We start from the raw sequence: 53,985 nt of genomic DNA, 5'->3' as shown, positions 1-53,985 counted from the left end.
CGATCTGCGCTGGAAGTAGGTACTTCAAGTGCTAACCATGAACAGTATATTTTAACGTCCTTCCTTGTTATAGGTATGTATAGTGTCTTTTGCGAAACATGACAGGTAATTTTAAGGGACGCAAGTTGATTCAACACGCATCATTAAGACTCTAGGTAGGTAACTATCAATTTCTACTTAGCTTTGTTTTTCTTATCCCTTATACGCTTCTTCATGGAAGAAATGCATTTCCTGAAAGTTTTTGCGAACTCCAATGGATTGTTTTATCATAATGTAATAGGTAACCTAGTTATGCTTAGGTTAATGCGTATGCATAAATGAAGATTGAGTACATCTTTTATCATCATCATCATCAATAGCCACTGCTGGACTATATGGCCCTTCACTGCCTCTTTTAGACGGATTGGAGATCGCAGTTTAAAAGATTAATGTTTATCAGAGATCGCTGCTGCCCGTTCTCTGTTTAATGTGTAGTTCTTAGGTCGCATCTTACGACACCCGCGTGTGGTGACGGCTGAGTAGAATACATTTGTCATCAACCCCTATCTTCCCATCTTTTATGGTTATACAATAAACCATTGAGTATAATAAAACCACATTTATTCCATCGTCAATATTTTATATTTCAACTCATCAATTGCACTATTTAATATCTATACAAAATTAAACATAGTTCACTACACTTAATGTATAATATAATTACGCCATGATTTACATTGAATTAAGTACAACATTTAAATACTGTTGCAGTAACTTAGTAGTAAGTAGAAAGTTAATTACGAAGCGAAGTAGTTTTACATTTGCCCAGCTCTAAAAATGTATAACTCTTCGCTGAGGTCCTACAACAATAAAAATACAGAGATTGAAGAACATAACAGACAGTCTTAATCATAATATTGACTAGAATATCATCTGTAAGTATCTATAAAATATGAAATTTGAGTATTCGAGTGAAAAGTTACAGTATCGAGATAATCACAGTTCATTAAATACGAAAAGGGATAGGCTTAGAGAGCGGGTGTCAACAACATTTATAACGACTGATTATGTACATATAACTTACGAGTACGGAATAACATTTAATTTAAATTTGATATTTATTCTGATAAGTAAGTGGTTGGCCTTAGAGTATTGAGTGTGTTGTACGGAGTGGATATGACTATGCGAGCGGCGAGTTCGGAGGCTTAATCTTGTCTGTCGTCTTCAATGGAGCTGCTGGCTTTCACTTCCTTGGGCAGGGAGGGCTGGAACAAAACAATTTAGTCAATACGCCTCCTGCGAGAAAGAATTTTATCCGAATCTACGTCAGAAAAATATTGGAAATAAGGCTGTGATAAATAATATGTAGCACTGCGTAGGTTGGCAATTCGGAAAACATTTAGGTTTACTAAAGAAAGAGATTATCCCCAAATGGAAAACATCCAATATCCAATTGAATACTTGTAATAACGCATAACAAAGCTTCAAGTGTAAATCTATAAGGCAATAGAATAATTGAATTGAGAACCAGAAGGCTGCCCTTATCTGTGTTGGCGTTTTTCTACGGCGAGATTACGTAAAAAGCACCTGTCATCGCCAAACCTTTTGTGCGATTTATTTTTTGTTGAGAGCCGTAGACGCTGCTTCAGTTTTATCATATAAAGGCAAAGACCAAGAGCAATAGAATATTTTTAGATAGGGGAGTGAGTGTGTTGCCTAAGTAAATTCCATGAAATAGGTGCCCTCCTTTATTTGCTTGTGCCTATTGCCAACTTCAGTATTTATTTCATAGTGTTTGTAAAGATTCATTATTATGTCCGAGAATTTTTGCGTGAAGAAGTAGGTAACTATCTCACCAAAATTTCTTATTTCTTATTTACAATATGTATTTTGTCAAACAACATTATTAACTCGTATGTGTCAAAATGAGATGAAACTTACTTCGAAAGGCATGAGGAACATGTTGTTGTCTGACCGACGGCCGAATCGCAGACGCATCGAGGGAGCACGCACAGCACGGTCTTGTTCCTGAAACAATATTCCTTCAGTAAATATACCAAGAAAATTAATGAACAAGACTAGGCAAATACAAGAAATAACTTAGAATAGATGACAGATTTCATTGACTTTCAGGGACCGCATTAGATACGACAAGGGACACGTTTAGGTTGTTATGTAGGTTTTTTACGAAATGTAATAAACTGAAGATTTCTTGTTAATGGTTCTTGCCACGTACCTACAGTTTGTGGTAGTTTGCCGTGCAACGATTAAGGTCATATTAAAGTGGTACATGATGAGCCATCTTAGGATGCTGACAGCGAAATCATTCATTTTCGGACAGTCGAGTTGACTTATGTTTCAAAATGGGCACAACACTAGCTAGAGAATCAAATGGTCAAGAACAGCGAGAGAATCCAACGATGATTGCAACTAAGTAAACTTTACGCGATGAAGTATGGCACATGTGATGTTTTACAAAATGGTACCATTCGTCATAAACCGCGGCAATCGTCGTAAAAGGGAATAGTGGCTTGTTAGGGCGAATAACTTCATTACGGGTTTACACCGCATCAAGGATTTTACGACTGCGTCGGCCCGATTCCAAATGTCTTCTATTCTATTCTACAGGTATTGTAGGATTCTATTCGTACGATATACCTTGAAAATACTTTGAACCTTTTAATTTGATTAAGTCGTAAAAAACTCAGGGAAAGAAGTTCAAACAAACAAATACACAGGATGGATTTGGAGCTGTACAATATTGCATAAAAGAATTCACATTACACTTTTCCGTAACAAGCTTATATTGTAATGTAACATTAATAATTTCAAAAAGGAGCATATTATTTTTGTTATAACCTTATTTATTAGGTAGTACCTACGTTGTTGTATGTTTATTCATTTATTGAAAACACATTAAACCGAATGGCTTTTTACTGCCTCGTCACACTGTTTCTATGTAAAACAAAACTAAACTAAAATGTTTAACTTTCTATAAGTTGTTGGTACTTTATCAACCAAAGACAAAAAGACATATTATTATCCATTCTCCGAAAATAACTCCCGCATTAAAAACTCTTTGGAAAATCATACACCCACAGAAGCATCCCGTCGGGAATTGAAACCAATCTACTATTTTTATTCAGAAAAAGTTTCACCAATATTTATTGGAAACAGAGAGACATCTTTTCCCACCAGGATTTATGCAAAATGTTTTGAGGCAAGTATAAAAGCATTCATAACTTTCTTTACCGTTTTTCCATTATCTCAGATGGCCTTTACGAACTAGAAGCGAAATATTTTCAGAATCGACAAACTTTTCAACATACTCGGCGTCTTTTCTATAAAAATTACAGGCATGGCATGCATGATTAATACTCACTTTTTCAATTTAGTGGGTTCACTGCTCTTTTGGCTTCTAATTTAATATTTTTTCTTAATGATGAGAAGGTTTGGGTACCGGAATATAAGCGCAGTTGGGAAAAAAATTATGAGATGAGTCATGGACTGTTGACTGTTTATATTAATCTTGTTATCTTTTTAAGCATTATGAATCTAGAAATCATCGGGTTTAGCAGTGGCCGTCCTGTGACTGAAATGATGTTGATGATAATGATGCATATTGTTATACTGGCTCTGGTTTAGGTTGATTAAATAACCTACCTTAGAGTAGGCGCACACCGTTGGTTTTTAGTTGGCCGATAGTTGTGCCCGATTTTAATTTGTAAGAAGAATCGGCCAAGTCGAATCGGCGTAGTGTGCGCACTCCCATACATGCCCATACTGATCAACTACCCGACTAAACTATCGGCCGACGAAAAATCAACGGTGTGCGCCTACTCTTACCCTCTAACATCTCTGGTCTACCTACTAAAGCTAGTATCCGTGCATGTATTTCTATGTTTTAATTACTAAGTCTGTCTCTTACCTCCTGAGGGAAGATGTGAGGGACAGCATGCTCGTCGGAGCGGCGGCCGAAGCGCAGGCGCACGGGGGTGCGGACCTCGCGCAGGGACAGAAGTTCGTCCATCTCGTCAAGCTAAAACAAACATTTATGTTTTACTTTTGCTACAAATTCCAATTCTAATCTTAAAGTACTAAGGTTCAATCACTATTTTCTTCTCGTAATCTCAAAAACTAAACTATTTATAGACAATTGAGATTGAGAATAATAACCTCCTGAAGATGAAATAGTACTTCTGAACAATAACCAAACTTAATCTATACTCTGATCCTAAATCGATCTGAATCATCAGAAAAACCTCCTGAAGACTCTCTCGACAATAACTTCCACGAAACATAAATTCATAGTCCTTTGGTAAAAAGGGTTAACTTATTGTTCCAAGAAGGAAAACATATTTAGGTTTACCAAAACTAAAAATAAAATAACTTATAAAAAGAACTGCTCAGACAATTCTCCTAACCAATTATGAAAATGCTATGTCATAAACTAGAAAGTGGGAACGCGTCTTAGAATTGAAAAAGGGCTCTTCCGCGTAACAAGCAAGAATTTAGCACTACTTCAAACCAACAAAAGCTTGCTATGAAAATATTTCGCTAGAACCGAGCACTCCCAAAATATCGGTGTCTATCTGTCTACTGTGGTAAGACACATACTATTCGTGTCTGATTTCTTTAATTGTGATAATAATGGAATAAAAGTAAAGAAATTTCAAGAAAAGAATTCAAATTGCACCTAAAACTTCGTTGGTAACTACGTAGTAAGTGAAATCCAAGAAACACTAAACGTTTATTTCTTTCAAAATTGAACTTTCTGAGAAGATACTTATCTGGGTAACTAACGACCTATTTTGTACAAAGAAACTCGGGTTGCTGTGTTTAGTACAATATTATCGGACTAATGGAGATTATTTTATAGTAATTAAGGAACATCCCAAAAGCCTATTGCAGCTAACAAACTGGAAATATTTCCCAGCTCCATGGATTCTGTAGTCCGGAAACATTTTACTCCAAGATCCTAAATAAGATCGACCTTTAAGACAAAGGAAAGCAAAAACCGTCTTATTATGTATAGTAGGTACATAAATAAAATTCGGATCGGCATCTGTTGATAAAGCTATCATATCCAGCCTATAAATCAATACAGTTTATCATTTTAATGTTAGACCATTTTCAGTCACAATTTGAGTGGTTATAAAACTACATAATCGTAGTATAGTTTTTGACTAGAACTTTAATTACTGCCTTTACTTAAAAGACATAATATTGTAACATACAAGTTTTCAAGGAAATATGGTCAGGTTCAATATCCCAAGTTTAACAAGACCGAATTTTATTAAATAGGATGAAAGGGTGTTTGTTGCTTTCGAAACTTTACAAAATTCACTTATGCTGTCCCCATGCGGAGTTTTGATGCAAACTGACTCAGTTTGCTCAAAGGTTGGATAGGTATGTCTTATAAAAGGAAATGTCCCGGATTTCTCTTGAATCAAATTCTATTTTTAAAGTACTCGTAACTAAACTGGTCTTAGGTACCTAAAGTTTCTTGTAAAATATAATTTTGAGGAGATACGAGTATTAAAAGACATTGGTTTGTGGAATGAAGACGATAAGCGGTTGGTAGTTATTACCAGTTTAACAAAACATTAGTCTTGTTAAACACGGTCAATAGACCAGGAGCAAAATCAAAAATCAGCGTCTTAGTCCATGGTATAATAAATGTTCAAGTCCCAAAGATCCCTAATAATTCCTTTTTAGAGCACCCTTGGGTCACTTAAGAGATGTTTTCAGGTTCTAAGTTATTGCACACTAATACCTGTTATAGGTAGCTTATATCTACTATATAAAAATAAGTCGGGTTTTCCTCCCTGACGCTATAACTCCAGAACGCACGAACCGATTTCCACGGTTTTGCATTCGTTGGAAAGGTCTCGGGCTCCGTGAGGTTTACTTATAGCAAAGAAAATTCGGGAAAAGGGGGTAAAACAGGATACACGCGTACGAAGTCGCGGGCGGCCGCTAGTTTCTAATAAAGAATAGAGAGATAAAATATCAAACAAACCCAGATTAAACAAGTCCTGATAAATCATTGTGACATGATCAGATATGGAACAATGAATGGCCATCGTAAATGGAATCATAGAGTTCAGTGGATTATGAAATTAAAACCGTATCACGGGGACACGAAATAAGGAATTAATAGAATCTCAAAGCACCAAAGAAAGGGTACCCCTTAAAGGTACCCGTACTTGTAGAGTAATGTAGTGGGACCTATTTAAATCTAAAGAATAAATATTTAAAAAATATTTATCTTCCTCTGAAGCTTACACCATGAAACCTGCTAATTAATTCTGGTAAGTTTTCATTTGTAATTTTATCTTTGTATTTTATTTAGTAGGTACTCGTACCTACCTACTTCCGTCAAATTTAGAGAGCACAATGTTCTTTGAGGAAGTGCTTCAAAGAAAAAGAATTCGTAACTCTAGAATAAAGTAAGTACCTACATGAATACAGTATGTGCTTTACTGTATTCTAAATGAATCCAGAAAAGATTTCATTTGTTTTGAGAACGATACGAGTAGTTATCACGGAGATGGAGCAAGTCCCGTTTACAACCGAATATGTAGGACAATAAAATTGCTTTTAGCAGATAGCGACCGAGTGATTACCCGCGAGTGATCATTATCATGCATTATATAGCCATCCAATGTGGAGTATTTAATGCGTTCTGCGGATAACGTTCCTTTCAGGACGGCCTCTGTCGTTTATTTCTTTGTTTTGAATAGTCCTTATGGTACAATACACGAGGAAGTGTTAGCTTGAAGCTTTCGAATCGGTAAATGAACTTTGACGGTTTTTCTGACGATTTGATTTTTACATTTTTAGACAAGTCATTTCGTTTAATTAAAGCAACCGAAACTCCTTTGGTGTTTAGAGAACAATAAAACTGGCATTATCTTTAGCAATTTCCAGGGCATCTGGAGTCATTTGCGACATAAATAATAGGCTGATTTTGGTAGCAAAATAACTGAACACTAGAAAATACTACTTTGGATATTTTTGTGAATTAAATTCGTCTAATACAGTTTAATTAAGATTCAAGTCTGAATCTTATTCGCTAAATTGTGAGAATTCGTACAGACCCTACAGATGACATCAAAAGAACATCTAAATTAAAGGGAGTAGGTAACCATGCGTAGTCAATGTGGAGCTTAGACGAGTAATTTTAGGTGTCGCTCTAACTGAACGTAATTCCTCCCCCGAACCTTGTCCGTTGACCGGGCTGATCATAATCGCTTTGATCCTGCGTTCCGGCGAGTGAACAAACTACTTGTCTGAGATTGACTCGAATTTTACACTCTCCGCGACTCGTGTGATGTCGAATGCTCCAGAAGATTTCGTATTACCTCCGACGTCTACGAAGTGAATTAGTTTTTGGAATCCTATTTGATTGTATTGAATTAGAGGAGGAGTGCAAAAAACTTAAAAGTATTTACTCATAAAACAATAATTTATTAGTCTTTAGTTTCAAGTAATTCTTTCATTCACAAAATATTCCAATATTACCGTACCGCATTTTATGAATAAACATTATTTTATTAATAACTCGTAAAACAAGATAGCTGTAGCTTGAATTATGATTATACTTGTAAAGTTTTAACCGCATTTCAGACTGTAGCCGTTCCATTAATATTCAACTGACTAGACTCGAATGAAGTTGGAACAATATCGTACAATTCGCATCTTATGGTAATGGCCAAACAATACGTCTATCATTACGTCATTTTCGTCACTGGCTGACGGAAACTGTTATCTGCTTATTGTTCCAGAAATCCATTGTAACTTACTCGCAAGTTTTAACTTAGATTGTAACTCTATCCTGGAATTACTCCAGTGACATATTCCGAACCAAAGTAAATTTCACAATAAGTTTGGTAACTAAGATTAATAACATTGTTAACAGCAAAAGTACATTTCAAGCTTACCATTTGAATAATATAAGTAGTTTCGGGAAGCAAATATTGGTCGGAATACTGCTGAAGTAAGTAAAGTTTTTCGATCAGTAGATTGAGGTTTAAGGGAGGTCATTTTTTACGAGCTTTATATGTACTAGCATTCTAAGAAAAAGGTTTTCAGTGCCGTACAAGCCTAGGGCAATGCACAGTTTTTAGGGGAAGGTAAATAAAAGTAAATTTGTAACCCACTCGAAAAGCGGTTGAGTAGACCACAATATTTGAAGATTAAACATTTTAGCACCCGTTTCAAAAATGTTAAAAGCTCTTATCCCTTTACGCCTATTCAATGCCGCACTTTTATAAATTGTTCCCATATTGTAAAAAATTAGCCACATTTTTTACGTTAGTATTGTTCTCATGAATACATTTTTCCTGGCCCTAGTCAACAGTGCACTGCGTGTGTGCATTCATTAAGTAGGTTGTTGTAATTTAAAATCAATGGTTAAAATTTATAAATTGAAAAATGCTCGTCACTAACAGCAAATGGTGTAAAAAACCTCTGCCTCTTGAACGCCCTACTAATAACGATCAAAATGCTTTTAAAATAATGTACCTGCTCAGAATTTTATGAGTGCTTCAGACTAATAATAAACCGATAAAACAACTCTCTAATAGAAAAAGTTTAGCGTTAAACCTTGGAGGTTTTAATTAGCGCAGCAACTCAGAAACCACCGTGGAAACATTCTAACCACGCTTTCAGCGGACGCGACAGAAATGTTCGCTCTTTTCATTTCAGAATGAATCTGTGGGTACCTACATAGAAGTGCTGTAATACCACATTGCTTGGGCAAAATCTGCCTTCATTGCAACCAGCGGTTAGAGAGTTGTATAATTATACTTGAACGGACTCTTAACTTGAACTCCAAAGATTGGAGAAAAGATTATTATTTACATAATATTTTATTAAACTTGTACGCCCCAGCCTACAAAAAATAATGAAAAGACGTCCATGAAATGGTTAAGAATTGACGACTGACATATTAAAATTCAAGTTTTCCACCTTGAAAGCTCTATGGATCATGCAATCTGAAAGCTATTTAGTTTTGGGACCTACGATCTTGTGATGGTCGCAGAATGCGCTTGGATACGGGAAGCGTACGACCGCTCGGTGTGAAATCCTTGGGAGAGGCGTTTGTCCAGCTGTGGACATCGTTTCTATGTACGAGTATCTACTCACCGGAGCCTGAGGCGGCATGTCGGGGTCGGAACGGCGGCCGAAGCGCAGGCGGCGCGACGGCGAGCGCACGGATTTGCGCGCGAGCGCGTGCCCGCCCAGCGCGTCGTGCTGGGCTAACAACGCGTAGAGGCCGCCCAGCGCGTCCCATGAGCTACGGCTGTCGGATGCTGATGCTGCAACAAACATGAGAATGTTAATAAGAGGCCAAGTTTATGAGGTTGTGAGAAGTGATCTCTGGAACAGCCGAAACAGTAAGTACTGGAGTTGCAATGGTTGGAAGTTCAACTTGGAACGAGAGGAGCGCTTACAAATGTCGTTTTATAAAATCTTGATTGGTTCAAGATGACTTTTCGCGCAAACGTCCATTCGCGCTAGTGTCTTTCGCCCAAGTTTCCCGATACGGTTTAACCGTTCCCAAAGAAGGTATCTAATGCCCGTGCTTTGGCGATTATTCTTTGTTGAAACAGTATTACAATATTAATTTGCTAAGTATTAACTCATTTTTATCTCAACCCTGAATATTATATTTGTAATCATACGTGGATTGTTAAATCTGACTTTAAACCAAACCAAACTTTTAAAGCTTTATGTCAGATAACCAATAAGTTAAAATAAATGAGAAAGTAATTTAAAACTTACAGTGATACCTACTTCATTTCATGAATCAAAAATAGATTGAGTTGGTAATGAATTCGTGATGAAATTGAATTTGTGATATCAATATCTCGAAGAAAATCGAGGGAATCATATTACATTATTAATCCGATAGATACCAAGTAATATAAAGTTGTATTGTAAGTTTTATTGAGACAAGGGCTTTGGGGAGCCAAAAGTTATCCGGCTTAACAGTACCTAACTATGAATTTTAGTTAATCATTATTTGCTTGTTACAACTTTATCGTTTAGATGGTTTATTAAGTAAGATTCGAAGTTTCGAAATTAGACAACTATTTCTCTTGACTGTTGTAATTACAATTAGGTGTTACTTTGTTAAAGAAAATTTTACAGGATTCCTAAAATGTAAGTTATTTTATCTGGATTCCTCCGAATTTATAAAAAAATGCTATTTGTACTTAAATATTAAGTCGAATATCTTCTGCTAAAAACCCTCTGTAAGTAAAGTGAAGTAATTCAAAGGAGAAAGCAGTCAGCACTCTCTTTTTTGGCTCTCGGTTTGCTTTTATAATAAAATGATCTGATATTTTTCATTTCTATATTTTTAGGGGATGCAATATAAGTAACCTTTGTTTATTCATCTGAAAAGTTAATTGCAGGTAGGTAGGTATCCTTTTTTAAAATTAATAGCAAGCTCTAAATACATGGATTACATGAGCATGGAAAATTACGAGAACTATCGGCTTATTCGCTCGCATATTTATTTCTTACTTCATATTTAACCAAACGAAATTATTGCCATTAATTTAGCAGGATAGGATACTATTATATGCTAAGTAGATAAGTATAATAGACTGTTTATGTCCTAATCAATTAGAATACATATATGAGTCCTATTTGAAAAGAAGAGTGATCAGTCTATGACTCTAGCTCACTACAGTAGCATTATGCTCTCTACTCTCTAGACATGTTGGGATAAACGCTGAGCCTAGTTCTTTTATCTCATAGATATCCATCTACATTGATCGGTGAGCTCGATTGAGTGCTGAATGAAAACGTCTCTCTACAAACGATACGAGAATTTCACAAGTCCGTGATGACAAGTCATACAAAGAAGAATGGATGATGGATGTGGATAATACGTGTATAATACACACTTCTAGTAAAGTCTTGTGATATCTCAACGTAATTATTTGTATGTAGGGCGCAAAATGGAACTTGGGAACAAATTACTTACATACATACCTAAATTAAATATTTCAATGCGCTACGTACCTACTAACCTAGTGAAAGGGTTGCACAAAATTTTTATGTTTACTACGTCACGATTACGGCTAAGTAGATACAAGCATGAGTTACGGTAGAATCTTAAAAAAGTGACAAAAGTCAGCTCAAAAAAAGTGACAAGTTATGATTTGTGTCCAAATTACGGAGGACTATTATGAACTATAATAAACGCAACTCGAATAACGAGTAATAAAAATCACTCTTTTTACCAAACCACAAGTAGTGTTTAGTGCCTATTGTATTTATCAGACCACTTTTCTTAAATCGTACCTAGGTACCTTAAATAAGTCTTACTTCAACAAAAGACGACTATTAACCCACGCAAGACATATTGGGTTAGTAGAAATGTCAACGGTCCTTCGCCAAACATTCTCAGTGGCTGAAACTTAATCGTTCCTAGTTAAGGAAGCTGGAAGAGCCCTCAGTATTGTTGTCGGAGGGCCAAGTGAAGCGACCCATTGACATGAATTAGGTATAGGTACCCCTGCCCGTCCATAACCTGAGAACCTGATCAATAAATTCTTTCACTTCTTTGGAGATAGTTTTGATTGAAAATCCTATTCTGGAATTAAATTGGGTTGGTATAGAAACCAATTTAAAATCACTAAGTTGAAAGTTGAAATGCGATATTTCTTTAAAGCTACGGTTATCTCTGTTACTGTAAATCGTATACGTATGATAAAACGTCAAGTCAAAGAACTAAGCATCTTATCTAGTTGTAATATAGTACGCTATTTGATAAAAAAATACATAGTAAATACATACATAGTTATGTGCTGTAGAGTCATTGAACAATGATGCTTATTAATCAAACAGTAGGTAATACTTTCCACCAAAGTTGGACACTATAAATCTATCGTGATAAATGAGACAGCTTAACTAATTTCAAAACTCCCACAAGTTTTAAACTTCAAAATGATTTACTTCGTTAAATCAGTAGCTAGTAAAAATGCACACTGGCAACACTCACAACTTATGTACCTACCTAAGTATCATGTGGAATGCTTCCTTGGGATGGAAACTTGGTGATGGTTTAAATTGGAGTAATTAGGAACGCGAGGATTCCTAGTTTTACTAACTATATTTTGACTAGTTCGGTATGTAACAATGTTATGGTAAGTTTGATATGCTAATCATGATTAATTTGATTGAATGCGGACTTTATTAAAGGATATAATGAAATGAGGTTGGGTAAAGTAGTCGGCACACCTACTCACTAATTTATGCTTAGATGTTAGGCAAGAAGACTTCATATAGTTCATACTGCGGTAACTACAATATCGCCGAATGGGTACTTTGCTGGTAGGTGTATGTTTATCCTGATTACTCAATTAAAGCGTCTACATCAATGAATTTTGTTCATTATAAAAAAAACATATATTTTAAAGCAAAGGGAGTTATCTAAGATTGGTCTCCTTAAAAGGTCAGTGCGAAGGCTGTCCCGTAGGAACAGCGTTCAGAGAAAATTTATTAACCACTGAGCAATGCATAATGAGGTCTAATGCGGCGGCAGCATGCTATTAAAACTATTTGTTTCTCACTAATACTTATCAGTCAAGTCGGTGAAAACAGTGCATAACTTACCTATGACTCTTTAAAAAACTATATTAAGTAGTTTTTAACACAAACTAATCAAAACTAAAAGACTATTGGTCTCTACTAGCTTCTAGTGTCTCTAGACTCCAGTATGAAATGTACCTAGATAGAGACTTAAACGGACATGGAATTGTCACAGAGTTGCATTTAAAATAACTATTTTATACTAACTAATGCATAGTGAAATGACTGACAGGTACGCACTTTTAAGTGAAAATAATTGTAACAATTACACACTTTTTAGTGAATTCATTAGCAAAGTGACAACAATACAATTACAAAGATGAGACCGCCGTCGCTCAGGTTTGTAATTGTCTTGTATTCACAATGGAATATGCAAATGAATTCATTAACTTGAGGCAGAACAGTTCTTTATTGAACTAAACACGATATTGGTAACTTAATTATGCATCCAAATTAGATTACAAAAGTAGGGAGTTTTCTGATGATGATTGACGATCACATCGATCATAAACAAGCATATTCGTAAGTAAAAGATATTCTTTCGTGTTCGACAATGTTTAAGCACTATAAAGATCTTTAGAAAACTACGAGTAAGTTACCATTAGTATTGTTTGATTTTTTATACGGGCTGCCTCAAACTTTGCTGTGGTAAGACCCGTATTTACCTGTCCTTTATTTTGTTTAGAATACTTATGGGACTTTGTTAGGCACAAGTTTTAGGCAATAAATAATTATCACTAGTTACAGTCCTCCCTGAAAAAAATCAGCTATGATAAATGACAAATTAACTCGCCCTACTTTAAACAGCTAGAAGGTGTCTTTCACCTGGGATTACTTATCACGTAAATAGCAACCAGTCTGTAAGGACACGTCACTCAAACAAAAATCATTTTTTGCTCTTTAACTAATTAATTAACTAACGAAATAATGTTATCGGAGATAAAACATTATAAAATACGTAAGCGGGTTTTGCTCAAAATATTTATTCAAACTCTTTTGATTTTTACAGTTTTCATACTAAAAAAAAATATTAACTCGTAAAAACGCGTTGTAACACTGGGACTGTAATAAAAGTAACTCCAGGTGTAACTATCAGCTAATACTAATAGGATTCGTGCCAACAGGGCGAGGCGCGGATTACCGTGTTTGTCCTGGCGATTACTGCCACACGTTATGTTCTTAGCGGAGACAGTGTTTGTTGTGTGGTCGCGCAGATTAACAGCGTCATGCTGTGATTGTGTGCACTGATAAGGCGAAAGTACACAGGCCCTGCGCCCTGACATGACGTGACGATTGTCTTTTGTTGATATGTTTTTGTTCATTTTGAGACGACTCTACATCGTCCCTTACATGACCAACTCTCTTTCTCAGTTTTGCCACTTTTTCAAAACCACGGGTTTTCAGTAGGTCATTTCAAATTTAGTTTCTGTTTATACTTTACGGGAGTAAAAGTAGGTACATGGTACGAGGTGAGTTAGAGAAAATCGTAGACAATGGAAGCAGGAAAAAATTTGTAGTCCGTTAGGACTTGAGTTATCAAATCGCCAAAAGACTGAGATAGGATAGTTAGTCATGCGAAGGACGACATGCTCGAGTGTTAATAGATTGAAAGCTCAAAAGCTCGGGTCTAATTTTTGAGTTATAATCAAGTTTTGAGTGTCGTTTCAGAAAATGAGTCGTTCTTCATTGCTTGTTATAAAACATACAATAACCTATGTACGACCGACTTTCATGGCAAATCAAAAAAAACTTACTTGGTTGTTTTTTACTCAGGTTTTTCTTCTTAATTTTTTTTTATGAATCCTTAAACATCGATAAATCTTAGAACCTACATGCATTTTAAAAACATACAACAACTAAACAGAACTGTCTGTAAGCATGCCCAAGATTTACATTTTAGACTCCTGTCTTTACAAGTAATAAATTCAGAGAGTCTAGGTATAAGTAATGAATTTCAAAGTCGGGAAAATTTATTGAAAATCCCAAGGAAAATGGGGTGTCTTATAAAATGTATAAACTTTCTTTGACAACCGTTCCTGGATAAGTTTAAAGCTGCATTAATAAACATTATTCTCTTTACTTGCGGGATCGATGTAAAATAATTAAAGCTGTGAGTAGGTACTAATTACGGTAAGAGTGTTGTTTTGGGAACATAAATATTTATAAAATAAGTAAACTGAAAGTTTCAGCAATCGATCCGATCCGAATCGATTTAAATATTTTTTCATCCAGTGACTGGGCCCACTTTAATATTCTAGAATAGATTTTTGTTGATTTGGTGTTATTTTAATTAATAAAAAATATTCAAGGTGGGCCCAGTTACTGGAAGAAAAAATATAAAAATAATCAATCCAGCGACTTGGCCCGTGGGCCTGGAAGACTCCATAGTTCGATAACATTCGAGTTGTTACAACCGTACCCAGTCTCCCCCTATCTAAACTACTATAGGAATAATAGGTTGTTGTTACTCACTATCGTATGCACTGAGGGCCTGTGCAGTGGAACCGGGCAGGGTGGTGACTGCTGCGAAACCGCACAGCGCCAGAACGATCGCACAACTCCTCGACATGACTGGAACAAAGGAAAAACAATATTAGCATTAAATCTTATGTAAAGCTGGTCAAAGATATTAATTATAATTTAATGTTCTAGTCACACAATAACATAATATTTAAAAAACATTTACATATTTACAAGTGTGATAGCTCGAAGGGCTTAAATCTTGTGTTACGTGCTTCGTGGTAGTCATGGATATATTAATTTACAGTAAGTATTGTCAAAATCGAGCCGTGGAAACGCATTCGTGAAAAGAGAGACGAGAGCGAGAAAAAAACAAAAGAATAGCGAAATTGGTCGTCAAGAAAAAGAACGCAGTTTTCTTGGTGGCCAGTATCGCGCAGCCAAAGAGGCGGCACTGTTACGTCTATGAAAAAAAAAACTACGAATTTTTCAGATGTCTGACCAAGAAGGCATGCATGTTTAAATACCACCACCAACCCAAATAAAAAAATAATTTCATACCATTTCTGTGTATGTTTGAACTTTGAAGCAAATACATTTCGCTATGATCTACACAATGTTGCGAGCTTTCATCACTCGACAGTTCTACATATGAGTAAGTACCTACCTACATATCACATTGTGTTGTCTACGCGCCTTCCGCAGCCGACTACATTATCCGGAATTCGATAACCCTCAATATCCGGTGAGGCATCGTAAACGTCAAATGAGGATCAAACGTTCGTTTTGGAAGTATTTTATTAGACGTGCGAAAGAACGGTCCTATGCAACCTCAAGAAACCGTAATTTCATTTCTCACAATAGATTTTCTCCAAATCCTTAAGTTAATTTTCCATCGACGGATATGATTTAAATTTGTTCCGAAATTATGTTATTATGAGTACTTATTCATTAAACCATAATGAGTCAGTCAATTTTACCCTAAATTACTTTAATATCAATAGGGAACTTTGTGAATAGGTACGTCTGAAGTTTATCAATTTAGAAAAGGCCAAATAGGAACGTAAGCGAACTGTTTAATTTAGAATAAATACTTCAACCGTCAATTTGTTTTGAAGCTCTAATATTATTTATGATATGAATGAAATCCCTAAGGAACAATTATTATTGTTACTTGAGAAATTAAATACAATATCATCATTTTGTTTAATATTTTAGTGAATTACTCTTCCTCTCTCTTAGGCTGTAAAATGTCCATCGATACTTTGTCATGAACTTAAACGGGACATTGTTATAAATATACCTAATTATTTATTAGATAGGTAGGAACTCTGAGCATTATCCCAAGATACGGGGAGACCCATGACATTTCTAAATGTAAAGCTGTTTCCAAGTGCTTATCCCACAGTATTAACATGCAAATTATTTAATAGAAACGCTGATTATCCAGTGTTAATAGTTGCAAAATCAACATTACGCGACCTGTCAATTTGGTTTGATGACAACACTCGAGTCAGCATTCTACCTACATTAAGCTGACGTGCCAGATCGCAGGGTTACCATCACCAAAAAAATGTTTAGACAAAAGGCATTGAAATCCGTGGGGGCTCTTTGTCCATCAACTAACGACTTTCAGTTGAAAGAAATGATGTAAGTAGGTAGCTTTATTCCAATTTTATTAGTCACATTATTGAATTCACCAAGGCTTGAAACAAGATTAAGAAAGCCTGTTTTGGTGGCCGTTCGGACACACAGGATAGGTATGTATACTTATTATGTTATAACTAGAACAGTACCCAATTGGTTTCAGTTCCCAATCCAGCATGAAAATTTAAATATACTTAACATATGAAAAATGCAACTGAAAGTTCAGCACAGATATTTTAATATCATTTGAATGCGTGTCAGAACCCTAACGCTACAAACGTGGACATTATGTCGTTTAATAAAAACATCGGGCGCTAACCGTCGTCAACGCTCAACAAGTAGGCTAATGTCGCGGGTGCGACTGTGACGTCATCAATCTTGCTTATCACGCGCGTGACACGCACGCTGCGTCACGCACCACGAGTACACTGCACGCCAATTGAATTGGGCATATCTGATTACCATTTAGTACGAATCTACTGAACTAGATATTGATCTGACACAAAGATCGCAATATTATCAGTTTGCAATCAACAATACCTGTATTTATAATCACTAGAGACACTGAAAAGCATTTTCAACGTTAGTCAACTTTATTTTGGTGGTCAAATACTATTTGCCCGGACTGTACCAGAGATCGGTAACTTCACATCTCGACATCGGTATTTAATAAAATGTTACCGATGGATCCCAGAGAGTTATTACCACGTATTTTGCGGGACCAAAAAAGGCTCTCGTTATTCATACGTGTTATTTTGTGCGTGTCATGTCTGACCTTCTTTATGGTTGCTTAGCAACATGCTATTTCATTGTTATGACACAGTCATGTAAATAAACATTCAATATTTTATCAAGTATATTATTTTATGTAATAAATTGGCGACAGGATGCCGATTTCAAATAAAAACTACACTAGAGTGCGAGCTGCACTACGAGGAACCCTTACACGAACAGAAAATTACCTAAACTTGCATGAAAACTTATGTAACGAAGAGATTGAATCACGACTACAGTCATTGGAAAATACATTACAAAAATTTCTAGAAACACAAGAAGAAATAGAATCTCAAGTGGACGAAGAATTGTTAGAACAGGAAATTCAAATAAGGTACGAAATAGAAGAATTATGCACTACTCTAAAAACGAAACTCTTGAAATTACGTACGAACAATAGATCCACCTATGAGGAATCACAAAATACAGCTCCGATTACAAACATTGCAACTGGACATCTACCGAAATTACAAAGCTGAAAGGTTCGTACAGACCATCAAGAGAGCACTGCGTGCAATGACGGGGGAGAGAGGCGACTTAATGGATAAACTCTTAGTGATTAAATACCGACTGAGGCGTACCCCTGGCGCTAGTGGACACTCAGCTTACGAGCTCATGTTTGGCCGAGAAGTAAGGACTAGACTTCATACTATGCTCAAAACCCCATCATCCTCTCCATCGAGAACTAATGACACATTGGCCTCACATACAAGACATTTTGTTTGTGGAGACAGAGTGCAGGCTAGACTTTACGGAAGCTCCGCTCAGAAGTGGACATTTGCCACAGTGGTACAGCGCCTGGGCAAGCTGCACTATGTCGTGCGTACGGACGGCGGTCTGACCTGGACACGCCATCTAGACCAGCTGCTGCCGGCGCCACTGGTGCCAGCAGTGCTGCAGCCAGGAATCGCGGCGGAGGCGTGTCATGTCTGACCTTCTTTATGGTTGCTTAGCAACATGCTATTTCATTGTTATGACACAGTCATGTAAATAAACATTCAATATTTTATCAAGTATATTATTTTATGTAATAGTGCGGATGATGGAAAAAGATAAATCAAGATTGTAACTCGATTCTCGATACTAGAAAACTTTTTCTTTATGAACAAATTCAAAGGCCTTCCTAAATTTTGCATGCACCGACTGTTTTACGTGGGTTTTCTTTGTCCCAAATTTGTACAAACGACGGCACATTACGACAACGACGGCAATTTTGCACGTAGTATTAAAACTACATTAGATTCCTACCATTTATTGTTTACCTTGATGTTCCATCATCCGTACTCAATATCAAGTGGCAAGATGGGTTTAACTGTCTACATAAATCAAACATAACATCACGCAGAAGTAAGTCTGGTTTATTAATACCTCTTTAGGGTTTCCACAATACACGTAACATGTGATTAATGCGTCCATTAATTCCGTGACGTCACGACCGTCCCGCCACACGCTTTTAATGCTTTACCTATAACCTGGCGAAAATTGAGAGTTCTTTGGTGAGTGGTTTTGATAACGAGTGCATGAGTGAATACACAATTTCTAGAGTTTTTTTGTTTGTTTTGGTACCAAATAAATGTTTTCTTCTTATAACGAAATTAGTACGTATCTTGTAGTAGGTATGGTACTAGACTGATTTATAAGAGAATTAGAAATTTTCAGAGCAACTTTTCGATCGCAAATTAGTTAACCAATTGAGATAACTTCTATTTTACTTACTCTACCTATTCCGCTAACGATTACGTCACTGTTCATTTCGATGAAATTTTCTAATCAATTCCGTTTCGTGTACGTTCATATTAATCAAAGGTCTAGTTTGAATACAAATAATATATCGCTCGATCACGTATTTGCCATTCGTGTTCGCGCTTGATTTATGCCATGTTAGCGCACTGAGTATTATACACACTGATCACATCCAACCGGAGTGTTTACTCATTAGGCCAATTTGCGTTTAACCAATTATCCTAATTAATACGCTGAATCGTTATTTGTTCTTAAACGTTCTCTAAGTCAATGAAACTTAGACAAAAGATAATGATAGAGATTCTGAGAGTTACCTCGAATTTTGCATATTTCACAAAAATCTTTCTCTCTTTGAACCACTAACGAACATTTCGCCGTGCATCCTGATTTAACCTTTGATTTTCACAAAGAATGAATTTTACATTTCAGTTCATCTTTGTCAGTATTAAAAATAACTGTGATCCTATTGAATTTTGATGACACTCTCAGCAAGCATGCATAAAACTGGTCTTAGAGAAACTAAAAATGGAACTCTGTACTGTTAATTTTCAATACTTCATTCGACAGCTCAGAATAAGTCAACTGCGCTGGAATAGAAATGGTGCGAGCTGATTCAGGATATAGCCAATTTTCCGCCATTAAAACTATCGTCCTACGATGCTCATTTCATCCAGGATATGATCTATCTGCTGATCGTTGGTGCGATTCACTCCATTTTTGAAAAGTCACTCGACGACGACGTTTTGAGTTATGAATAGATGCACAATGCACGTGTAAATAAACACAAATTAGTTTTTTTTTTCTAATTGAAAATGCTTCCTCAAAAAATAATTCCTACCAACACCCATTTTTTAAGTTCTAATATTTTTATAAACTTTGTACAGCATCTACTAGACATTTATAGACAACTCAGGTTGGTTTCAAGTATCTACTCTCGTGAGGACTCACGACAAGAAGCTTCATTCTCGATGCACATTTTAGAACTAGGAAAACTGGCCTTTCTTGTATGTTAATAGGATATGAGTTGTAGCTTTGGGGTTAGCTTGGGTCACGGCTGTATATCTCAACGCCTAACTCAATTAAAATTGTAACAAGATGCTGCGCGGCCGCCTAATGGACGCGTCACGCGTGGGATGTGCTGGGACCAGCAGAAGGGAATGCGAGGCTTTGCATAAGTAACGAGAACTTAGAGTATTCATAATAGAGCAGATCAATTCCCTATTCCATACTTAGGCCATGCCGTGACATGCCTTAAATAGGCTAGCAAACTTTAGACAATGAAAATGATATTAAAATAAGCAAGCTTAAAACATGACCATGATACCTATTCGAAAAATATTAGATCTCTATGCAACACTCCCCAATAGTCTGAAACGGTCACCGATTTACTTTTATTGATCATTGAGACTGTCCCCTAGATGGAGCAAAGCTGTTTCAACCATCTGGAGGCATAGAGTGTTTTAATGACAACCATCACTAACTTTCCCTATCAGAATTTGATTGGTTAACAGGATCTGCGTATAAACGGACTCCAAGTTTCATATCTACACACACGGCAAGTTGTAATTCGATCAAACCTGCCGGGACACGCTCGCAATTGCAGCAAACTTTTAATTGAGAATGCATCTAATATTTGCTGCGGATGATTAATGTAATTGCACTGGGAAATTATTCTTGAAGTTGTGCACTGAAGTGCTAATTGAGGAAACGTTTACCGCAGTTTAGGATGAATGGTTAAGTAATTAAATTTTGTTTAGCTCTTAAGAATTTTCATAAAAAGCTGTTTTAGCTTTTCGGAATTATGTCCCGGTTTAAAAATTTAGTACTGATTTAGTATGTAGAGTGGGTAAGTTATGTTCTTCAGTAGTAGTTAATCTTTAAGTAGTTTTTAAGAAAAATAATTTAGATCTAGCACATTAGGTACCCATAACTTTTTTACTACATAGGTGGTTAGTCGACTTCATCATGGGAAAATAGATATACCAAGTGGTTGACTAAATACAAGAATCCCATCATTAATTTGATCGGTAGGTCATTTCGTACTGTCATTTGATGCAAAATTAAATATTTAAAACGTCACCTAATTGCGTCTATCTGTCACCGAGCATAAAATTTTGCGAGGTAAATACCCACAAACCACAGGATACGTTTGTCATAACCCGTAGGTATCTACAAATCTGCCGCGACAAATTGCATTCACTTTACAACGACGGTGCTTTGTGCCATTTTATGTGCAGCCAGATGGGCAACGCGACGTGTCTGAAAGGTATGTTTGCTGTAATGGGCAATATTAGCTAGTGCCCATTTTAGATTTTGTATGTAGAAGTATTTATTTTTTTACATTTTATAATTTTTATCCATATCTGAAACCCAAAATAAACATGCCAAACACTGGCATGTAAGGAAAACTACGTAGAGCAACCCAAAATATTAGTATATTTTTTATCCACAAAAAGGAAGATATTGGCCATCTTACTCGTCTCATTGATGATGAAAATGATGAAAAAAAACAGTTTTTACTTTTTGTCACTAATTTTTCACTACTTTATCTCGACAATTTAACGAATATATTTCCTGAGTAGGGAATAATGAAATATCACAATGATCCGTATAATTTTCCTCGTTAAGTCAACAAAATAAGGGTTATTATAGCAATCTCATTTCATGATTGATTCGGACCCGTAATACCTGGTCCATTCTTCTCAGACAAAGGCAGGACCGGTTCATAAATGACAAAGAATATGTTACACTCGAGTAAGGTTTAAAATATTCTCTTTCACGGTCCAGCGGACCATCGGTCCATCGAGTCAGCCCTTCATCAATCATTTCTTCTCATATACCCTTTATAAAATCTTATATCTGTTTATTAATAAATTTTCTCCTTTACGAGTATAAAAAGAAAATAATATCGCTGCTATCGCTGTTGAACACAAATGACTTTCATTTCGTTTTTTATGAGTTAAAAATTTACTATTGGTAAAGCCATAAAAATGAATGTCAATTACTGATTTTTATCGTGCGTAAAATACTTTTCAGCGTAACTATTGTAACCGCTTTTAGAAATCATAATTTTGTATTATCATTGTCAATAGACGCAGAAAGCATGGCATAGTTTGCTATCTATCTATTAGAAATAAAGAAACCATTTTCTTATTTTTACTAGGTATACAGTTTATTTTATCAGCTTGAGGTAAATTAAGTTCATTGAGCTAATAAAGTTATTTTGGGTTCTAGTTAATGGTGCTTCCTTTACGCTTGAGCTGGCCGAAGGGGTTAGGTTCATTTCAAGGTCTAAACTCTGAAGGAACACTTCAAAATCCTATAAAGAAGCAGTTGATAGTAAAATAGGTTCTTAACTTTACTTACTTCACAAAAGTACTTTTCTCATACGAGTAAACTTTTCAAGAAAATAAATTGGAAAATATGTGTCATCTAATTTCATCTTTTGGTTTATATTTATTAGAGTAGGTAACTTTGCGGCTTTAATAGTATTCCAAATGATCGCTGTATTGTTTTGTTTCCGGTATCTATGAACAATTTTGTTATGCAATAATTGTCAGACCTTTCAGACGTAATTTTTATTCAATTTCACGACTTAATTAATTTATTTTACGAGAAACACACCTTCAGGCTATAATAATTAAATGTAGTTAAGAGATACCTATCTCGAAACGGCTCTTTAATGTTCAATTGGTTTGTCTAATTTGGCTGCGATAATTTGTCTGAGTTTTGATCGTTCCACTCTAAAGTTGATTTAAATTCGATTTCCAATTTATGGATGTTTGAGGAAAATTGGTGAAAAACCGTAGGCGGTCTTGAAATATCTACTGAGAGAAATGATAGAATGGTTTGTTACCAAAGAGGCTTTGAACAAATTATCTCTTCAAAGGTGAAATATTTTTGGAGGATAATGCACATAGCTATAGCTAGTTATGCATCCGTCAGCNAAAAAAAAATAAATTGTAAACACCGTACTGGACGACTGCGATCGGCCACAATATTAAATCATTATTAAATCGCCTCCAACTCGGCGAGGACGTGATCACTTAGTTTAATTAAATATAATCCTTTTTAAAAAGCTTCCACCCCGCTCCCGAAATCTGACTAGCTACTAATGACCAATAACTTAAAATACACTGGCCCATTTGTTGTCTTAAATCACTGGTAGGTTTAACTTGCTGCTGGGACGCTTTTTAAAAGCCTACTTGCAAAAACAATACCCTCCTTCTGGCGCAGTCAGGTAAAATAAAATGAGTTTTTTTGAAATTGAAAGTACCTTTATACCAACTTCGCAGTAGGTACTATTTTCATTGTCTCTGGCCTCAGTTACACTCATAATTATCGGAATTACCATCTGTTGTTACGTGAAAATGATTTTAGCAGCGCGCCCACGTGTCTTTGATCCGTGGGGCGGCAAATTGAACCTCGTGCGTCCGCCCAACACTATGCGCTCGTAAGGGCGGATGCATAGAAATGTGCTATAATGAAGTGAGGTGCGACCTTTTAACACACAGAGATAAATGCACCGTTCATCTTTGAAGGTGGGTCGTATTTGTTTTTGCGTTGGTTTAATTATATTTTTTAGTCTAACGTAGTGAAAGTGCTGCGATCCGGAAAAATCTATTGTACCGTAACTTATTGTAAGTAGTATTATGTATAGTAAGTATGGTATATAAGTAGTAATTCTTTGGAATTTTCATGTCAATTTCATTGTCCTATTTTTTAAAAGTCGTAAGCAGCGATTGGTCATAAAATAATTGTCCTGTTTTGTTCCTGAAGAGTTATAATTAATTTGAAGAAAGCGCCAAATTGAAATAGATTTTACAGACACAATTAGGCGGTCTCCTCTATTTATAATATCACTGTTTTTAAATAAGCGTTAATATGGAACAAATTATGAATCAAAGTATTGTAAGGTACCTTGTGTCCGAGCCCCTACTGTTCACTCATGAACACGCTCGCGAGCGACGCGTCCTTTTTGCTTCCACTCTGATTTACGCCTTTCTGGTGATTGTTACATTATATTTCTTACTAGACTATGCCTTTGCTTGCAACTTATGTTACTTTTATTAGGTATTTGGCTTGAGTTACTATTTTAATCACTGTGATTTGCTTTTCTTTTGTAACATTAATCTTTAATGCCTCTACGTTTTGTTTTTATTTACTTTTTTAGTTTAAAGGCTATGTTAATTAACTTAATTGAAGTGAAATTGTTCTAACCTTTTAGATATTTTTACTAGCATCTTTTAAGATCCAAATTAAGATAAAAAAATACACCTATAATAGTTAACATATAAAATAATGTTTAATTATAAAGGCAGGCTTCCGATAACATTAGACTGTATAAAGCTAGATTCGGAATTTGACGTAAAGCTCAACCATAGCAGGTCCTGCATTATTACGTTACACATGAGTGCTCCCGATCAGTCACCACCCTAATAACAAATAAGACAAACTTTTATCCAGACACCTGCCATAAACGTTACGGTTTTATAATGTCGTAAAGCGCATTCTTCATGCTCTAACCATCGTTCATCGCGCTAAGAGACTCGCATCGGATCCATTCCTCGATTAAAATTCCCTCGGCACCTGCGTGTAATCGTTTTTCTTGACACTTCATCAGACATCGAACTCGCAACTTTGTTATTGGTTTAATCAAACTAACTTGTAATTAATGTTTGCAGAATTCCATCATCGGCGGCTTTAAGACACTTTTTCTTTTTAATTAGTGCGGTGGTTCTTATTATTGTAATCGTTTCTTTTAGTAATTGATTTCTTATTTCAATATTTATTAAGTGTGAAATAATTAGAGTTGACCAAAATATAATACCTACCACTAAATTAGCATAGTAAAGCGTTTAGCTTTGTGGTCTGTTAGTCACAAAATTTTCATTTATTTTCGGATTGGTACTGATCTTTGACGTAAGATACTTAGACATTATTGCAGTAATGCTTCTATAATTTTATGCAAATAGTCCAAAAATACATTAGCTATGCAAATCTGGACTCCATGTACGGGAATTAATAATTTACACGAGCAAGTACTTACTTGCTACACCTACTTAGGTGAACACTGTGGGCGCGGGGCCTAAGGAGCTTGCTTAAATTAAGGCAGGCCTTCCGTCGCTTACGCTCTTATAATTAGTTTTAATAACTTTCAAACGCCAGTTTTCTGCGTCTAAGCTTTAATAATTTTGGTATTAAGCAGTAAGTATTTATGTTTAGTTTGAGCATCTTCACATGCACAAAATTTTAATAACAACAGTATAATACTTAAGATCGACAGTTGCATAAAAACTTCTACATTTAGCCGGCGAGCGTTTTAGTTAAATTTAGTGTCTAAAGCTCGTGCTTTATACCTCAAATATTAGTTGCTGTGACTGCCACAATATGTATGTACGTACAGTCAGCGTCAAATAATTCGTGACATCCAAAGTGGCCAAAAGTTGATAACACAACCTTATTCCAATTGTAACAAAGACGTGTTGCGAACTTTTTGGCTACTTTGGGTGTCACGAACTATTTGACGCTGACTGTACACATACAAATATTATTGTGCCCCGTCAGATGTTGCTTTTTGCATTCTGTGCCCGGATTAAAAATTCAGAATTTGCGACCAGACATAACTCTGCGCTGAATTTTATTAAAAGTTCGCTGTAAAATTATTCGCCTGCCACTAACAAACGATTTAACAGTAGCACAGAATATTAAAATACAAGTAGTCCTTGTATTTTAATACCAAATTAAAAAAAACAATAAGTAAGGTATTTTACCTAAGTACAGTTTGAGAGGATACATATTTTGTAATTTTACCTAATATTTTCCGGATCGACAGTTGTCTGCTTTTTATTTGAAAGATAATAATCCATCTCTTGTATTTTTACAACTACCAAGTAGGAACTTATGGTATAACACTCCTTCTGGCACAGTCGGGTAAAAACAGGGATGTTTTAGGTCACCCTACTACTGGTTTGAGCAAAATCTACTACTAATCCTTTACTCAAAAGAGGTTTAATCTAAACCGGAGCGGTACTGGCTAAGCCCTCGGACCGAAAACACAAATGGAATGCACAGCGCATTCGCCCCGAATTCGAATGTTTGTGCAAGTTGGCGAACGTCTTCAATGGCCTGTAATTGGTTTGGGAGTAGAGTCACCATCAAAATTTGGGATAGTCCTGGTCTTTGATGAAAAATGAGGACATTGCAAAAAGTCTAAACAAAATTAGGAACATTTTTACCATGTCATTCGTTAATCCAAATTAAATTCCCATATCTCGTTCCTACCGCTGCAACTCCTGTGTAGCCAGGATTTACAGCTTGACCGCCATAAAAAACCCAACCAGTGTAGGTCAAGTTTGTCCCAATTAAAGTCAATTATAACCTGATCTAAAGGTGCAAAATCAAGACAAGTACGACCGGGAAATTCGGAAGAATGGTCACCCTATCTAGAACGGCCAGCTCCGGGCTGCTTCAATCAATTATTTACATTGAGGGGCTGCTTATTGAACACTTGCTGTCTTCGTGTGATACTGTTGTCCGCACCCTTGTCAGGCGGGTATCAAAATAGTGTTCGGTGTTTCAACTAGTTCTACGTAAACTTGCTGGGAAATAATGTTACACTATTTTACTTTAAATAATACATAAAAATAGTAGGACCACTTAATATCTGATGATATTTTCATTGCAATAAAAAAATATAAGAATTTTTAGTCAGTGTTATTTAATTTTACCTACCTACGAGTATGTATGTTAATGACAATTTCTGTTATACTCGTAGTTCTTGCAACTCACGAAGGCGAGTGAGTATACTAAACTTGTTTGTGTACGTGTACGAGTACATGCACATAAATAACGATAGCGTTAAGTCTATCAAAACTTTTGAAAAACGAACATGTGTAGGTAAAGCCTTCGTGAATTGCAAAAACTATACAAATTGCATACCTATTGACTTGATAGAAGATAACTTTCGTTAGCACACTCTTTTGTTTCTCTTTGAAGACTGGACATTACAGTTAGTTAGTCAACAAAGGAAATGTATTTCCCATTTGTTTTTGTCAAAGAAGCCCCTTCTAGAAAAAGTTCAAAAGATACGAGTGAAATGAGAACCTGCAATACCTGCATTCCGGTAATGAGTAATGGGCCGAGCTCGACGCCACGTGCAAAAACAACTGAACCGTCTGACGCCGGCGAATACTGACGTAAGTATGTATGAACTCAGGAAATACAGTCTCGCATGCAATTTTAGTACTTGTAGGCTCAATAACCTGAATCAAAATTGGAACCATTATTTTGAAATTTTCCAATATTAATCCACGATAAAATAGTTAACTTTTACAATAACATCAAAATCAGGAGCCAAATTAATGTTCCGTCGTCATCCAAGTCGGATGCTTTTATTGTTTACCTGTCTCTGTACGTCATAAGGTAATTTAACTATTTTTAATTTCTGAATTTTAGGACTGTTTATTGTTTGTTATTAAAGTAACAGAATGGACATATGTTCTTTAATCTCACTAAGAGCATACTTCAAATACCTAGTCCTGTAGTATGTGTACGCGCCACCCTCACACTAACATACAATAAAAGCCTATAAATTTGACGTTGCTGTGTAAATGGACACACAAATATTATACTCGCATCGCACAGTATAAACTGCTTTCATTGACAACTCCCGGTCCCCACATTACATCCCATAAACTAGAAGTAGGTGTATGCAAGCAAGTGCACACACGATGTCGAGGATGCCAATCACGTTCCGGAAAACACATTGAAACGAAGCTCTTTCATGGGGAAAGCAAAAAAATCAGAAAGTAGCCGTTTTGAGCACGATCACAGCAAAATAGGTACCTTTGCGAAATTGCGAGATGTCTAGTGTCTACGCGTCTGCTTTGCTAGCAGGATGCTACTTGTTGGCATGTTTTCTATTATGTGGCATTAGAACTTATTGTTTCTGTGTAGGCAGCGGTTTTATAAAGAGATTAGAAATATTTATATTTTAGTTACTAGCTTTCCGCCCGCGGCTTCGCCCGCGTGGAATTTTGTCTGTCACAGAAAAACAATATCGCGCGCGTATTTGCTCACCGTTTAAAACCTACCCTGGACTACGACAAACATTCTAAAACCAAAATCAGCTCAATCGGCCCAGCCGTTCTCGATTTTTAATCAGACTAACGAACATCAATTCATTTTTAGTTAGATGTACCTAAGTAAAATAAAAAGTAAAAAAACTAAAACCCAACTACGACAAAAAACGACGCTGAAAAAGTATAAAACAAGATTTTCAGAATACTGAACTGAACAAAGTTGTCAAAGTGCTACGGTAGGTAGGTATACATGTAACGTGTGACTACGCCTTTCCAAACATGAAAATTACTATGCAACTACATTAGCAACTTTGTTCAGTTCAGTATTCTGAAAATCTTATTTTATACTTTTTCAGCGTCGTTTTTTGTCGTAGTTGGGTTTTAGTTTTTTTACTTTTTATTATTTGTACTATTTTGGTGATAAAGTATATTTGTGACGCATAATATTAACAAAATTTAAATTGATGAACTAATAAGTAGTAAAGAAGCTACGAACGAAAAGATGTGAATTATATGCAATCAGCCCATGAATACAGGTAAAGTCACAAGCAAATGCTAGTAATATATATTTTATATATATATTCAAAATGTAGAAGTAAAGCGCTTTCAAATGATACCAAACACGGCATATTTATCTTAACTTTATTTTTTTACTCTGTATGTTTTGTCCGCTAGAGGGCGCCACATTAGATTTAGTGAAACTCCATATAGCCTATAACCAGCGGACAAGTAAGACGCTTCTAATGATATGTCATTTGTCGAATTCTGATAAGTAGTTTAGAAGTTACGAGGGAACACATGAACATACATACATACATACATACATACATACCTACATAGCCTGTCAAAATCATAACCCTCCTTTTGCTTTGCCGTAGTCGGGTAAAAATAACACAAAACATAAGCCACCATTTTGATTAATGTAGGAAGGTACATCGTTTAATGAATGTTCAAATATGCAAAAGTACCTTAATCTAAATTACTGCTTCACAAAATATCGCGTATGCGACACGCCTTGAAAAAATTCAAGTAACAAATAATAGAGCAGTGCAGACGTCGATTTTTGTTCCCCATGCGTCCATTCATTGGCTTTGCATTCTGATATCTAATGGATGCTATTGCAATGCATGGATTCGTCCCTATTCACATTTAGTTCAGTAAAAGGAACATTTTCGTACCCCGAAGATAATTGGATCAGCAATGCCGTAGGATACTTGATATTTCAGTACTTATTAGGTATATCAGAATTTCTGAGCATGACTTGATAACCTCTAGCAACTTTGTTCATTTTGGAAATCAGTAGGTACAATTTAATCACAATACTTACTAGAAAGTGATTCCATTTATCTCCAACTTTCAGATGACTTTGTGTACGTAGTCGTGGCTTTCAACAACCTATCTCTACCTCTGCGGTTCAAAAAGGATTGCAAATGTCAACTCACAGAGTCGATATAAAATTCTTCACAAAGGATCGGTCTAGCTCCTTCTCTTTGCACAGCGCTCAGCGCACCGGCCAGTTCTATGTACATAATCTTTTTGCTTCGGTCACCAATCCTTTAATTTGTCTGTAGTGGTTCGCTACAATCCGAATTTAAATTGAAAATTCGTTTCGGAACCTATGTAGTGACAGATCCTTCCCCTTCCAACCTATTATCGATAAGAAAATTTGTGCTTATTTTTTACATTGATAAATTTAAATTTGAGGTTTTACTTTTCAATATTTTTTATAATTATTTGGTAAGGTTATTTTTAAAATGGAATTTTTTGGTTTGTAACGGTGTTAGCAACTCTTATTGTTATGATTTAGTAGTTATAATTAATGACAAATTGAGTAAATGAGTAAATTATCATGAGTGTAGTAGATTCATACCTATATAGCTTTCTGCCAGCGGCTTCGCCCGCGTGGAATTTTGTCTGTCACAGAAAAACTTTATCACGCGCGTCCCTGTTTCAAAAACCGGGATAAAAACTATCCTATGTCCATTCCCGGGACTCAAACTATGTCCCTGCCAAATTTCATCGAAATCGGTTGCGAGGTTTAAGCGGGAAAGCGTAACAGACAGACAGACAGACAGAGTTACTTTCGCATTTATAATATTAGTTGGGATAGTTGGGATTGGGATTTATCTTATTTTTCTTACACAACAGTTTGTATAACAAAGCTCTTGTGTATCACTCGTACTTAGCATGAAAAGTTCTTGTTTGTTTGTTAAATAAACAAGAATACGTAATAAACCGGCTTTTGTATCTAAAATAAACTGATTGAGACAAGTTATCGAGGCTTCGTAAAGTTGAGGAAACTTTTTCAAATAATAGCTAGTTGTTGGTTTCAGTTCGCCTTTTACATTCTTACGAAGAAATACAAATACTTTTAATGAATTTTCATTCACAATTTTGAATCGGAGGTTAGAGTTAAGGAATCATTATACAATTGTTTTTAAATAACAAAACCGATGAATACATACAATTTGTTTGCTGAATTTTGATACAAGCGTATTTTTTAGTAAGTTAGAATATATCACTGAATAAGTATTCGTTTAGATCTAAGATCCCTTAAATCAAGAATCTCAGAAGAATAGGTATCCAATTTATTATAATCAATCAGTAATAATTAATTTCAATTTAGTGCCTACGGCTTCAGGACAGTAGGCATTTTGCTGGTTAAATTGCAAAATGATAGATGGTGACGTTTAAGATCTCGGTGGTACTTCTGTTAGGCTGCGTTCATGCAAACATAGCGTAGAGCAGAATTGCGATTACTTTTCGCATTTTTCATTCAACGCCAGAATAAGAAGACGAAGAGCGATACAACTTGAATCTACAGAAAAATCTAATGTCCGTTGCGATGCATTATCCAGACACCATTTTTTACCTGCACCACGAAACCACAGCGTACACTCGTATGTACCACGATGATGATGATGATTCATCCGACCGATTTCGGCCATGGTGACCACTTCGACTCCCAACAGTCTTGGCGGCACTGGTATGTATAGACACTATAACTACTTACTCGTTTACACGACGTTTCAGACCTGAGACTCACAATTTATATGGAACGTCAGGTTGCCTTAACGTCGCGCTGTACTCGCGCTAGCTGTGGATGGTGCTTCTAGGCTTTCCGGTTCGCTCTTTAACTCGGCTCTACGTATCGCTTTATGGCTGGTTTACACGTATTAAGTAGTTAAGTAGGTAACTAAATTTTAACTTAATTTTAAGTGATCAAACTGCATCATTACTAAATTTTAACTTAATTCCAAACGTCAAGCTCTTGTTTACTATATGAAACTGCTGGTCAAAACGTGTCAAGTGACAAGCCCCCCCCACCAACTTGACAGAAAAATCAAGTAAAAGTTTAGTTACCTACACTACTTAACACATATAAATCAGCCTTTACGCTCCGCCTATGCCAGACCGTAGCTCGTAGCCTTAGCCGGCCCGCGCCTGCCGACGCCCGCAATTCTGTGGCTAGGCGCCTCATGGATTAAATTTTCCTAACAAAATTACAACATCGTCTCGGAGATGTGTGAAGCAGTATGGGGATATTCTGGAATATTACGCTTATGGACAAGACAAACAACAACATGCTCGCCGTCAAAATATTATTATAGCAAATTGTTGAAGTTTGGTGCAACTTCGAGTATTAAGCCATGTATTCATTAGGCAACATTTGTTGATAAACTGTTTAAGACTAGTGTGAAACAAGTTTACCATAAACACAGGTTTCTGAAACTTGGCCGTCCACACTTGCTCTCCACTCATAGCGGGGTAGCACGGCAACATGTACCATAAACAATGTTTCATCACCTATGTTTATGGACTGTTTATAAACTGTTTACGGAGATGATGAAACATTGTTTATGAACAGTTTTTAAACAGTGTTTATCAACAAATGTTGCCTAATGAATACATGGCTTTAAAGGCTTTAATGCTTTGTAGATTTTGGTAACAGTGTGTGAAATGAAAATGAGCCCTTTGTGCAGTAAAATGCAACAGACCAACTTAGCTATAAAGTATTATCATGAAGGCTTTGAACAGTTTTTTGGAATTATTATATTATTTCGGAATTTGGTTTTTCATAACAAAAATGATTATATGAAGTTTTAAGTATGTAAGCAAAGATTAAATTACATACATATAGGTACATAGTTTATGGATAAATAATACATATCCATTAGAACATCAGTTCCTAGGTATTAATGTGATTTTCACTCTCGTTCTACACAAATGTATGTAACGCACTCGACGTAGGATTTCCCCTGATTGCGTTTGACGCGCGCGTAACTAATCTACAGTAGGACTGGTAACAGTAGGTCCGCTAAATCCGCTGCGGTGAGAAAGGTGAATGTTCTTAGACACGGATCATAGTCTTTCTTTATGGGACAGGAGATAAACGAGCAGATGGATCACCTGATGGTAAGCGATTACCGCCATCCATACATACCCGCAGCCCAGGTAACTCTAACAGCCCCAGGGAGTTGTACGTTGCCAGCCTTCAAGGTATAGAGAGCGTCTTGAAAGATTGTAGTCTACTCTAAAAGCGCTATGTTGCCTCAATCATCGCGGTTAATATTGACTTAATTCATTGCATAAGGTTGAATACTTTTGATACTTTGAAATTAGGGTTACTTTCAGCAGGTAAAAAACATTTTCGGAGACTTTCACAATAAAATTAAGTCCTTCGTTTCGGTAAATGCTTGAGTGATCCTACTGCTCGTGCCTCTTTCTTTTATGACTAAATCCCACAGAATACGGCTTCAGATTAGACATTACGATACGACGCCGGTGATTACAAACCCGGATGATATTTTATGGCGAATTTGCACCTTACTGTTATTCTATATTATTATGGAGTCGTACGTAGCATAGAAGGGTATTTGTTACTACTTAGTTTGAACCATGCAACAGTTAGATTTGTTGTTAAGTAAGTATCTCATTTGTAATTGGGCTTGCAGAGTGCAGTAGAAATGGTGCAAAGATAAACTTTATGCGCAACTAAAAGAATTTTTTATGAAAAGACACGGTCATTAGTCGCCATATGCCGTCATCTGTACTTATTGATGAAACAAACAATAATATCTTGATAAATAAGTAGCGACGTAGTAGAAATTTGCCAAAGATGTGACCTCATTTTGTAATATTTGATATAGTCCAAACTCAAACTCGAATCGAAAGTTGACAAATTCGACATATTCATACCTAATAACATCCCCAAAGTTTTACTTGTCTTGACTATACTTCGTACTTTATCCGGAATTAAGGCTAACATCAAAGTACATGACAAAATTAGACTTGATAGTTGTTTGTTTTCAAATTCAAATTTCCAAAGGGCCAAAAGCCCTTTTCAGGGCACTCTCACGTCACTCACACTTATGACCCTATCACCACTTCGGGACAAAATAGCCAATATTTTGCCTGAGGTAATGAGAAATGGTGAAACTTAGTCATCTTGTCAAACCTTCTATAGTACAAGTAATTAGGTGATACTATTACAGGCTTTTAGGTAATTAATGCTTATAAGTTTATGGTACCTTATTGGAAACCATACATAATGTATGTAGGTACCCTATAATGTAATTTAGTTTGAAGTAGAACACGTAATAAAATTTATTTTCATCTTTTTAATAGGTACCTACATCTTGAACAAAGACTAATGTACGTTTTCGTTGTATTTTCTATTAAAGGCTCAAGAACTGTTAGTAGCCCTCTTCTTAAATAAGAACAAAGTCCAATACCTAATTTCGCTGAAATAAGTGGTCGGACTGTTTGTGCTTCGCATTTCAAAGGGTCCTTCCAATTTCTCCAAGAACATCCCGCAAAATAAACCCTTAAAGGAATTAGGAATAACGTAACATTTGATCATGGGTTTGCTAACCATTCTCTCTAATCTTCTGATTAACCAATTTCTTTGTCTCGAGCAAAAATTACTTCTACTTTTTTAACTTTTAATTATTTTAATTAATCTAAGGAGCCTTTTTGAAATTTAAGTGAGGATCCGTTTTGTTCCAATAGTTAATTTATTCAGAGAAATCTTGTAAGGGCCCAAATTGGATCACCTTTTATATTGTTTCTGGTTTTCAGTTATTATTACTGACGGAATAAATAATTGCGTCTTGAATATTAACATGATACTTATTGTATACTTATATTTTACTTTGTACTTGATATTACAAATCATAAAACGAGTAGACATTTTTAATGAAACTCTACCCAGTTGACTCATTTCAGGGACACGTACAAATGGTAAATTGCAATGGAAAATAACAAAGGTAATAAAATATTCCCAACCACATCTCATATTTTAATAACGTGGATAGTTTGCCCAATTACAAAACCCAATGCAAAGTAACACCGAGTGAGCCATTTCCGATTTCCAATCACCATGGTCATCCAGGGCAAAAGTGTAAAGCGGGAAAACGCATAATAGCCGACAATAAAACGCACGTAAACCGGCGATGCTCCGCAAATTGGCGGCACTAACCCTCTGATTGAATCTAGTTTTATCTATATTAGGTAACATGTGAGAAACAGACAAGTACTAGAAAATAATAATTGTAATCTCGTTTCTACCACAATACTATTACTGGTAAATTATTTGTCAATTACAGCTTTAATAATCAAGGTTGAATTAAAGCCAATAACTTATGCTCTGTTCTGCTCTTAGCCCACATGGTCTAGTGTATCTGGTCACATCTACTGAAAAACGACGCTGAGAATTCGGCCAAATAATATGTATTCGCATAATACTTAAACAAGAAAGATCCTGATTCCTGCTGCTGATCGTCTAGCAACTGTTTTTTAACTTGCTTATTCAAGAAAACAACATGTCATGAGTCCTTACACTAAGGCTACAACCCACTTATTCCATGAATCTATGATTCAAACCACAAAGGCCAGCCCAAGGTGTGAATGTGGTGAGTGAGCGTAATAGGCGATAGAACGCATATGTCCCGTCCTGGCAAATGGGCGGCGCGCGGCAATCAGCGCGGCCGCTAATTGAATCCCCACAAATTTCGCTCTAATATAATGAAAACTCAGTTTGCTTTTATTATTACGGTATTAACATGCCGGTTATTTAAGTCTTTGGGCTAATTCTGAGAGAGCTTATCTAGAGCTACTACCTAATAAAACTAATTGAGACCTTAAGCAAAAAATGTATCAAATCTTATGAGGACCGCTAAGTCTGAAAAAGATGAAAAAATATTCAAAAGCTAATTTTGTGTTATTCACATCCTCAAAAAATTTCGTTCAAAACAAGATGAAAACAAATTATTTCTTATGATGAAAAGCTGGAAAATTCCCATCCCGCAATTTTCCGCTAAGTCATAATCTCAAAATACGGCAATACGAAATATCGAAAACAAAACCTCTTATATTGGATGGACACTTCGCTCGAATACCTCACATCGTAGCTTTCGCAAATCGAAAGCCAATGCATTGTAAAGTTGCGGACTGTATTTACTGGACAAATCCTATTCCTTAGAAATGTTGACAATGCTCTTAGATGTTATAAATTGGAAGCAATTTCTCGTTCAAACAAAACATGATTCGAGGACCGTAACGCTCGTGGAGCCCATCGATTTAATAAGATACTGCAAATAGAAAATGATCTACGACTCTCGATGCTATGGATCTTGTAACAAAGCACATTGAAATCTTAGATTACAGTCTTCAAATTCCAAAGCCATTGGGTTCAAAGCGCCATTGCAATTAGTAGAAAATTAATTAACAGAAAATTCTAGACACATTCCAGATCTTGAATGTCAAGAGTTAAGTCTACGGAGCAGTCCAGACCCTAGGTGTTGATTTTATACTTAAGAGTCTGTATAAAAAATCATTTTCTTTTTTTAAATCTTTTCCTAGTTTCCAATTCTTTGGACATGGCTATGTAGGTTAATTAGTTTGGTTAGTAAAATTGCGGTTCCTTTAAATATTACACATTTTTATATTCCCAGAATTGAATATAATTTTAAGGTTGTCCATGTCCAGTTTCTAAAGCCCACTCTATCTAGAAAATAACTAACACATTTAGAACTTAAGTGTAATATTGTACCTACGTAAAAGTAAGTGACACTTAAACTTTGTTAAGTGCAATTAACAACTCTGGTCATATGGGACTAATCCCCAATATACCAAAACAATCCCCTTAGGGAACAACCCCTTTTCTGAGTAGTGTTGCTTTTGTGGATGCAGGGACCATTAGTATATGTCGTAAAACTACAATTAAGCTGCGTAGCACTTTGGTTTAATTTGAGCTGATTTTATTTATTTATTTAAACTTTAGCACAAATAGAAAAATAACAACTTTTACTATTTGAAATCAAAAGAATGCCATTCTTAAAGTAAATTCGTTCTGCTAAAATCAAACAAGGTGTCTTTTCATTGCCTATCAGCCTACACGATGAAAACTGTTGTCTCTATTCTGGCAAAAAGGCTTATAAAGTCTTCGTTCGAACTCTGATCGAATTCCAGCCATGCCAGTCCGTACAAGGACGTTTTATTATAGGGACAAATAGACGTATATAATTCAGTCCGTCAATGGTACTCGACCGACAATAGGGCTCAGAGCTCGGCTAAGAAACCCGGGACCATTAAGCTTGTTTACTGATCTTGGGTAAACACCTCTTGGTGGGCAACGACTCTGCCATAAAACGATTTCATACAGAACACAAATGAGAAGAGATGATTATTGTGATCATAAGGATGCAATTAAAAGATGACAGCTTACCACCCACATTGAAAACATAGCAACCTAAAATCTTTCAACAATTAAAATTCTAAATCACGTAGGAGAGAGCAACGCATAAACCGATAGCGCCGCGCTCTCTCTGATATTCAAAATGCCCAAATTAAAAAATTAAAAAAAAGATGACAGCTGAAACTTACATACTATCTCTCAGAAGATAAAATGTAAACGATATCATTGTTCATTCATTAATAGTATGTATTATACAACGTGTNATTGGTTAAGGAGAACTGGTTTTAAATTCAGTTGCAAGATTTATCTCATACTAACTTACAAGCGAAATGCTTGTAAAAATGGTACGCATATCTTTTTTGCGACTAGTTTTCTTAGAGTATTATACCATTTCGGAATCTTGGATAGTTGCGTCAACTTTATAAAAAACTTGCCGCAGTAGTGTTCATACTGTTTTTTTACAAAACGACGAGTCAAAGTGGAGTGTAAGTAAAAATCGTTCAAAATTTTAAGGAAATATCATATTTTGATTAACTTTTGTGTAAAAACTGCAAGGATTCTGAGGGTTTTAAGAATTGGGGTGGACAGCAGCACTACTTAAGTTGCCGATACAAACAAAAAAAGTGAAGTATTTGAAAAATTGTAGTCGTGGTAATGTAAAATATCATAAGGGGTGTCAATTTTCGACGAATTTCATAATTTATTGTGTAACTTAAAAAATAATTGAGATAGATTTTTTTTCTTATTTTTCCTAAAGCAGTCATGACTATGTCCACCCTGCGGCGCCGGCTTATCCTTGAATTTTGGGACACGTTGTATATTGTTTTGGTAGAATCGTTTAGTTACTTATCTAATGGGCTGTAATAATGTTCTATTAGATGAGGGGATGGCTTGTGGCTTCGCGGAAATCGAATCTTAATAGTACAATAAATACAATTAATATCAAAATTACTTTAAAACCTTACTCCGTTGAACAATTCAATCAAAACTTAAATCTTCACTTCGGTTTTGGTGTAAGTTTCCAAACTATTTTAATACTTAGAAAGTTACAGTTTTGCTCAATTTACTTTGAATATGACACAATATATCCGTACTCGGAAAGACAGGAATAGTTAAATAGCGAAGCCTACCTACGTAAAATAGTTTGTTTTAGCTTTTGATATCTCAAAATTAGTGTAAGTAGATACAGTGTACCTGCCTACAAAATAATGTATTCTATCGCATTAGGTTATTGATCTGTAAAGATAGTATAAGTTGGTGAAAATAAAAAAAATGTGTAGAACCAAGTAAGATAATATTTATTTTTACTTAAAAATGCTCCCAGTAAATCTTTATTCAGTAGATATATTTAGATTTAGATCAAATTAACCTAAGATTAAGTAATTGACCTCAAGTTCCTCCTCGGGCGGTCTAATCAACTCAGGCAAATTAAAAATGTACACATACCGGGTCTCTCGTCCCAATATCCTCTGGAGGAAAAGTATTTTGCAGGGATAAATTTTTATTTCCTAGGAAACAAATGAAAATAAAGAAATCAGCAAAAATTTTTATAAATAGCGCACGTAGACACGTGTCACGCCACTCCCGACAATTAAAAAGTTATGACTGTCGCACACGAATACCCGTCTGACTGTACTATATTTATCAACAAAGTAAATCATATGGTTTTTTTTTAACATATTTTTAATAATGAGCAAGAATGTTATTAATCAAGATTCATTTTGTAGAGCTCATTTCTATGATGCAATAGGAAAGTCCATTTTCTGGCGATACCGGTCTAGCTATAGATGTAATGTTAGTTATGTAAATTGTAGTAACTATATGTAAAAGTATTCGGTCTGTAGACAGATAGTATAAAGTATGTTTAAGTGTTCGTAGCCAAAAAAAATATTCTGAAAGCTTTATGAACTGTCTTTAATCAAGAAACGAAGAAGAACTCTTATTCCTATCTCTTTGATTTAGATTAGCGTCTTACGCCCGTATTCACAAACGATGCTTGCTTAAGTGAAGCAGCAAATCGAACGCACAGCGTTCAATAGAGCTCTATGATTGGTTCGCGTGTGACCCTGTGCGTCCTCCTCATAGTCATCATCATCATTTTCAGCCATAGGACGTCCACTGCTGAACATCCCCCAATGATTTCCACAACGGCCGGTTAATGGCGGCCTGCATCCATCCTCCTCATAGTAATGTTTGTGTCGTATTCACAAACATTCAATCAGCGTCAATCTTTTGTGAAACGGGATCGTAAAATACTAAAAACACGTGCAACAAATCTTGTTGATAGTTCAGGTTGCAGAGCTTTTGATTTCGAGCTGACTGTGCAATTGCGATAACTGTTCGGTAACAAATCCCGTCCGTTTCCATTGACTTTTTTTTTTGTCTCTCGGTAAGCGAAGGTTCTATTTTCACACTGCTATACAAAATGCACGCGTTTAGAAAAAGAAAAAAAGTATTAGAAAATAATTAAAATCCATTACTTACTTCTGTTTTTGCTGATGTGGATTTAATCTGCAACAAAAAAGACACAATTTGATTAATAAAGATATTGGGTTTCAAATATTACGAGTAGTATAAAGTTAATTTCGTTACACTATATGAAAGATTTTCCGTCTTTTTATTTTTTATTTTTGGAATAAAAAATTGCAATGTATATGTATAGGTACCTAATTCAGTGTAAGCCTAAGGTATAGTTTTAGACTAGAACCTAATTACGATAAAGAACTTTATTTTTATTCTGTGGTTAGTTAAAATGCCATTTCAGACCGGGACACTACAGACAAAAAATAAACGGTGTTGACCTTTAATTCAAGTGTCACCGTAATGTTATAATGTAATTCCCGAAATGATTCCATTTCTATTCAAATTGGCTCGCAACGAAATTTAACCCAACGAAATATTTATCTAACTCCCGTGAAAGTGAGAATTATGAAATTGACTAATCAATTTCGGAACCGGAGACGTTTGTGCTTCAGGTAACAATTGTTCCTGTAATATTCATTAATGAAATTTCTGAATTTTATTATTATATTAAGTATTATTTTTAACCTACCTGGAAAAACTCCTCCGTTTTCTAAATTAAATATAATTATGCAAGGATATTGTTTATTATTTATGTTAAACTCAATATCTACCTACATAGACTCACTACACTAACACTCACTAAACTTCACTAGCTTCTAGTAGATTTTAAGTTTTTTTGTAAAATTTTTCTTTATTGTATTTTTTTTGTTTTTTCTTAATTTTTCTTAATTTTTATAACATTATTGGATGGATGCACTTTAATAAATTATTGTTTCTTGGAGGAGGGCGTTGATCCCTGCGACACAGTTTTATACTTCTGCAGAGGTCATCGTTTTTTCATTGTATTATGTACCCTTGTACTACTATTATACGAAATAAATATATTATAGAGAGTGCAAACCAAAGCACACGATGCGTTGCGGCAGCGGTGCGGCGGCGGAGCGGTATCGCTGCGTCGTCTTACATAGAAATATCTGCGGGCACACGAGCGGTGCGGTGGCGTCGCAACGCATTGTGTACTTTGGCTCTACCGCAGTAGACTTGGAGCGTGTTGCACCTCAATAGTTGTACGAGTACCTACGGCTAATTCTCAACTTACTGTAATCAGGATATAGAAACGCGTCGATTAATCGCGTACAGTTTATTCAAGCTATTACAAAGGCTCATTACTATGCGTGAACTTCGGTAATGTCAGAAGAATACACATCGGCCGCTAATGAGCTAGATATAATCCCGCGCGTCGATGCGAGGCGAAGCTTCGAAACTTCGAACTTCGATGTTGTCATACAAAGTTTCGCCGTCACAATATACGCGCAATCAAAATCTTTTAAAGTCTATTAAATGTAAATGTCTCGAGATGAAAGCTTTCTGCACGTGAATTGATCTTTTATATACTTTAATACAATGCTTTAAAGAGTTATTTAAAGATAGAGTGCGTACCTATGTAGGTAATTTAGTGAAAATCACGTAAGAATGCTCGCAAATCCACTTAATGAATCCTTCGTTGGAACTTTCAGTCGCTTGATGGTTTTCGCGAATGAAAATTCCGCCAGATGGCAATACGTAGACGCGAGGTCCAAATGCTGCATGATTGGTTATTTTTGACATGACATTGACAGATATGTCATAATCCACCAATCACGCAGCAGTCAGACCACGTCCCGTCATCTAGCGGATCTTTCATTCGCGAAATCCCTCATTGACAGTGCGCAGAAGTTTACATTAGTGTCAAGACTTTATTAGGCCTGAAAGTTGTAGCCGGCGGTCGTGGCGGCTTAATTTAATCTTAAGATATGTAATCTGTGGCCTCAGCCGATCTCGCCCATTTGCCCGATATTAATTGAAGCTTAACCTGGGCTTAATTAGTGCCAATACAGCACCGGCGCGCACTTGCGGCTGCTTCATCCGTCCAATAAGACTTTATAGCCCAAGTTTAAACAATCGCTCATTTCTGGCTGGGCTTATTACACTCGTTACAAAACATGAGGAAAACATGGCTGAGAAGACAGAGTTTTGGTGTAAGTAAATTTATGTTATGACGTTAACAAACGTTTCAATTATACCGGCAATAAATTACCCATCTGGAACGATTCACGATCAAAAGTGCTTGAAATTCCTATCATGTGTATCAGATAAAATTTACTGAGTTTAATAAACCAAATACGGAACTCATGAGTTACAGAAAAGAAATTTAAGAAAATAAATAAGCCAGCGTAATAAATCGTCATCAAAATAATGCTTCGAACAAGCAAATTGCGAAGTTTAAAGCGAGACGTCCCTAAAAATATGAGCTAACGAAGGTAATCGTGTCCCCCGCTCCCTATTTGCGCTGTACAAACTTTATTTTCCCGTTTGATCTTCCGAGGCCTTAAAACAATGTTTGTTCCATTGAAAATTCATACTCGCAATCAAAATGTTTGTAACAAACTTATCAGGGTCATTCTGACCGGGACATTCGCACAAAGCTATCCGAGTAAACCCTGAATATTCATAGGTCACCCGATTACACACGGGACGGTCTAATTTGCCAAATCAAACGTGACTAATCTTAATTTAATTTTAACGTGTTTGAGCAGTGGATTGGTGGGGGACGCGTTTTGGGTCGTGTTATTGAGGTTTTGCATATTCTTCTGCAGTAAACAGCCTCAATGACGACACACTAAGTACTCGTAATACGTAGGCGCCATAATTGATGGCCAAAATAGCCGTAACCGTAAACGGTTGTTGTTATTTTAGTGTTCTTATGCCCGTTTTCACCATAAATCCCTAATTTTTAAGTGATCCCTATGGTAACACATAACAGGAATTTTGTTTTCATAGTGTTCACTTAAAAATTACGGATTAATGGCGAAAACGGGCATTAAAGTAACAGATTTTGATAATCTCAAAAGTAGCACTTATTTGTTTTCATGAAAACTTACGACTTTTAAGACACTGTTAAGAGTAGGTATAAAGTGATAAAAATTTAATAAGGTGTATTACATTATCTACTAACCATAGAATAGTAGAACTTAGAATTATACTGTCAAGAGACTCTCCGTCTATTAATTTAATATGCAAACCAATTTGGTAGCAGTACTACGAGTAAAAGCCTGTAAAAATTCAGAAGGGTAATAATAATAACAGGCCAGTAAACTGCTACAAAGGCGGTCGTTTCCAGAAAAAACTGGTTTTAACCGAGCCAACCCGCTCTCAAAGTTTTAACGAACTCATTATGGCACTAACAATTTTAGGACTTCAAATAGCTAACTTTGGATATCCCTCAAAATAATCAATAAAAGTGGACAAAAAAACAACAGAATTAACGTTTCAATCGAAACAACGTTATCTTCCAAATTACCTACCTTAAATAAGTAAGTATGTATTTTATAAAGTGTCGTTTTTATTACCTTCTAATTGTGAATTTAGTGAATTTTTGTCTAACAATTCTTCCCATTTTTGGGTTATTGAAAGTCCTGAAATATATCTGCAAAAGTTCGTAAAACATAACATAATAATCAATACTTGCAGCTCGTAAACATAGAATCCTGACCTAGTCGGTTAGTAAAAGGAACTGAAATTTTCGGAACGGTATGAATGAAAAATAATACAAAATTTGCTTCGAATAGGGGCATACAAGCGGCCCGGATGAGCGCAGGAAGAGCCCTGATTAGGGCTCCAAATGAGGCGGACACCGCATCGGTATACAATACCTATACGGAGCGGTATACGTTTACCACAACTCAAGTAAATACAGTAGTATTTATTTACTAGTGACCAGAGACTGTACGACAGTAAACTTTCGATCAGTCTTAGGGTTGGGTGAGTTTTTTTGTAACATTCAACTTTTTGCAGTTCTACAGCATACTCAACAATGACATGAAGTAACTCAATGTATAGTAACACTCACTGTTTAAATATTACACCACATTTGTCACAGTTAAAAAGTTAGATTAGTTTTTTGTAGAGCAATGTCGTGGTCAAGGTTAGCGAATAGTGGACAGTAAAAAGTGAGTTAAGGTAAATAAGTAAGTGTGAGAATTAATAGAAACGGAGCTCACTATATGTATCTCCATTGTGTATTTACGCTACAATAACCTACTTACACGCATGAATTTGCATTTTGTCTGACATTACAATCAGGTTCAAATTGTAAGAAATGAAAAATTTTGGTGTTGTTAACGTGTATCATGTTACACAATCTAAATACATTTAAATGTGTAATTAAAATTACTCAAATATTGCAGTTGGGTATTATAGTAGGAAACTTACAAGAGTAGATTTAAATGTTTTAAAAATATCATGATTGAATGAATGACATTGAATTCGTGTGTGTTGTATTTGTAATAATGTTTGTGATTGTTAGAAGAACTTACTCGTACATATCATTATGATCATGAAATTGATAATAAGTAAATATGTAAGTACTTTTTCATTTTCATTTACATGTTTGTAATAAAACGATGACAGTTTTTGTAATATATTCATGATATTATAATTGGATTAATGTCTAATTTTAATAATAAGCTGCCCTCTGCTCCCTATTCTTCCGCAATAAATAATGGAACAAAGTGATATCTTTACAAGTGAATGGGATTGATTTGCATATTTAACTGGATTTTTATTCGGAGCACGTACATGTATCTCATACCTCAAATAAGTCCACATCCCCATTTGGGATGAAAAAATATTTTTAGGTTTTTTTCTGTTTAAAATTAAGTGGAAATGTAAAAGAGGTTTTTTGTAATAAAATTACTTATTTCTCACGATCCTCTGGTTCCCATCATTTAAGTTCACTTTATACGGAGGTTTTGAGGGTTTTCTGATGTTTAATTATTTTTATTGACGTCTTTATTCTTTGCTGACTTTGACTGATAGGTAAAATAACTCGTATTTTTCCATGAACTTTTTCTGACAGGAGGCTTGCCAATATACAACATGTGCAAAGTTATGCTGAAATGGCTAGTCCATTTTTCAGTCTATGCATAAATGCATATGCCAAAATTTTCCACTAGCACTCTGCCTAGGTATACATACATACACACAATGTGATACAATATAAAGGATATGTAAATTCCTATTCCTAAGGCCGTTGAAGCATATTTTTAAATGTTTAAATTATGTTAAGTTTATAGGATCAATCATTATGGATTTTCATAAAGTTCACATTTTTCTACTAAAACTAGTAACACTATTACACATTATTACGAGTAGGTACTTAAAAATCTCAAAACAAAATTTTTCAAAATTAATATCTCCCAAAGCACAATAATTAATTGGTATTTAATCTATATAAATAAAAATGAATTGATGTTCGTTAGTCTGATTAAAACTCGAGAACGGCTGGGCCGATTGAGCTGATTTTGGTTTTAAAATGTTTGTCGTAGTCCAGGGTAGGTCTAAACGGTGAGCAAATACGCGCGCGATATTGTTTTTCTGTGACAGACAAAATTCCACGCGGGCGAAGCCGCGGGCGGAAAGCTAGTAGGAAATATTTACAAGTATTAAAGACTGAAAGTGAATGCAGGTCAAGACCTGGCCATAAACAAAAGATGAGGAAATAAAAAGTGGAGTATAACGAACGCAAACCATTAGGGTGAGTTCACATTCACTCACGTAAAAGTATCTATCTAGTGGTAGTGCTGAAGGCTATATTTCCTGGAGTTAACCCGCGCGATGAAATTCGGCGCTCGGTTATGTTTCAGCGAGTTTACAGCCCTCGTCCGAAGGGTTGCGAAGGCTTTCAACGACACGCTGTAAATATTACCATACCCTACCTTTCCTATTAATATTACTAGGTTTAGAGCTAGCTCTAAGCGAATGGATCTAGATTCGTAAAAAAACATTGATGCATTTTTTATATGATAGTACGGTACGTCAAATACTTAACCGGTATTAGGTAGAGATTCATTGAATATCGAGCTCTGTTAATGTCCGATTGTGTATTCTTAAACAATGCATTTTTATTTTAATACTTCATTACACATAAGTTATTGCATTGTCCCCTGGGGGTCGATCGATTGACGAAGTAGGTAGTACAAAATCATTAATAATTTTTCTTTTTTTTTAACCAGGCCGAATATAACGACCTTTGATCATTTACAATGACACAATTAACATTATTCAATCGTAAAACGTGCGTGTTTCGTGTACGCATAATGCGGCGTGTCCTAACCGTGACAATGAAATAATATGGCCGACCCGACCGAAATTATTGTGTCTAACCTAAACATAATAAACGTGCACTGGTTAGTTACTCTTCAGATTGAAACTTAAACTCAGACCAAAACCTAATAGTAGGTTAATTTGATAACAATACAACTAAAGTATTAAGTAACCTGTTAATTATGTAAACATACATATAGTTTATTAAATACAGCAAAGTACAAAGGGAATATAATAATGACTGATCTGCACCCACTTTATATAAGGAAACCAGCCGTCATAACCTTCTAGCATAATATCTCCACTGTGAAATCATGTCAGTATAACCCGTTCACAACAAACACATCTTTGAAATTCAACAGTGTGAAGGTAACAGGTAAGTGATAAGTTCTAAGTAACTACATAGTTCTCGTCGAAACAACCAATCATTTTTTCTGTAAAATTTTCATGTTTTAAAGACAATGTATCAATTTTATAGTCTTTATTCTCAGACAATCACGGGGTCTTTGGTTCCTTCTTGTTGCCACCACTTTGTAAATTACAACAAAGTTTCAGTTATCCCGGGATCAAGAAGCTGTCTTGACCCATACGAAACTTGATCATTAGAAAATGGGAGTGTGTCAAAACTTTACCATTTAATTTCCTGCGATGTAAACTACGAGTACCTATATGGCAGTTGACAGGTGAAGGTATAAACATACGAGTGCCTCATATACGAGATATGTATTATAAAAAAATAATCAAGTTGGTATTGTAGAGTCATTTCATGCAAACAAATTACAATATTTAAAGCATTCATCATGATGTTCAGCCATAGGACGTCCACTGCTGAACATAGGTCTCTCCTAAAGATTTCCACAAAGACTGGTTGCAGTTGGTAGCCACATACATCCAGCGTCTTCCTGCTAGCTTTATGTGATCGTCGGTCCACCTTGTGGGTCATAATAGTTTTGTTCTAATAACTTAACCTAACTTTACTCAAGGTCCTGAAGAATCTGACACAAATAATAATATGGCGTAATGCCTTCACGCGAATACGTAACGGTGACCGTTCCCGCCACATGTTATTATTAGGTTTGGTGTCGATCATTTTGAAAGTCGAAGGGAAACGTTTTTTTTATAGAATCTAGAATAACAACTTATAGTTTACTATACTGTTCACATTATAATACGAAATAGGTTGACCGGCCAATCATTATAAGGCTGAGTTGCACCACCTTACCCAGCCTTAGTCTCATTAAACTAATAAAGGCCTATCTACCTATTGTACTACCTATTGTGGTGGTGATATATATATACAAAGGATAATCCCTCAAAATAGCATATTTCACTCGGTGTATGTAAACAAAAAATGGTAAGGTACTTTCACAACACATCCATGAGATGGAAAGTTTCGGAAACTGGCCTTGTGCGTAAAGTCACATCCGCTTGGTTCCTGTTACATACAATAACGCGAATGAAGTAAGGCCTACATCTTTTGTTCTGTATATAACTGCTGGCATTAAACAATCATTGTTCTAAAAAAGCAAAACACACATATCCTAAGGAAATGAGGAGCATGGTGCCACTACAAGATACAAGGAAGCCGTACATTATTCATGGCCGCTAATGAGTTGCACTGTTGTTCTTTCCCTTTGTGCGTCGTATTTTAATACTATCACATGAAAGCCATGACAAAAAGAGATTTCAAACTAAATAAAAAAATCTGAACAAGAGGACTAAAGAGTCGTTGAATATAAATAACAGAAACTCGGAACTGTAATAAGTAAGTGTCTATTTTAGTTAGTTTGGATTCAATAGCAATACTATATTTTACAAATATGTACCTATGTACTCAGATGTGTACCTATGTACTCAGATGTTGAGAAATTCCTACATTGAAGTCAATGTACTTACGAGTATTTATCAGTATCTCGTTGGCAATTTACGAAAATCCAAGACAATTTATATGTTGACATGTAATTAACTTTAACTTTGATTTATTTCTAGACCCCTTCAGAATTCGATAGCTCATCGCTCTCATTAAATCTTAACAACACGGACTTGTCTCAAACGCCTACAAATTTAATTACTGAATCAGCAGTAACCTATAAAATGATTTGTTCACCCGAAGCTTAAATTCTAAGAGGGATTACACACTAGATATTTATAACGCTTAAAAATGAAGTATAAAGGTCACCGTCGTCACTCTTTTACCAGAGTACCTATATCATTCTAAAAACGGAAAATAAGTGAATAATCTACCAAAACCTCGCTGTTTATCATTATGCCGATCGAAGGACTTTTCTATAGGGTAAACACACTCAAACACCTGCTACTAAAGTTTCCTCGAAGGTTCGTATAAAAACGTCGAAAATATCCCTTTTTCGTGGCAACAAAAGTTCAGCAAGCTTAGGAACAATTAATTTTGACCGGGGTAGGCGCTAACGAATGCCGATCATCTATTTCAGACTCTACGTGACCAGAAGGGCTTTAGTAGGTAGTTTAGTTTTCTGTTAAAAATGAGCATCACTCACAAATGCCCGGCGGTCGTTAGGTCGTATAATTTAGGCTTTCCTTCATCGGTTACTACGTAGTTAGTCAAATAGTTTGTCCGGAGTTATATACTAGACGCGTACGCAGCATTGTACGTTTTGTTGACGAAGCAGTAGCGTTGCGTACGGGACGTTGTATGCACGCGTACCTACAAACACTCTACAACATCACCGTGGACAGTGAAGCTTCGTTCGTTTCAGCCAAATAACGTCCACTGCTGGACAAAGGCCACCCAAGACTTTCCATAATGAACGGTCCTACGCTGCCCGCATATTATTGTTTCCTAATATCTTATCATCAGCTAATATTTCAAATGCACGAAAAATAACCATGACATTTGCGTTATAAAGTTCGATCTGTAAACACCTTTATGTTCTTGACAATAAAAAGCGGTCAGGGCAATAGGGATTAACAAAGTCAACAATTAAAATAGATTTTGACTATTGGAGTTTCGTGACTCGCGGAAGGCCCAGGAATTTCTGCCGAGTCACGTGAGTCTTAACAAGGGACAAGCAATCAAATTTCTTGTTAATTAGTAATAAATAAACGACGTGAATTATTTTTAGATCTACAAATACCTGAATGTCATGTAACTTGAGACATTGATTGATATTTTATACCTATTACAAATAAAAATAAAAAAATACTTCCTGGAAGTTTAAATAACTTATTTATTTTTGTATATGTTCGTCGCCTTTTTAAAAATTTACCTAAGTTACTGGTACATGGCTCAGCTGTTTAAGCTCAAAACTGAACAGTTGAAGTAGGTAATTTTGATGAATTTTGGTATAAAATATAAATTGCACCACCAAATAGAAAAAACATTCCATCTTTTCACGCCAAAAATGCGCCCCTTGTCTAAAAGGGGATAAAAAAATTATGAGAAACCCATAATTTATTACTTTCGGGATATTAATATTCATATTTTGTGCCCTCTTGAATAAAAACGTAAGAATATCAAAAGATTTTTAACGATAAGTTTTGGGACCTACTCCAGGTATAAATAGGTATACTTGACATTTAGAAACCGGGGTATTTGACGTGTATCAATGGGGTATTTTCGGCACCCTGAGTAATTTAGTTTACCTGATTAAATATTAGTTCTAAACATTGATTTACAAACCAGTTGACACAATTAATTTCAGACAATGTACATACATACACAGAGCTGTTGGCAAGTATTGGTTTATCACCCTAAGCAAGGTTCGAATATAAATAGATCAATATTTATTTATAAATGATACGAATGTAACACTTCACAAAGTAAAGTTCAACATTTCTTACCAAAGTAGAAATGAAATTTACATAAAATTAAATGTCACAAAACAAAAAGACTTAATTTTTGTTATAAGTACTCGTATTAATAGTACTTTTTCCGAGTCTTAATATCTACAGCGTTATTAATATTAGTAACTAGCGGCCGCCCGCGACTTTGAACGCGTGGATCCCGTTTTATCCTCTTAGGGGTGGAGTTTCGTAAAATCCGTTCTTAGTGAGCACCTACGTTCTAAAAGGAAACCCCATGCAAACTTGAGACTCCTAGCCCTTTTACTTGTTTTTTACTTAATTCATTTTTACAGCTTCTTGAAAAATATTGTCTAGAAACGACTGACGCATTTTTTGTGATAATAACAGCCTTATTTCATATTAAAATTTCTTCTCGTTTAATATTATGCCTATAGAGGAAAATGTATCTAAGAATAGACCGATGAAAAGTTTATCGTTCCTATTTACATGTCAACGGCTCATGTCGTGAGTAGGAACAATATTATGCTTTCGTCCCTTACAATGACACCGTAAGCACTTGTCAATAAAGTTAACTGTTTGTTATCCGTCTTTTTCATGTTTCAATAGATCCGTCAGGATGTAGCGTTATAACGGTGTGTATAGAGAAGGTTCACGGTACATGTAACGGATCATGCGACATTTTCTGTACGTATAGGACAATGGTTAGGATCAGAATGACACTCATATTCACAAAACGATGCCTGCTTAGGTGAAGCAGCAAATCGAACGCACAGCGTTGTATAGAGCTCTGTGATAGGTTCGTGTATCACCCTGTGCGTTCACGCGCACTGTGTGACCTCATGGTAATGTTTGGGAAGTCTGAAGACTAGATAATGAATTACCTTTGAGTCTATAGATACCATTGACGGACTGCGGATAGAGAATATAATAAAGATCATCATAAGATGAAGTGAAGCAACCAAGAAGAGACGTGGATGGAGGTATACCGTTATTTCTTTTGAATACAGTGCAATCGACAGGTAAAACGGTGATACTCGTATAGTGCTGTTTTTAAATTTTTGGGCGATTTTTAATGGTCTAATCTTTGCTTACCTACTTATCAAAACTAAAATTCAAAAACATAAGTAACTAAAACTAACACTGTTCGAAATCAGTCTGCACAAAGAATAAAGTTCCAACCACTGCAATTGAAAGCCAGGATCTACAGCTTAGATTATGAAGTTTACGTAGTCTTTTAGATTACTTAGGAACGTTTCGATTTTCAATATAAAAAAATAGAAGAGTTTGAATTAAAGTCAATAGAGTAGCGAACAATAAATCCACTGTATTTTACCCCACTGTGTATTGTTTGTGCCTACGTCAAACGCACCGCCGCGTGGGCGCAACGTGCGCGACGGGCGACGAGTAAAACGAATAGTTTCTATTTACATCATGCCTTAATATCACACTAATATTCTTGAAAAATTACATTGAACTGTATTTAACATTAATCCTATAGACACTACTACCACTTCATCAAAGCGTCCGCAAATTCAAACTAGTGAAATGCAAGAAATCGCTTTAATTACGTAGAGCTTATAGTGATAGACATGGGAGTAATTAATTATCATTATAATCCCAATCCGTGACACAGTAAGAATTTCACATGATTCTCTAATAAATGTTGTGAAATTAAATACTGAAATACATTATTCACTTTTTTTTTAATTTAAATTATTTAAATGAGTTTGTTGATAATAACTAGCTTATAGGCCCATGATCGCCACTGCGCCCAATCCGAGTACAACTGCTAGCAACTTTACGTATACAAGGCAAGTTTTTCTGTTTCACAAATAATCCTTTAGAAAAAAGAGAAAAAATACTATAAGTGCAATTGACCGCCAATCCTAAGTGAATCAGCTTCGTTGTCTCTAGCAACATGTTATAAACTCAAATTCCACAGGAATAGAAAATGAATCGTCGAAGGAAAGGCCTGAGGCTGTTTGTGACAGCACGTTACCGCAGTCAATACTATTGAGACCGCAGATCCATCACGCTCAGCAATAGCTAGAGAAACAATTGAAGAGACAACTCATGAAAAAGCAGGCAGCCATTCACAACAATTGCGAATGCAATAGCGTCAGTGCGCTGTGACATTGGAGTAATTGGTATAGAAAACACATACGTGCGAGACTTGCGACGCGAACTTAGATTGTTACTGGATATGACTTGACTGACTGAAAGTCGAGGAACTACCTAATAGAAACCAATGGGTACCTACTAACTGAATTTAATAATGTAGGTAGGTATTTATTATAATATGTGAGAGAAGCCATAAAACGAACTCATGAATTTAGGACTGCGTTTTTTATTTCGTCTGCTTTAAAAAAAGTTTTAGTACCTAGGTATATTTCAAAATATTTTACTATGCGAGTCTTTGTGAATTTGTGATCATAAGCCAGCTTAACTAGGTATGTCGTTTCTAGACTTCTATGACGTGCACACCCGGTGCAACCACAAGCTTTCTATCTGCGGGACACGGCCCTCGTTATCGCCGCAGCAAGCGCTCTGATAATATTAGGCTAGCAGACAACAGAATCCCTATTTTGGCTCTATCCTTTTCTTTCACTCGAGTATTGGCATGAACAGCAAGAGATTGGCCCGAAAATACACAATTGTTATATTAGCCCCCTAGAGATTTACTTTACTCGAATTAAAACAGATGCTTTAACACTAAATACCTTACGGATGTAGAGGGTTGGAGTCTGCTAAGTTATCCTACTTGAATTATAAAAGTGTGACTAATTGTTTTGTTTTAAAACTCATACTTGTGTGCTATATTTAAGTGATACGTTTCGTTCAAAAAATATTTCAATTTCATTACGTGACACGCTGCTCAGTTTCTGGCCCAAGATTAAGACGGTCTGGTACATTTTACGTTTTTTAATTAACGTGCGACATTTTGGAGATAACGCAATAAATTAGAAGAACAACTTCCAAAACAAGTAACAATAAAAAATAAGATAAACTCCTTGAAAAATGTCGGCCTGGAGTAATTCCGTTTGCTAACTTTGTAAAATAATTTGAAGTGTCTCAGAATTTATGATAACTTGACAGAACAAGTTATCATTCCGAGTGGTATTAATAGTTTATTTAAATCTTTAGTATGCTGCAACACGAACATTGCAATGAATTTCATTTATGAGTAGGTACTTATTGTACCATCACGAAATTGTCTGTCCACTGAGCTGAATTGGTATACTTAGGCTGGGTTGCACCATCTTAATTTGACAGTAACAAACGTCAAAAACCTGTCAAACTCCATCCATACGAAAATCGCCGGTTTCCGTTAAAGTCACTATCAAAGTTTGATGGTGCAACTCAGCCTTAGAGTGTTATGCTGTATAATAATAATAAAATAAATAAAAATAAAATAAAAATAAAAAAGCCTTTTATTTCTTACTATACACAAAATTAACAATAAAACTAATAAACATGCTAATAAAACTAATAAACATGCTAATAATTAACATACTAATATTTAGAAGTTACTTTATTATTGAGCAAAAAAAAGAAGTAAGAACCCCCCGTTAGTTGGAGGTGAAGGCCTCCTCTAGAGAATGCCAAGTGTCCCTGTCGCCTGCCACGTTCATCCATTGCTCGCCAGCCACTTGCACTATGTCGTTAGCCCATCGCGTAGTTGGTCTTCCTCTCTTTCTTGTACCCGATGGACCCAGCCAAGAAGTTAATCGCTTAGTCCAACGATTATCTGTCAGACGAGCTATGTGGCCGGCCCAGCGCCACTTCAGTTTCTTGCTATAACATAGCGCATCTGTGACTTTTGTCTTTTTCCTAATATCTTGGTGTGGTATTTTTTGGATTTTTTTAACTTTTAATAAGCTTCTCTCCATACTCCGTTGACAGGTTCTGATTTTCATTTCTACTCTATTTGTAAATTTCCAAGTTTGACTGGCGTATGTTAGCGATGGGAGAATACAGGTATCCATGACTATCTGTGTTATGCTGTATACCCAGGGAAAAATATAGTATAGTTTTTTCTTCTTGTTTACTTCATGGTAATCAAACTTCTGAGGTAGGGTAGTTTTTATTTCGGTTATTGAAAGGGTTTCGGTTTTCAAAATTCATGTGGGCGAAGTCGCGAGCAAAAGCTAGTTGTCAAATAAAAATGTAATTCGGATAAGAGAAGAGTGCATAATCGGGTGCATCCCAGGCGTTGCGTCACCGGCGTTAAACTGCTTTAGTGCCTCGTCCACTCGGCCCGGACGCATAATTCGTCTATAAAACAGTTTTTACTGCCGGACAACCAACCCTTCTGACGGCAAGTTTACAAACGACACGCGTACTGTTAAATTTTATTTTGCCAGACTAATCTGACGGTGCAAGGTCGTTGGCTTAACATTGGATTTGAAAATCAACAAAAACACGTTCAGCAAGTGGTCTTTCAAGTTACGTCACATTTCGCTGAGTATAACATGTTTATAGAAACACAGGTAGCTACACAGAAAGTTCTACGTTAATTCTTAAAATAGTAAAAAT

At 35.8% G+C, this 53,985-nt stretch overlaps 1 protein-coding gene across 2 annotated transcripts; it reads right to left on the bottom strand.

Annotated features, from left to right (window-relative positions):
* Positions 1-612: 612 nt before the first annotated feature.
* On the bottom strand, positions 613-39,513 carry sNPF (short neuropeptide F precursor). Of its 2 annotated transcripts, none has more exons than XM_028319648.1 (6): positions 39,484-39,513; positions 15,067-15,165; positions 9,133-9,305; positions 3,908-4,018; positions 1,921-2,007; positions 613-1,244 (listed from the first exon to the last, which is right to left on the bottom strand). In XM_028319648.1, exons 2-6 carry the CDS (start codon positions 15,161-15,163, stop codon positions 1,185-1,187), a joined length of 528 nt encoding a protein of 175 aa, XP_028175449.1. In that variant the 5' UTR covers positions 15,164-15,165; positions 39,484-39,513; the 3' UTR covers positions 613-1,184. The 2 variants fall into 2 exon arrangements, with proteins under 2 accessions (XP_028175449.1, XP_028175448.1); XM_028319647.1 differs by lacking the exon at positions 39,484-39,513 and adding an exon at positions 15,281-15,318 and having other exon boundaries at positions 1,027-1,244.
* Between the last annotated feature and the right edge of the window lie 14,472 nt (positions 39,514-53,985).

The sequence above is a fragment of the Ostrinia furnacalis genome, unplaced genomic scaffold (genome assembly GCF_004193835.3).
Source record: "Ostrinia furnacalis isolate ACB-3 unplaced genomic scaffold, ASM419383v2 OfSCF7311, whole genome shotgun sequence".
Taxonomy (NCBI): Eukaryota; Metazoa; Arthropoda; class Insecta; order Lepidoptera; family Crambidae; genus Ostrinia; species Ostrinia furnacalis.
Note: the sequence above shows the minus strand (reverse complement) of the source record. Positions and strands in the feature narration are given on the sequence as shown.

Excerpts from the sequence above, each read along its gene's own strand:
- sNPF (XM_028319648.1), bottom strand. The coding sequence starts at position 15,163 with ATGTCGAGGAGTTGTGCGATCGTTCTGGCGCTGTGCGGTTTCGCAGCA. Across the intron at positions 2,008-3,907 it reads CTCACATCTTCCCTCAGGAG|GAACAAGACCGTGCTGTGCG; the intron begins GTAAGAGACAGA and ends ATATTGTTTCAG. Across the intron at positions 1,245-1,920 it reads TGTTCCTCATGCCTTTCGAA|CCCTCCCTGCCCAAGGAAGT; the intron begins GTAAGTTTCATC and ends GTTTTGTTCCAG.